This window comes from Vigna umbellata, chromosome 4 (genome assembly GCF_029865625.1).
Source record: "Vigna umbellata cultivar VRB3 chromosome 4, Vumbellata_1.0, whole genome shotgun sequence".
Classification (NCBI taxonomy): domain Eukaryota; kingdom Viridiplantae; phylum Streptophyta; class Magnoliopsida; order Fabales; family Fabaceae; genus Vigna; species Vigna umbellata.
Genome location: NC_142168.1, coordinates 14858064 through 14930152, shown reverse-complemented (window position 1 = coordinate 14930152; position 72089 = coordinate 14858064). Strand labels below are relative to the sequence as shown.

The following is a 72089-nucleotide window of genomic DNA, read 5'->3' as shown; positions in this document are numbered from 1 at the left end:
CTTCTGACACCATTCTGGGGATGTCTTCAATTGCCCCATTTGCCAAAGCAGCCAACTGAGAGAAGCTTTCCTTCCAATGCTTTACGGTCGTTTCTTGCTCTGCGATGTGCTCTTTCATTCGCTTTATCAAGGCCTGATGCCTTTCTTCAAATTCCATCGACCTCCATCGCTCCTCCTGCTCCTCGATGTAATCCTCCATCTGCTTTAACATGGCTCGATATTCCCCTTCAGCCTCTGCCAGCTTCCAGCGCTCCTGATTCAACTCCGCTTCAAATGATGTAGCCATTTCCTTCATCTGATGCCCCGATTCTTGTACTTGGACTTGCGCTTCCCTTAGTCTTTTTAGGGCTTCCCTCTTATCCCTCTTGGCTTCTTCATAGAGTTGTTTCCACTGTCTGCCCTCTTCTAAAGCCACATTCTTCTCATTCACCCTCATGGATAACTCCTTACTTGCGGCCGCAAGATCCTGTTTTACTCGGAATGTATAATCTCTCTCTGCTTTCTGGCTTTTGACGATGTTTTCATAAGCCCGTGACTTTTCTTCGTTATCATTCCTCATATCCACAAAATCATTGCGAGCTTTCTGTAATTCATTTTCCAACCTAGCATTCCTCACCCGCAATTTCTCCACCTCAACCTTCAACTGTTTCACCTCTTCACTTTCTGGGGCTTGGAATGTCCCTTCACTCGCCGATTGATCATTGATGGGCTTGAAAGGCAACTTGACTTCTCTTACCCTCTCCAACATCCAGGTATGATAACTAACTCTGCTATCAATCACTCCACTCCTCAGGTCCTTCTCTGCTCGCACCACATTTTCCCAGGCACTTCTGACTCTCCTCAACATTTCAGTACAATGTCCGTCCTCATAGTAGATGAAGAAGGCTGTGAGATAATCTGGTGAAGGCGCTCCCTTCATAGGATATCCGAACTGTCTTTGGACCAAAATAGGGTTGTAGTTAATACAATACCTAGCGCCTATGAGAGGTATGTTAGGGAAGTTGCCACAATGATGGATAGATGGTTTAGTCTCAAGCCAAGGAAGGCGCCATTTTACGTTTCCCTCTCTCAAACCGGCAAAGAAAAGAGCCCACCCATTACCTCCTTGATGCGACAGATTCTCAGGTGAACTTCTAACATCGACTATCCCCTTAAATACTCGTGCCGTCATCCACGCATATAACGCCGGCAAACAACAAAGAATCCTCTTCCCTTTTCTCTCCTGGAAAAAACTCATAGTCCCATACACATCTGCGAGGACTGCTGTTACGGGGTTTTCTGATCTCGTCTTTTTTGCCACGAAGACATCAATAGCAGTGTAATCTACAAAGTCTTCCAGCTTGGGAAACAGGACAATGCCAAACACAGTGAGGGCTAGTACATCCATGAAGGTCTCCCATTCTTCCCTATCGCCCAGGTCGTGCAGATATTGTTCAAGGTAACCTTGTGTCAGCCCCCGAATTTGATGTCTCGTTATCAACCGGTTCTCCAATTCATCGGGCTGTAATTTCATTATAACAGCAAGGGTAGAAACAGAGGCATGATGCTCCAAGTGCTGATATGGCTTGGTACCCTCTAATGGCAAGCCCAGAATATGCTCAAATTCTTCTACAGTTGGCGCCAGCTGGAAGTCCTGGAAGGTAAAACATCTCAGGGGAGAATCATAATACTGAGCTAGAGCTGTAATAGCGGGCAACTGTACTTTCACCTCCATTAAACTCAACAAATTCCCATATTTCCTCCCGAAGGCTTCTCTCTGTATGGTCTTGAGTCTTCGGCCTAAATTTATCAACCCGGTCAAATTTCCAACATGTGTCCTTAGGCTAGACTTCTTTCTTAAAATGGCGGAGTTGGTATGCAGTGTAGCATCAGATCTGGTGTCAACATCCATCTCGTGTGAAGTCAAGTGTATACCTGTGATTTCCCCTAAAACCAACATGTTACTAAATGATGCATGAATATGATGCATGATAATAAAACAACACGATGAATCAAATGCATGCATGGTATGAAAATGCAATAACATAATTTTCGAAAGAGAACGAACAGCGTGAGGATTACAAGAATACACGTTTCTCCCTTTGTGCCCTAATAAAGGTTCAATGGCTTGGATTCGAGGTCAAGTACATGCAATTTCACAAGGATGGTCTCCTGAACCTAGAGGTCAATGGTCACTAGAGCTATGGCCCCCTTCATAGCATCTCCATAACAGTCGAGTAATCAACTAGATGAGGGGACACAAGTGAAGAGAACAAACTCTAGCTGGAGTTCTCACGATAGCCAGACAGGAAGTACATCCCAGAATGACACCGCTACACAACTCCTCTAATTCTAAGTTGCGCTCAGACCCGGGTATAGGGCCCCACTCATGATATGCACAAAGTGTGTGTGTGAAGGGAGAATGCAATGCACACCCAAACCCTCACCTGCAAAACAACCAGAAAAATTCCAAGGCAGATATAAACATATTGTCTACCCTAGGGTTCAATATTCAACAGTTATTTACTCACATGCGATTATTCAAATATCAAAGATAGATAAAGAAAAAGGGAAGAAAAACATAAAGAAAAACCACATTGAATTCGCACATATAGTTAAATGGCTTGACTCTCTAAAAAAACGTCCCCAACGGAGTCGCCATCTGTCGCAACCGGAATCGCGACGGGACGACGATCCAAAAAGAAATCGGGTTTTGAAAAGAGATTTGGAGTCGCCACCATAGTTTATTTTGGAAAACTACGGAAAAACCATAAAACGATAAAGCACGGTCCACGAAAACCAAAGATTGGGTTCGGGAGTCGGTTACGCGTGGGGAAGGTGTTAGCACCCCACAACGCCTGCCCTAAGGCAGTACCTTTAACTAAATGCACGAATATGATGTGATTTTCAAAATGTTTAACTATCCCCTAAAATAAAATTCTAAAATAAACAAAACATATTTTTTTAGTTTTTTGGGCCCGACAAGGATTGACCTTGCTCCTACGTATTCTCATTCAAAATGAGAAATCAGGGTTACGTAGTTCTTTTTTGAAAAAGTTTGAGAGATTTGTTTGAGAAATTGATTGAAAGATTTGTTTGAGAAAATGATTGAAAGATTTGTTTGAGAAAATGATTACGGATAAATTTGGATTTTTGGGAAAGTGAACCTGACAAGGGCTAGCCTTGCTCCTACATATCTCCACTTTCGATGGAGAATCAAGGGTTACGTAGTTCTGGGTAGCAAGACTATTTGTTGTTTAAAATTGTTGATGTTTTCGGGTTTTTTGAAGATTTTATACCTTTTTTTTGTATTTTGTTTAAGAAAGAGAAAAGGTTGTTAGCACAAGGACGATGCGTGCGATCACACATGTGCATAAACCTTTAAAACATATTTTTTGGTTAATTTTACTTAAGGAAAAGAAAAGGTTTTTAGCACAAGGACGATGCGTGCGATCACACATGTGCCTAAACCTTTAAAACATATTTTTTGTAATTTTAATTAAGAAAGAGAAAAGGTTTTTAGCACAAGGACGATGCGTGCGATCACACATGTGCCTAAACCCTTAAAAACATATTTTTTGTAATTTTAATTAAGAAAGAGAAAAGGTTTTCAGCACAAGGACGATGCGTGCGATCACACATGTGCCTAAACCTTCACAACATATTTTTATAAATTCCTTTATTTAAATTGTAAATATTGCGTTATATATTTTAGGATAAGTAAATATGTAGAATAAGTAGATAGAACAAAATAAAATAATAAATAAAAATAAATAAAACAAATGAAGTAAGATAGACAAAATAGAATAAAATAAAATAAGAAAAAACAAACAATTAAAAAATAACGAGCGTTGGGGGAATCTGGACGGACGTTGGGAATGAAGTGAAATAACGAGCGTTCGTTGCGGGGATTTAACGAACGTTCGTTGAGAATGAGGAGGAGGCTGACGAGCGCTCGTTTTGGAAGAGCGCTCGTTGGGAAGATGAGGAGAAAGGTCGAGCGTTCTCTCGGTGGATTAACGAACGTTCGTTGTGAATGAAGAGGACGAACGGGCGTTGGGGGGAATCTGGATGACAAGCGTTCGTTGGGGAATTGAAGAACGGACGCTGGGAAATGAATGACGAGCGCTCGCTGGGATGAGCGTTGGTTGGGAAGCTGCGGCTGGATGATGAACGCTGGCTATGGACGAGCGTTCGTTGTGAAGATGAGGCTGGATGACGAACGCTCATTATGGACGAGCGTTCGTTGGGAAGATGGGCGGATGACGAACGCTAGTTACGGACGAGCGTTCGTTGGGAAGATGGGCGGACGACGAACGCTCGTTATGGACGAGCGTTCGTTGGGGCAGTGGGTGGATGACGAACGCTCGTTACGGACGAGCGTTCGTTGGGAATATGGGCGGATGACGAACGCTCGTTATGGACAAGCGTTCGTTGGGAAGATGGGCGGATGACGAACGCTCGTTATGGACGAGCGTTCGTTGGGGCAATGGGTGGATGACGAACGCTCGTTACGGACGAGCGTTCGTTGGGAAGATGGGCGGATGACGAACGCTCGTTATGGACGAGCGTTCGTTGGGGCAATGGGTGGATGACGAACGCTCGTTATGGACGAGCGTTCGTTGGGAAGATGGGCGTTCGTTAGGCAATTAGATGCCGAACGTTCGAAAAAGGCCAAAACGTGCGTTCGTTCTGGGCTTGGCCCACCCGGGTGGCTTCTAACCTAGAATCTCCTAGGGGTTTGGCACCTTCCCTTCCATTCCTCACCCACTCAGATTCAAACACTCTCCCGTAAGCTCATTCCCTCAACTCACACACTCTCCAGAGACCCAAGGTCTCTTACACTCTTCACGGGCTCGCCGCCGCCTACGCCAGCGCCGGCCACCTTCGCCTCAACCAGCACCCGCCTTGGCCTCGCCGGCGACAACTCACGCCACCAGCCCTACTGCCGACCGCGGCGCCACGGCCTCTTCTCCCTCGCTTCTCTCGCACCAGCCTAGGGTTGAAGCTTTTCCATCTTGGGCACCGCCTGCCGCCGCTCCCACTCTTCCTCTCTCGTCCTGGTTTTCTTATTGACCGTTATTCACTGGTTCAACCTTGATTTTGCACGGATTTGGTTGAGGAACAGAAACGTTGAAGACTGCGGAAAATCAGAGCTCGTGCTGCTCCAGGTCTTTGAAAAGGAGAGACCGAAAATGGATTTCTATAGCTTCATTGTGCAGGATATGCATTGGCATGTGTTGGTGTGTGTATGAGTATGAATCGTGAATGAAGAAATTGTTCTGCCTTGTATGTTGATTGGGTTATGCTTGTTGGAGGTGGCGTCGGAGACGTTGGGGAGATGGGAGTGATGGTACTGGAAGTGGTGCTGGAGATGATGTTGGCCGAACGGTAAGAGTGAAAACGGTGGGCTGGAGTTATGAGTTTCTGTATGATAGATGCTGAAGGCGTTGGGGTGAGGTGGTTACGGATGGGGTATGTGCGAGAAGGCGAATGGCTGCCCAGGCCGAGAGAGGCAGGACGAAGGCTATGGCGATGGCGCCTTGAGCAAAAAGGAAATCATGCTTCTCTGGATTTGACCATCATGATGTTTTATGGATAAGTGTTGAGAAGATGAAGAGGGATGTTGAGTGTTATGAGAGACCAGAACCCAGGAGAAAAGGAAAGTGAAGCCTCGTGGTGTAAGGCGCGTTCATGTGCTCATGGGAAGAGAATGGAGACGCGTTGGTAGCAGAAACATTAGGCAGTGAACGTAGCACGAAGAAGGAAGAAAGGAAAAGAACAACAATGCAATATTGAGTACGTGCACATTAACCTACAATATTGATTACCTTAAGGATCAAACTAGGATGGAGAACGGGGATGGACGACTTACCTAAATGCTGGAGTTTCCTTCTTCTTTTTTCTTTGTGATAATCTCCTTCTCTTCTCTCGGTGCAGGTCTGAACCTCCCAGGAAGTTGGCTTCTCTGGTCGTCGATTCTTGATACAATGAGGGGAGTTTTTTCTTTTTGAGAGAGTCCCTCTTGATTCTGCTCCCTGTCCCTTTTCTGTGTGTCTATTTCACTTTCTCTTCTCCATTGCTTTTTGCAAATTCAATCCCTCTGCTGTGCCTCCTGCCAAAACCAAATCGCGCCTCTGCTCTCCCCAAAACTTGCCTTGTCCTTGCCTGCACAAAACCAATTTTTGCCTCCCGCAGCAGAGCCGTTTTCCTCCATTGTCCCCTCCTTTTTGCCAATTTGTCCTTTTCTAACTCTTTTGATTCATTTTTATTTTTTCTTTAATTTTAAAACCTTTTAACTAATAATAATTTTTTAATTAATTAATTAATTTTTTTTTTAATTAATTTTTTTTTAATTATAAACAAAATGAAAAGATAAAAATTTAATTAAAATTAAAATGAATCAAAAATAAATAAATAAATAAGAAACAAAAAAAAAATAAGAATTAATATTGAAACAAAGAATTAAAAAATAATAATAATAATAATAATAAATAAGTAACAAAATAAGCAATAAAGGAAATGAATAATAAAAGATTAAATATGTGACAACCAAAATGCAATAAAACTATAAAAATAATCTGGACGAAATTGGGTATTGACAGATATTAGAGGCTTGCCAAGTCTGTTTGTGTTTGGTTTCTTAAGTGCATTGAGTTGACAGTGATTACCTTAGACACTTGAGAGAAACAGTGATAGCGCATCTATGAGGTTTTGTTGCTTTTGAATCAACTCTCGAGCTAATTGATTATTTTGCCATGTTTTGAATTGCATGAATGATTTCCATGAGTATATGCTTTCTCTGATTACATGTGTGATGGATGTTGTCTACTCCTTTTCTTTTTCAAAAATCATTGAGGATTGTGTAAATTTATTTTGTGTCTTGTGTGTCTTTTCGTTTTTGTGTCTGGATGTTGTGTCACACTCTTGATGTATTTAGAATGGTTCCTTGTTCTGCGTCTTGATTATGTCCAGGAGTGCAAAAGACTAAGTGTGGTCTATTTTGATGAGTCACCATTCTTCATTACACACTTAGCTTTTCGCACCATATTTTGTTACTAAATTGTGTTTAATTCTCCATTTTTATCTCATTTTCAATATTTGGGCTTAATTTCAAGACCAATTCTTATTTTAATTAATTTGAATTATTTGGGCTTAATTATTTCAATCATTTTGTGCAGGACAATCACTGTTGAAAGGTTGAGAAAGGATCTGCTGAATATGACCGAACGGTCTGTGAAGCAGTGTACAAAATGGCAAAGAATTTTCCCAACCAAACGATCTGACAAAGTGTGCTAGACCGAGCGATCTGTTGAAGCGTACACCGAACGGCCTATCAAACACTGACCAAACAGCTGTTGAGAACTGATGACAAATTTATGAACACCGAAAAACGGCGGCAAAAACTTGTTTAACCCTCAGCAAGTGTGATGGAATCCTACTTGGCTTAGTCTTCCTTTTGTATTTTTACTTTTCCTAGCTTAGCTCTTAAGGAGTATGGGTTACTATAAATACCCAACTCCTCTCTTGTATTGGGACTTTTGAGCTGAATGAGAATTATATTTCTGAAATCAGAATAATTCTCTCTTGAAAGTCATAGGCTAGAGAGTCCAAAGACTCCCTCTAGCCACCTTCCAAGCACACTCTCATTCTTCCATTTTCCATTTTCACGGTGCTTTCTCTCATCCTCCACGCCATCTCTCCTTTGCTGCCACCTCCCTTGCACGCGTCAGCGTCTCATTACGCTTCTCACGTCTTCAGACCGCGCCTTTCATTTTTCATTTTCCCTCTCGCGCATACTCATTATTCACATTTCCACTTCGCAGAAACCTCCTCTGCTAGGGTTTCTCCCTCTTAAACGCATCATCATCATAGTAAGCCTCTACTCCATTTCTCTCTTCACAGATTCCATATCCTTTTCATCATTTCTTCAGTTTCTTTGAGTTTTGGCCGATTAAACACCTCTCCAACCTTTGTTCTTTCCTTTTCACCGTTTAAAACACCATTTCCACCGATTAATCGGTCATTTTAGTGATTCCTCACCGTTCTAGGGTTTCCTTCGTGTTTATAAGGTTTTCCACCGATTAAACCTTAGATCTTAGGGTTTTCTTGAATCTGATCATAGTTTAGTAGTTTTCCTTCGAATCATTCTTCGATTTAGAGCTCCCTCTCCATTCCGCTGCGTCTTCACTCGTCGGAGAAGCTTCGAGGAGCCCGCGTCGCGCCTTTGGTCACTTCTCGGAACCACTCGTCCATCAAGTGGTATCAGAGCAAGGTTCGAGCACGCGTCAACAGATAAGTTGTTCTATCTGTTCTGAATGTTTTTTCTCATTTGCTTTGCGTTTGTTTGTTTTTTGGTTTGTTCTTGTTTGTGATTCATTTTTTTTTCTCTGATTCACGAAATGTTGATTCAAGTCTTCTGTTGAATCTGTGTCTGTGATATCTTGATTCTGAGTTTCTGTTTCGTGTTTCTGTTTCGCATCTCTGTTGCGTTTTTCTTCATTTACGTGGTGTTCATTCATCTTATTTTGTCTCGGTTTGCTTTTGATTCTGAGCAATTTGTGCTGTTCTTTTAATTTCTGATTTGTTCATCATTTTCTATTACTGTCTTGTGATCTGGTTTGTGTCTTCATTGAATCAATTCCAGGTGTTTTCTGGTTTGATGTTGAACTCATTTTCTGATTTTGTGTTTGTCTGTGCCTTGAGTCAATGTTTTTTTTATCATTTTATTCGGTGAATCCAATTTGTTTGAGTCTTTTAATTTGAAAATCCATTTCTGTTTTGTCTATGTCATGTTACTTTGTTTTAATTGTCAATTAAATCTGAGTTTAACTGATTCAATTGAATTTTTGCTTTGAGTAAGATCTGTCCATCATCATAAGTAGTGACATTCAATTGAATGAGCTTGATGACAGACTTCAACAGCAGTTTTAATGTCATTTCATTTATCTGAAGCTGTTGAGTTTTTGATGCTGACTATTACATGTAATTGTATTGCATTTCTGAAATTCTGTGAGCTGAAAGTTGAATCTGCTTGTGGATAGCAAGTGCACACCAATTAAGCTATGAAATGTTGCATTGAGCTTGGGTGCAAGATGCTTACAGCAGCATCAGTCTCTAATTTGGCCAGCTACACCGAACTGGTTTTTCTTTGAAGAGTCTGTGAGTCATTCATACTTGGTTTTAAATTCTTTGCCAAGTTCTGATTCAAATATTTTTTCCAGTATTGTCTTGTTTCATTGGCATCTATTGAGGTATATGAATCTGCAGAATTGCATTAAAACTGTTTACAACAGTGATTGAACTTAGTTTGAACTTCTGAGTTTGTGATCCATAATGTGCATTCACTGTTTTCACTTTGTTATCAATTCTGCAATTGAGAATAAATTTTTGGTCACTCAAGGTAGCCTAAACCAGTGATATTGAAATTATAATTGTGGCTGAGAGTGATTAACCTCTTGTTTTTCCTTTAGATTTTTTTTTTTGAGTTGAACCAAGTTCACTTTCCTTTGGCAAAAGTCTGATTAAGTTGCAAAACTGATTAGGTGATCTGTTGTGAATTGTGACTAAAAATAGCAAGTGCTAAAGTGTTATCCAACTCAGATTTGGCTATCAAATTGAAAAAAAAAAAAGAGCAAAGAGAATTGGGTGCAATTCACATTATTGTTCACTGTTTCAGTAAACTATTTCTGCCAAAATCAAATCAGATATAACTTTCTTTAGTCATAACTGGTTCAACTTAAGTCCCTTTTCTTGCTTTACTCATCTGTTCTAGTTCTATTCCTTAGGTTCTATTTGTTGTGCTTACTTTGATCAAAGCTTTGTTTCTTGTTTGTCTTAATTGAATTTCCTGGTTTTGTCTCAATGCATGTGAACTCTGATCTGCTGTTCTTAATTTGAAGCTTTTGTTGTTTTCATAATCTGATCTAGAGTTGATCTTGAGTCAGTTTCATTATCTGCTGTGTTGTCATTGTCTTGTGGCTGTCCTGCTCTGATTTCTGATCTTTGACCTTAGCCTAGCCATTTCTTTATTACTTGAGAAGCTTTTTCACTCTGGATTTCTGGAATTTGAAAGGAGGTTTGTGTGCTTGGTAGCATTTTAGGTGGTGGTGGTCTGGAATACTCTCCAGCTGTGTACTGCCAAGGGAGAATTTCCCTTCCAAACCTTTCCATTTTGAGTGCTTTAAGCTTTAAGAGAGACTAATTTTTGTGAGCTTTGTGTGGCTGCATTTGAAAGCCAAATATTCTTCTTGAGTGTGTTGTAGTTTCAAGTGATGAAATGAGTCCAGTTTTTGAATCCGAATTGTGCTAACCAACTAGATTGCATAGTTTTTGTCTTCATTTCCATTTACAGGTGGTGCTGGATCAAGAGTGATTTACAAACGCCTGCTGCAGTGAAGCCGTTGAGCATACCAGAACCTTCATTGAGATTTTACGGCTTCAACAGATTTTAGCTTAAATAAACAGAGGCAGAAACACTTCACATGGAAGTGTTGAACTAAAGGGAGTATTTTACCTTAAAATTGTTTCTGTTTTTTTTTTGTTTAAATAGCCCTGTTATAGTTGCCATTGTTTAACAATTCTTGAAGTGTGGAATCTGGTATGACATTTGTTGCAGACTAGGATTAGCCAATGTAAATTCTGAATGGGTTTCTAAGAATTGCTGCATTGTAATTGAAATGAGCAGGTTTTAATTAACTTGGATGGTTTATTAAATCAATATGGTTTCAGTATAGAATTATATCCATTTGAATTTGGTTTAAATGTCCATTTTTTCCTGCATATGTGTTGGCTGTTGTAGAGAGAGTTTTTGGTGTGCAGAGCTGATGTGAGTAAATCATTAGTTGAGAAAATTTTTCGTTGAGCAGGAGTTGTTTGCTTGAACTATTCTGTCATATTCAATTGTGAATCCACTTGTTTTCCTTTGCCACTGCATTGTATCATGTGGTATATCTACTGTTTTTGGTGTAACTGTGCATATCTGATTTAATTGGTGTCATATAGCTAGTGCATCAGTTACAAGAATGCAGTGTAGGATGTCTACAAGTGAAGAATGAATCTGCTGATTAGTTGAGCACGAGGAAGAACCTAAAATCAACAACTAGAAATAGCATTAATCAGGGAAGTTGCTTAGCTATATTGCTTTTGTTTGTTTAAACTATTTGTGTTATAGCTTGCAATTTGTTGGATGTTGTGATTTGCTGAATTGGGTGTGATTTTCTTGCAGTTTATTCCTAGAGAGCAAAAGACAATTTCTTTGTAACTGCATCAAGGGCACAAGATCGAGAAAAGGGAAGTGCTTACTGCCATACACATCACCTTGTGTAATCTGTTTTGGATAAGCAAATTTTGATTGAAGATCCGTGCATTTGCCTTTATAGGAAACTGATCAGGAGAGGCCAAGAGAATTGATTCTAGAAGCAACAAAGTTGAACCAAGACTAAGATGTTAAGAAGCCAGATTGGGCACGTGGTTTTCCTGCAGGATGAACAGGACCGTAGCAGAGTGCATGTTTGTATTTTTTTTGTTCCATTTGATGTGTAATAGGCTGATAGGCTATAGCTTTATTTTAGTTTCAATTTTGTTTGTAATAGGCTTGTGTTAGCCACTGTTAGCTTTAGTTTATTTTTTTGTAAAAGGGCCTTTTTATAAAGTCCAAGTGTTTAGGAAGAGTCCTTGGTGCTCTTTCAAACTCTTGGCAACTTTATTTGCTTTTATTTTTAGCATAGCTAGACAGGTGAATGTGTCTTGTTAGCCAAAGCTACAAGCTTCACCATAGGAGTAGACTTTAATATTGATTTGAATTGTGTTTCTCGTAGGGGTCATTAGAGTCTGCTGGTTTCCTTAGTGTTTTGTTTCTTTGATTTTGTGTTCTACGTTTAGGGGTGATTTAGGCTAAAAGGGATTAAACTCTAAGCCTTTTCACATTAGAGTCCGAGAGTCTATGATACATCCTAGGAGATGTGGAGAAGCAGATCCGTGAGATTGGAGATGCAGGGTGGCTTGAACAGCTTGCTGAAACCAATGGAACAGTAGCATGGGCAGCTGAAGACTTGGAGCTTTATGAGCAGATTGATGGAGAATTTTGGATGTGAAGCAGCGGATGTTTGGAGTTTAAGGTGAATGGATATGGAGGCTAGCTTGGAGAGGTGATTCACAACTCAGAAGGCTTCCTAGAGTGGAAGGAAGTTGCAATGGAAATCAAGCTAAGAAGTGACTCTTGGAGAAGGAATTTGCTATGCATTTCAGCAGAAATTCTTTACTACAATCCAAAAGTGATTTACAAGCTTTTCCTATGAGATTTTATAGATTAATCTCAAGGCTTTAAGCACTCAACTTTCACGTGGCAGATCTGAACCCATGTGCTACATGTATAGCTTCTAAAACACGTGAAAATCAAGTTTTATGTGAAGAAAAACAATTACTCATGCAGCCCCATAGAAGGATAAGTACACCCCTTTTGTATAGAAATGTCCTTTTTACCCTTCTCCATGTTTTGGCAGATTTGGCATATCTTCTTGTTCTCCAATTTTCCATCCAAAGATAGCAAATAGTACTTGACCTTGAGGAGAATATTCATCTTGGAGCTTTTTGGCCATTCCTCTTGTGATGGGTCCTATGGTGTTAGACCTTCTTGTATCATCCCCTCCCTCTTGAGAAGGATTTGCCCTCAAATCCAAAAGATCTTCATCTTCACTATCAAATCCTGCAAAAGGTTTAAGATCAGATACATTGAAGGTAGCATGAACACCATATTCAGGAGGAAGATCAAGTTGATATGCATTGTTATTAATCCTCCTGATCACTCTAAAGGGTCCATCTCCTCTAGGATTGAGTTTGGACTTTCTTAGTTGAGGAAATCTTTCCTTTCTAAGATGGATCCAAACTAAATCTCCTTCATTGAAGATTAACTCTTTCTTGCCCTTATTATGTTTCTTGGCATATTTCTCATTTTGTTGTTGAATTTGAATTTTAACCCTTTGATGTAAATCTTTAATAAATTTAGATTTAGATACCCCATCTTGATGAACAAAATCAATAGAATTTGGAAGGGGTATTAAATCCATGGGTGTCAAAGGATTAAAACCATAAACAACTTCAAAAGGAGACAATTTAGTAGTTCCATGAACTACTCTATTGTAGGCAAACTCAACATGAGGAAGATACTCATCCCAAGATTTGTGATTACCTTTTAGAACTACCCTTAGTAAAGTGGAAAGAGATCTATTTACTACCTCAGTTTGACCATCTGTTTGAGGATGGCAAGTAGTAGAAAAAGATAACTTAGTCCCTAATCTAGACCATAAGGTCCTCCAAAAGTGACTAAGAAATTTTGTATCTCTATCCGAAACTATTACCTTAGGTAGACCATGAAGTTTAACCACATCTCTAAAGAATAACTTTGCAATGTTGCTTGCATCATCTACTTTGTGGCAAGGTATAAAATGAGCCATTTTGCTAAACCTATCTACCACCACAAAGATAGAATCAAAACCCCTAGAAGTTTTGGGAAGACCTAACACAAAATCCATACTTATCTCTTCCCAAGGGGTGGAAGCAACATTCAAAGGAGTATAAAGTCCATGAGGCATTGATTTAGATTTAGCTTCTAAACAAGTTATACACTTAAAGCAATGCCTTTGAACATCCCTTCTCATGTGAGGCCAAAAGAATTTTTCTTTCAACATGCCAAGGGTCTTTTCTACCCCAAAATGTCCCATTAATCCTCCCTCATGTGTCTCTTTAACAAGGAGTTTTCTATGTGAACCTTGGGGAATGCAAATTTTTCCTTCTTTAAAAAGATACCCCTCTTTCACATAGAATCCTCCTTGAGGCTTATTGAGACATTCCTCATAGATATGAGCAAAATCAAGATCTTGTGAATATAATTCAAGAATGTTATTAAATCCAAGAATTTGAGCTCCCAATGTAGCTAATAGATTAATTTTTCTTGACAAAGCATCAGCCACTACATTGGATTTTCCTTTCTTGTATTTAATAACATAAGTGAATTGTTCAATGAATTCCAACCACTTAGCATGCCTCTTTTGTAACTTGTGTTGACTCTTCAAATACTTAAGTGATTCATGATCACTATGAATGATAAACTCCTTGGCAACAAGATAATGTTCCCAAGTTTGAAGAGCCCTCACAAGTGCATAGAGTTCTTTGTCATAGGTGGGGTAATTACAAGAGGCACCATGAAGTTTTTCACTAAAGTATGCAATTGGGTGTCCTTCTTGTAATAATACTGCACCTATGCCAAATCCTGAAGCATCACATTCTAGCTCAAAAGTTTTGGAAAAATTTGGCAAAGCTAGAATGGGTGCTTGTGTGAGCTTCTCTTTGAGTAGCTCAAAAGCCTTTTGTTGTTTATCCCCCCAATGGAATGTAACATCTTTTTTCACCAACTCATTGAGGGGTGAAGCAAGACTAGAGAAGTTAGGAACAAATCTTCTATAAAAGCTTGCCAACCCATGGAAGCTCCTTACTTCTCCTACATTCTTTGGAGGAGGCCAATCTTGGATGGCCTTTATTTTTTCTGGGTCCACATGAACCCCATTTTTGGTGACCACAAATCCAAGAAATATGACACTATCAACACAAAAGGTACACTTGCCAAAATTTGCAAACAATTTGTGTGTTCTAAGAATTGTTAAAACAACTCTCAAATGTTTTTCATGAGTTTGCAAATTTTGACTATATACCAAGATGTCATCAAAGTAAACAACTACAAACTTCCCAATGCAATCCCTAAGGACATGATTCATAAGTCTCATGAATGTGCTTGGAGCATTTGTAAGACCAAAAGGCATAATTAGCCATTCATATAATCCAAACTTGGTCTTAAAGGCAGTTTTCCATTCATCACCTTCCTTAATTCTTATTTGGTGATAGCCACTTTTTAAATCTACCTTTGAAAATATTTGTGCTCCATGCAATTCATCCAACATATCATCAAGCCTAGGAATGGGATGTCTATACTTGATTGTGATGTTGTTGATAGCTCTACAATCACAACACATGCGCCACTTCCCATCTTTTTTTGGTACAAGTAACACTGGTACAGCACAGGGACTTAGACTCTTTTGAACTAAGCCTTTATCTAGCAACTCTTGGACTTGTGTCTCAATCTCCTTAGTTTCTTGGGGATTTGTCCTATAGGCTGGCCTATTAGGAAGAACTGCCCCTGGAATGAAATCAATTTGATGTTCAATTCCTCTTATGGGTGGAAGCCCTTTTGGAATTTCTTGTGGGAATAGATCATCAAATTCTTTCAAAAGTTTTTGAATGGATGGAGAAAGAGTTGAAGTCTTTGAATCACTAGATGTGCATGTAAGTGTTCCTTGACAAAGAAGAAGATATGAAGGTTGCTCAACTTGAAGTGTATTGATTAAAGTCTTTTTGTTTAAAAGGACTTCATGTTGAGTGACCTTAGGTGGCACACTTGTTTCTATACCTCCCTTTCTTTTTGACTTTTTCTTTTGATCATGTTCTTGCTTTCTTAAAATCTTCATTTGTGCTTGATCCTTAGCCACTTGGGTAGGAGTCAAAGGATGAAGCACAAACTTCTTGTCCTTTTGATGGATAGTGATGGTATTGGTTAGACCATGATGGATAGTTTGATGATCAAATTGCCATGGTCTCCCCAATAACACATGACATGCTTCCATGGGAACTATATCACATAAAACTTCATCTTTGAAGTTCCCAATGGAAAATGCCAACTTCACTTGATTCTTGACTATTATATCCCCATCTTCATTTAGCCAATGAAGTTTATAAGGTTTTGGATGGGGTATAATATCAAGTTTCAACTTCTCAACCAACCTTGTGCTACAACAATTGCAACAAGACCCACTATCAACAATGAGAGAACAATGATTTTCTTGAATTTTATATCTTGTGTGAAAGATGTTCTCTCTTTGTGATATATGTTCCAGACTTGGTTGGTTGCTAAGTATCCTTCTCACCATGAGAAGTTGTCCATCATCAGCATATATTTCCTCTTCCCTCTCTTCTTCCTTACTCTCACTTGTACTAGTTGGGGTGTCACTTTCACTACTATAAGAGAGTTGAAGGTGAATTTAATGGTTTTATGCTAGATTCCTTTGATTTTGTAGGTTATTGGAATGATTTGAAAGAAGAGTTAAAAAACTGAATGGTTGGAATGCAAAAAACTCAACCAGAAACCAGAAAGTCAACCAGTCAATCAGTCAACCAGTCAACCAGAATGTAGAAAATCAGAGTACAGAAAAAAATTGCGCCGAGTTACGCTGAGCGGTAATTACCGCTGAGCGCCACTTTTTAGGTGCCGAAATCACCGTTGAGGGGCAAAAAAAGCAGCTGAGGGGCAAAACAGAAGTGTCGCACTTGCCGCTGAGCGGCACTTTTATGGGCTTATGCCTAATTTTTTGTATTTTTTAGAATAGTATATAAGCTTTAGGACGTCCTAGGGTTTATATCTTTGGTTGGGACGAAGCACAAACACACTTTTCACCCCTTAGGGGTAGAATTGGAGATGGTGACGGCTCTCCTCTTCTATTTCTCGGGTTTTTCTATGTCTTCCATTCTTTCATTCCATTGTTCATCTAGTTCTTCCATGATGATTGATGAGAGGGTCGCACCTCCCAACAAAAGTTATGCATAAAAGAATGCAGTATAGACTAGGAAGTGACTCCTAGGTCGTCTCTCAAGGACCAAATGTGGGTTCAGTCTTAGGTCAAACACGTAGTGGGGGGGTGATTGAAAGTGTTTTTGTGATTCAAAACGAACTAAACTAAAATTGGAAATTAAATGCAACCAAACACAATTGAAAACATAAGGAAAACACTGGAATAAAACATTAATGCTTAATTGTTTGGACCAATTAGGATGCAATGGTAAAGGTAAAAATGAAATGCTCATTGTATTAAACAACATAAACGAAAAGAAACGAAATAGCATTGGAACGCATCAACACTACTAAAAGGAAAAGAAAGGCATCAACAGTAAAAGGCATAATGTAAACTAGAAAAATTTTAAATGCAAAATTAATATATAAAAAATAAAATGCAACTTGTTCATGCGTGAAGAGCAAAATAAGGGACCCTAGCTCTCATTTCCCAGGACGTGGCAGCAGCTGGACATCATGCTCACCAAATGAAAGAAAAAAAAAATCTGCATGGTGCTGTTTGCGCTTTCTAAGGAAAAATTAATTCCCCTCCACCTCACGGCTGCTTCTTCTCCAGCAAACAGCGTGCATAAGCCGTGACACACCATTCCAATTTGTGTTCCAGCTCATTCCGTGCACACCATTCTCTCTCTCGGTTGTAGCTGGGACAACACATCACCGCTTCATTTAAATCAACTCTTCCAGCTACCACTTTTCGTGCAGCACCTTTTTGCTCCCATCAATCAGCATAAACGAGACCCGTGCCTCGTTTCTCCCAGCCGAGAATCACTTAAAGCTTTAAAAAAAATTGGAATGTGTGCATCCTCCCAAGCTGAAACACCACTGCCCCACATTTCTCAACCATTCTCTCTTTCTAAAAACAAAAAGTGAATCATCATAACATCCCTGAAGCTGGACGTGACACCTACTCTTCCCTAAATCAATAAGCCTTCCATTTTTCACACGTCCACGCGCATACCACACAGCTCCTGGGATCGGCTACTTTCTTTTTTTTCTCCAAAGCTTCACACGTCCCATCATTCAATCCGTGAAGCCCTTCCTACCTTCTCGGCGTGACACATCCTCCGTTCCAGCAAGATACAATTAAAAGCTTTAATAAAAAGTTGGAATGGGTGTATCTCCTAAGCCGTGACAGCACACTACGTTCCCCATTCCAAGCTAGCAATGTCTCCCTTCATTCTCTTTCTATCAATCCACGCCATGTGCTTAAAGTAAACGTAATCACAATGAAATAAATAACCAATGCCAAACAATATCACCGTGACAGCTTGGAATCAAGAATACAAAATAGTGCTCAATCCATTTCTAGAGAAAACCGCATGAATGCACTCCCAGTATTTTCATTCCATAGAAAAAAAACGTTCCAAGAAAACTTCCCCCCCCGTTCAAAACCGAGAGAAGAGTTGCCCAAAATGTGTGGCGGCTAGGGCACACCTCTAAGGACGTGTGTCCTCCCTTTAATAGGGATGGGGTCCACAAATAAAACCCTAGGTCCAAGTCACTAACTTCTAATTTTTGGGTCTACTCTAATTTACCAAAAATTAACCCAAAATGTAAGAGTTGATTCAAAAATTCTAAACTACTGAATTACAATTTAATTAATTCAAAAATGTCTGTCTGGAGAGTCTTGAATTTATTTGGCATTCTTCCTGATGTCCCAAATTGTATTTCCGAAATTTTCCTGCACTTCAAAAATGCACTTAATCAGCTCAGAAAACCCAAATTAGCACAATTACAAATTTCCGACCAAATTAAGCAAAATTCGGAAAACGGGGAAATAACAAACAATTAAACACAATTCCCTGGTTTATTCAAGTGCAATAAACTAAATATAATTCAAGAAATAACGACTCATCAAAATAGACCACACTTAGTTTGCACTCCTGGGCAAAACCAAGACGAAAACCAGGGAACTACTCAAACATCAGGAAGCTGACACAGACTCGACAGACAGACTACAAAGACTCAACAAAGACAGAAACAGAATTACACAGTTCTCCAGGAATCTGGACCAAGAAAAGAAGTGGACAATATCCGACACAGAATCAATAAGAGAAAGCAGATACTCATGAAATCATCCAAGCAATTCAAGACATGGCAAAATGATCAATCAGTTCAAGAAGTGAATCAAAAGTAACAAAACCTCACAGATGCACTATCAGTGTTTCTCTCAAGTGTTTAAGGTAAATCAATGTCACTCAATGCACTCAAGAAAGCAAACACAAATAGACTTGGCAAGCCTCTAATATCAACACTCAAAATACATGCATGTTCAAATCAAAAGGTCTTTTATGGGTGAAATGGGGCCAAGGACAAGGGAGGATAAATATGGATGAGAAGCTACAAACCACAAGGAAAGAGGAGCAATGGGGAACAAGTGTAAACACATTCAAACACACCCACAACCTCTAATTCCATCCTCTTCTTGACTCCATTATTCACAATTTTTCTCAATTTTTTTTTTTCATTTTTCTTTTTCATCTTTCTCACTTTTTTTTTTCATCCTGTCTCTTTTCTTTTTTTCTCTTTTCAAAACAAAACTGTAAAAGACAAGATTTACAAAAACAAAACAGAACAAGAAGAGGAACCAACTAGCCAACTCATCAGAATCCCTAAGGAGACCACACTTGTTCCCAAAACACTTCCAAAGCTCCAAAATTCCCTAAGGTTAAGGTAATCATGGTTTTTCACTTAGGGTTAGTGTATGAGCTTCAAAACAAAGAAATGGAGGAAAGTATAGGCTCAAAAGGGTTTTCAAAGGATTAGAACAAGGTAAGCTTATTTGGCTAGAGAGGCTCAAGAACAAAACTGCCTTTATCACTTCCAAACATGCATATCAATCAAGAATTATCAACAAGAGTCAAGCCAAGGCATATGTGCAAGCAGTCAAGAGACATATCACACACAAGAAAGAACATAAAGTGGCTCAAATCTCACACAGGGTAATTTATGTCACAATCAAATCAACCTCTCAAACATCATAGTCATCTTCCCAAGCAGAGAAAAACAAGGATTTCAAACAAATCAGAGTATCAATGAAATGAAAAACACATCTACAACCTAATCAAAGTCCAGAAATCAAGAGAAACATGTAGAACTGTACACAAGACACGACAAAAATAACCTAGAAAAGAAAAAAATTTAACCAAGAAAACAAAAACTAACAAAGAAAAATAAAAAATCTCCCCCAATAGACCACACTTAAACTACACAGCGTCCTCAATGTGTCATAAGCATAAGATCAGAAATCAAAACAGTCAACAGATCATGGACAAGTGCAATAAAAGTAAGGAAAGGGGGAGAAGAGAAAAAGAAAACTCCCCTGATCATGGTGGCAGTTGCCAATTTTGGACTTGCAGGGAGATGTCTTCCACCATTGGATCCAGCAAAGAAGTTTTGAGGAAGAACTGCTTCATCCTCCATATTTGATCGAGCAGGGAAATGTCTTCCACAGCTGGATCTAAGAAGCAAAGATTGTTGATGAGTGGGTTCAGCCGGTGCCTATTGATATTCAAACTATTGTGTATGTAAGCACCCTTGTCTTCCACTGTGGGTGTTTGTTGGTCAAATTCATATGTACCTCCTGCAACATGGTTAGTGCAATGTGGTTCCAAAGAAATAACATGCAGGGGTATAACACCCAATCTCAGTGTAACAGGCTGAACCTCAGATACATCCTCAGAACATGAATCAATTTCAAATGTAGAAACGATATCAATAACAGGCTCAGATTCATGTTCAGTGCATGGAGAATAAATATTCAGATGTGGTAGCAAAAAGTGGTTCTCATCATGCATAGAGGGAGAATTAAAAACATGCTCATCAACAGTATAATTATCAACATACCCCTCAACAGCATAATCATCAACAGAATAATCAAATTGAGGTATGCTTACCTCCACTTCTCTAAAGATTGGAAAAGTGGTGGAAGATGAAAATTGTCTACCTGATTCAAGATTACTGCTTATCTCTGCCTGCTCCTCAAAACACTCATCACTCTCCTCAGGTGCAAGGGTAGGGACATAGGATGATGGGAAAGTAGATGGCGCAACAATAAGCTCATGACTCTTCTCCCCATCTTCTATGTTGATGCCACTATCATCATCAGGAATCTGAAAAGTCTGAAATGGTAACTCTGAATCTTGAGACTGTTCCTGATTCAATTGAGTAGCCATCTGCCCTATCTGGTCATTCAAGCTCTGAATGGACGCTCTGGTCTCTTGCTGAAACTGTAGGTTCTGCATGGTCAACTGCTCCAACAACTCCTTCAATGTAGGCTCAGAAGTAAAAGGCTGAGGAGCTATTTCGGCAGGAGCACTATATTGCTGACTCTCGTATTGCTGGACTGGTGGAGGCATAAAAGTACTCTGGAATGGTGGTTCTTGATATTGATGCTGTGGATCATCATACCATCCCAAGGTAGGGTCATTCCATCCAAGACCGTTGCTGTAAGCATATTGCACAAGGGAAAATTTGCTCAGAAACTGATGCTCAAGATATCCCCAATCGGTAACGGATCTCAGAGGAAGAGAGTCTTTCCAATCCTTAGCTGCTCCTTGTAATGAATGCGGAAATGCGCTCAAGAAAATGTAATCAAGAGGGACATCTGGAGGCTTCATTGAAGAGCACATGATGTGGAGCTCCTCCAAATGTCTGTGTGGGCATTCTCCTGCAAAACCATGAAACTTAGGCAGCAAATGTATCAGTCCAGGGGTGAGATCGCAATGAAGATCATCCTCCTTAAGTGAAACCGGCTCACAAAGAGCACTCTCAGAAATTAGAGGATGAGTCGTATTGTTCTCAACATAGAAATCAGCAGAATATGAATTACAATCAGAGTAACATGCAGATGGAGAATCATAATCAGAGGCACTAGCAAAACAAGCAGTGTTCACGAAATCAAAATAGGTAGACATGGAAAAAGAAGAATACTAAAAATCACGAAACAAATAAAACACAACACATTTATACATGCAACACGCACACACAAAACAGAACATCACATCACATCACATCACAACACAAGACAAAACACAACACACACAAACACAACAAAAAGACCTAAGACTGAACCGTTGGTCCCCGGCAACGGCGCCATTTTGATGAGAGGGTCGCACCTCCCAACAAAAGTTATGCATAAAAGAATGCAGTATAGACTAGGAAGTGACTCCTAGGTCGTCTCTCAAGGACCAAATGTGGGTTCAGTCTTAGGTCAAACACGTAGTGGGGGGGTGATTGAAAGTGTTTTTGTGATTCAAAACGAACTAAACTAAAATTGGAAATTAAATGCAACCAAACACAATTGAAAACATAAGGAAAACACTGGAATAAAACATTAATGCTTAATTGTTTGGACCAATTAGGATGCAATGGTAAAGGTAAAAATGAAATGCTCATTGTATTAAACAACATAAACGAAAAGAAACGAAATAGCATTGGAACGCATCAACACTACTAAAAGGAAAAGAAAGGCATCAACAGTAAAAGGCATAATGTAAACTAGAAAAATTTTAAATGCAAAATTAATATATAAAAAATAAAATGCAACTTGTTCATGCGTGAAGAGCAAAATAAGGGACCCTAGCTCTCATTTCCCAGGACGTGGCAGCAGCTGGACATCATGCTCACCAAATGAAAGAAAAAAAAAATCTGCATGGTGCTGTTTGCGCTTTCTAAGGAAAAATTAATTCCCCTCCACCTCACGGCTGCTTCTTCTCCAGCAAACAGCGTGCATAAGCCGTGACACACCATTCCAATTTGTGTTCCAGCTCATTCCGTGCACACCATTCTCTCTCTCGGTTGTAGCTGGGACAACACATCACCGCTTCATTTAAATCAACTCTTCCAGCTACCACTTTTCGTGCAGCACCTTTTTGCTCCCATCAATCAGCATAAACGAGACCCGTGCCTCGTTTCTCCCAGCCGAGAATCACTTAAAGCTTTAAAAAAAATTGGAATGTGTGCATCCTCCCAAGCTGAAACACCACTGCCCCACATTTCTCAACCATTCTCTCTTTCTAAAAACAAAAAGTGAATCATCATAACATCCCTGAAGCTGGACGTGACACCTACTCTTCCCTAAATCAATAAGCCTTCCATTTTTCACACGTCCACGCGCATACCACACAGCTCCTGGGATCGGCTACTTTCTTTTTTTTCTCCAAAGCTTCACACGTCCCATCATTCAATCCGTGAAGCCCTTCCTACCTTCTCGGCGTGACACATCCTCCGTTCCAGCAAGATACAATTAAAAGCTTTAATAAAAAGTTGGAATGGGTGTATCTCCTAAGCCGTGACAGCACACTACGTTCCCCATTCCAAGCTAGCAATGTCTCCCTTCATTCTCTTTCTATCAATCCACGCCATGTGCTTAAAGTAAACGTAATCACAATGAAATAAATAACCAATGCCAAACAATATCACCGTGACAGCTTGGAATCAAGAATACAAAATAGTGCTCAATCCATTTCTAGAGAAAACCGCATGAATGCACTCCCAGTATTTTCATTCCATAGAAAAAAAACGTTCCAAGAAAACTTCCCCCCCCGTTCAAAACCGAGAGAAGAGTTGCCCAAAATGTGTGGCGGCTAGGGCACACCTCTAAGGACGTGTGTCCTCCCTTTAATAGGGATGGGGTCCACAAATAAAACCCTAGGTCCAAGTCACTAACTTCTAATTTTTGGGTCTACTCTAATTTACCAAAAATTAACCCAAAATGTAAGAGTTGATTCAAAAATTCTAAACTACTGAATTACAATTTAATTAATTCAAAAATGTCTGTCTGGAGAGTCTTGAATTTATTTGGCATTCTTCCTGATGTCCCAAATTGTATTTCCGAAATTTTCCTGCACTTCAAAAATGCACTTAATCAGCTCAGAAAACCCAAATTAGCACAATTACAAATTTCCGACCAAATTAAGCAAAATTCGGAAAACGGGGAAATAACAAACAATTAAACACAATTCCCTGGTTTATTCAAGTGCAATAAACTAAATATAATTCAAGAAATAACGACTCATCAATGATGAAGAACTAAACTTTTATTTTGTTGTTGGGAATCAATGTAAATTCTTAGAAACTCTCTTGTATGGAATTTGTTCTTCAAGATCATTTGTATGGAATTTGGTCTTACCAGGATTATTACTTGATACGATTCGGTTACACTTGCCGAGGGTTAACAAGTTTTTGACTCCGTTTTCGGGGATTGAAAATTTGTTCATCAAGTTTTTGGCGCCGTTGCCGGGGACTCGTGGTTTAACTAGTTTATTTGTGTGATTTTTGATTATTTTTGACTTGTTGTGAATTATGTATTCTGCTTTTTATTTTTCTGTTTTTATTTTCTGTTTTTCTGTTTTTATTTTCTGTTATTATTTTATTTTATTTTATTTTCTGTTTTTATTTTTCAGTTTTTATTTCCTATCTTCTTATGTTTTCAATTATATCTTTTGATTATTTCTTCTCTTTTCTATCTTTTTGTGCTAACAAAATTTTTCTAGGGTTTTGTTTCCTTGTGTATGCAGGGTAATATTCGGACTAGAAGTAAGAAGATTTCTGAACCTCTTCTTGAAGGCCTGAACGATAGTAGAAGGAGGAGGAGAGTTCGAACTTCAAGAGAACTATTCCCTTCTCTTGAGACACTCTTACAACCTTCACCACCAAGGTCTTACCATAGCACTGATAATATGGCAGAGGAGAATAATGGTAGACGAACTCTTTCAGATTACACCACTTTGGTTGGCCCTCAACATTTTAATAGTACAGCAAGGCCGAGGGTAAATGCTGCAAGCATGGAGGTGAAACCGGCATTGATACAGTTGGTGAAAAGCAATTAGTTTAATGGGCTATCACATGAAAGCCCGTATGAACATCTCACCACCTTCAATGAAATTTGTAACATCGTGAAGATAAATGGAGTGTTAGATGAAGCAATCAAGCTTAGCTTGTTTCCTTTCTCATTGGGAGGCAATGCTAAGTTGTGGTTAAATTCTTTTCCATAAGGTAGTTTTACAGAATGGGAAGTTGTGGTTGCAAAGTTTTTGAACAAATACTTCCCACAATCTAAAGTCAACAAAGGGAAGCAAGAGATCTCTTCTTTCAGACAAGGCATGGAGGAGACATTAGGTCAAGCATGGGACAGGTACAAAAGCTTATTGAGAAAGACTCCCATGCACGGTTTTGATGAAGCAGCAGTAGTTCTACTATTCCTTGGAGGTCTTGGTTCACAAACCAAGTTGATGCTAGATGCCTCAGTTGAAGGTAATATTAAATGTAAGACTCTAGAGGAAGAAACAAAATTGATAGAGAACATGGCTGCTAATGACAATGAAAGGCATAGTGAAAGAGGAGCTCCTATTCAACAGAAAGGGGTTCTACAATTGCAAGCAAATGATGCCTTGCTTGCTCAGAATAAGATTATAACTCAACAGTTAGAGAATCTAACAAAGACACTTGCTCAATTGCCGAAGGAATTAAAAACTGTTGCTCAAGTTCAACAACAGATGTGTGAACTATGTGGCGGTGACAATATTAATCGTCAATGTGCTTTTCTAGTGGAGGCCCTAGAAGATGTAAATTTCATGAACAATCAATTTCCATACCGCCAAGGTAATTGCAACCAGGGGTGGAAACCTCACCCAAGCATGGGTCAAGGTCAGGGACAATCTAGACAAGCTGGGCAATCAGGACAATTTAATAGGCCACAACAACAACCATCATTATTGCAACAGATGTCTACACTCACTGAAAAACATACAAAGTTGGAAGAAAATCTTCACCAGTTTATGCAGGTAACAATGTCCAATCATAACAGCACTCAAGCATCCCTTAGAAATATGGAGATCCAAATCGGACAATTAACTAAGCAGTTGGAAGAAAGGCCTGATAAGAGTTTTGGGGCTAATACTAAGGTTAACCCTAGAGAAGAGTGTAAAGTTTTAGTGAGTGTAGATGTTGAAAAAGAGGAGGATAAGAGGAAAGAAGAAAGAATCATATGAAAAACCCCGTCCTCATCCAAAGATATATCATAGGAAAGAGAAGGACTTTGAGCGCTTTATGGAAATCTTCAAGAAATTGGAGATTAAAGTTCCTATGATTGAGACATTGCAACAGGTTCCTGGTTTGATCAAATTTCTCAAGAAGTTTAGTAGAAAGAAGAAGAAAAAGAAGATTGAACTTGAGCTTTATTAGGTCAAGCTAATGACATTAAAAGAGCACTTGCTGGGAGGCAACCCAGTGATTTAAGAACTTTTGTTTTTGGTTTTGTGATGTAATTATGAACTTTTGTTATTTTTGTTTTAGTTATAAATTTTCTACAGGGTATAGCATCTACTGATAGATGCTAGGTGGTTAAGTATCTAGTGAAGGATACTAGGTTTGTTACACCTACTGATGGGTGTTGGTGGATTTTGGGTCAGGCTCGTGACGTTAAACAAGCGCTACCTGGGAGGCAACCCAGTTGATTTACTATATTTTTTTTGTTTGTTTTGATTCTGCTTTAGTTGCATGTTAGGGATTAAATGTATGAGTGATTGAGAACTTAAATGCATGAAGTGAGTGAGAGCATGAGTATAAGGCACCTAGGGTAAGCTAGGAAGAAGGAGAGCATGTCACGCAAGTGCCGCTCACCGGAAATTTCCGCTGAGCGGTATCACTGCAGCATGGGTTTTTAGGGTTACCCTTAGTGGGACCCAAGCCCATTAGGGTATTTTTATACCCTAGGGTGCGGTTTTGGTTATATTTTCATATTTCTTTCCTCCCACACACTCTTAAACACTTTTCTAAGAGTTCTCTACACCTTTCCCTTCATCCCCACTTATAAAACCTCTCTTCCATTCATTTTTGCATCAAGTTTCCATCCAAGTTTGGGGTTTGGTGAGAGCATTGCTATTAGGGGCTGATTTCTTCAAATTCCAAGAGCATTTTTCACTAATTTGCTTGCTGGTTTTGGTGCACATGTTGCACTGAGGGGCTTTGATTGCCCTCAACGGTGATTAGGAATGGTTTTAGGGTGTTGTTTATGGTTCGCTAATGCTTAATGATGTTTCTTGTGGTTTTATGAATGCTGTTTGATGTAGGGATGGCCTCCTCATCGGGCAAGAGATTCAAGACTACAGTATTCAAAAGGAAGGAGAAGGAACCAGATCAACCCTATTCTAGCAAGTTCCTTTCCTGTAAGCATGAGCAACACTTCCTTATTGTCTAAGATAGTATAGCGAGAGGAGCAAGTACAAGCCAGTAGAGTTGGAGCATCTGAAGCTCCAACTATGGAGGAAGAGGATGAGGATGATAATTTTGAAGATGCTGAAGAAGGAGAGGAGAAAGACTCTAATGATAGCATAAGTTGATGAGGAGCTAAGATAGCATCTACTAATGGATGCTATCAGCACTAAGCAGGATTTTTCTTATCTTTTGTTTTGTTGAATTTATTTGCTTCTGTTTTTAGAATAGGGTTTGATGTACTCAATTTGAACTTTATCTGTTATGATGGTTTGCTTATGACTTATTGCATGATTAGTATTGCTTGATGATGTTTGGATCTTGATTGATGTTGAGATTGTGCATATTATATGCTTATACAGGTGGTTCACGAGCTATGTGAACAAATGCATGATGTTGTGATTGTGATTATGATGCTAAGCAGGATGTGTATGTGGAATGTGAATTAGCTTATATGTGAGGTTTTGAGCTCCAGATTTTTGTGATTGAATACTATTACTTTGAAAGCATGAATGACTTTGCCCAGGTTTTCTATGATTGAATCACTTGCTTGTTTGCATCATATGATCAAGGCCATTTGTTGGTAACCCTTTTGTTAGCCAAATGCATGAATTTAGCCCACTAAAAGAGAGCATTATGTGTTCTATCCTTTGAACCCTTAGCCTTGAACATGATTTGAAAACCCTTTATGAAAAGCTTTACCTTGAGTTGAGTTGAAAATATCTTGTGGTATTGATAAATGTTCAAGTTTGGGGTTGTTGGGAAGTTTAGAAAGGGAAAACGAAAAGCATTGAGCTAAAAGTTAAGCATGTGAAAAGAAAAAGAAAAAGGAAAGAAAAGAAGAAAAAGAAAAGCTCAATGCAAAACAAAGTTGGGAATAAGTAAGAATGGTTGTGTTTAGATGATTCTCTTAACTCAAGGGTTTTGTGATCCAAAAAAACTAATTTTCTTGTTATCCCAGCCACATTATAAGCCATAGAAAAGTCATTGTCATGATGCTTGCTTGTAAGTGTTTCTTATTGTGGTTAAATGAAAGACAAAGTTGATTCATGTGACATTGCGATAGTAAAGTGAATGAGTGAATACCTCCTATACACTTGTGTGTTTGAGTGAAACACTTTATCTAGTGAGAATAAATTCCACGAACACATAAGAACATCTATGCTTAGTTGATTGATCATTCATGAAAAGAGCATTTGTTGGATATTATGTGATTGCGGGAACACTAAAGCATGTGCACATCTTGATTGAAGTCTTTGTGATGAGCTAAATTGAGTACTTACTTGTCTTGAAAGAATGATTATTGAATGTGGTGAACCATTGTATGGATTGGTGAAAGATTGAGTTACATCTTGTTTGCTTGAGGACAAGCAAAGTTCTAAGTTTGGGGTTGTGATAATGGTTGAAAAACCGTTATTTTTATACTTAATTTTGATAATCAATCAACCATTTTTGACCTAGAAACTTGCTTTAATTCATGTTTTTGCTTTCGTTTTGTGAATAAGAGAGTTGAAGGTGAATTTAATGGTTTTATGCTAGATTCCTTTGATTTTGTAGGTTATTGGAATGATTTGAAAGAAGAGTTAAAGAACCGAATGGTTGAAATGCAGTAAAGTCAACCAGAAACCATAAAAGTCAACTAGTCAACCAGAATGCAAAAAAGTCAACCACAGTGCAGAAAAAAATTGCGCCGAGTTGCGTTGAACGGTAATTATCACTAAGCGCCACTTTTCAGGTGCCGAAATCACCATTGAGGGGCAAACACAGCAGCTGAGGGGCAAAAGTGAAGTGTCGCACTTGCCGCTGAGCGGTAAAAACCACTGAGCGGTAAAAACCACTGAGCGACACTTTTATGGGCTTGGGCCTAATTTTTTGTATTTTTTAGAATATTATATAAGCTTTAGAACATCCTAGGGTTTGTATCTTTCGCTGGGACGAAGCACAAACACACTTTTCACCCCTTGGGGGTAGAATTGGAGATGGTGACATGTCTCCTCTTCTCTTTCTCGGGTTTTTCTATCTCTTCCATTCTTTCATTCCATTGTTCATTTAGTTCTTCCATGACAATGGAGAACTAAACTTTTATTTTATTGTTGGGGAATCAATGTAAATTCTTAGAAACTCTCTTGTATGGAATTTGTTCTTCAAGATCATTTCTATGATACATGCTTTCTTTCATTAATAGTTAGGGTTTTTCCTCTTTGCTCAAAGCATGCATTGTTTAACTCATTCGATGTCATGATTATTGATTTTGTCGATATGGATACATATGGGGAAATCTAGATCTGGGGAATCTCTCCCAACAGTATATTACAAACCTATACATAGGAGTATGATAGTTGGTTGCCTTTAAGCTTCTGTTCACTATAATGCATGATTAATTGGTAGGGAGACAAGACATTGTCAACTAGTGATTATGATTAGGCTTTCTTCGCCGAGACATCGGGTTTAAAGTAATTTAGAAAGTGGCATTAACATTAATGAAAAAAATGATGAATTCCTAAATACAAGAGAGTGGAAAGGATGAAATTGATAAACCCCGACAACATATTCATCCATATATTTCAATTCATGTGTTTTGTTTATTCTTGCCCATTGATCATCATATGCATACATATTTACTTTTCAGTCTTTTGCATTTGAAACTTACAACAATTTGTTCTCAAGTCTTAATTAATCAATAAATCATATTATTGTCTAGGCCGTGAGTCTCTTGGGAAACGATACTTGGTCTTACCAGGATTATTATTTGATACGATTCGGTTACACTTGCCAAGGGTTAACAAGTTTTTGACTCCGTTTTCGGGGATTGAAATTTTGTTCATCAAGAACTAAACCTTATTTGTTGTTGGGAAAGATGTAACCTCTTAAACTCTCATGTATTGAATTGATTCTTAATTATATATGCTTTACTTCATTAATTGTTAGGGTTTTTCCTCTTTACTCTTTGCATGCTTTGTTTAACTCATTCAATTGCATGATCTTTGATTTTGTCGATATGGACACATACGGGGAAGAAATATTACCTAGACATACGAATAGGAGGATCGGTTGTCTTTAAGCTTCTGTGCGAATGTAATGCGTGATTAATTGCTAGGGAGACAAGACATTGTGAACTAGTAATTAGGAGTAGGCTTTCTTCACCGAGACATCGGGTTTAAGGTAAATTAGAAAGTGGCATTAACATTAATGAAGAAGATGAATTCATATATGCATGAGAGTAAATTAGGTGAAATCTAAACCCAACAACAATATCATCAAGTTCATCCATTCATTCTTATGTTTAGCCTCAATTGATCAAATTGCATTCATGTTTATTTTATTGCATTTGCATCCAGAAACCCCAAAATTTGTTCTTTAGAGTCTTAATTAGTTGAGTAATCACATGACTGTTTAGTGCCATGAGTCTCTTGGGAAACGATACTTGGTCTTACCATTTATTATTAATTGATACGATTCGGTACACTTGCCGAAGTCTTAACAAGTTTTTGACTCCGTTTTCGGAGATTAAAAATTTGTTTATCACTTTCCTACGTTTTAACTCGTTTCCATTTTACTGTTTAATACCGTTCGGTAAACCTTAACACCGTTCGGCTTGTTTTAAGTGTTGATTTTCATTTCCATGAGCTAGTTTTACTATCACACCACTCAGTCTCCATGTAGAACCGATTGGTTATTTCCTGTATTGTTCAATCAGCTTTTACCGTTCGATTTGTAACTTTTGCTGCCTGCACTTCCATTTCTTTAGAGTCTGGTCTTTGTTGTAGAACCGTTTAGTCTTTACTATTTTCCACATTTATCTTCCTGCTTTCAGTTATGTTTAATTTCGTGCTTTAAGTTCAAGTTAAATTGCATTCAAAAACACTCTCAACCCCCCCCCCCCACCCCACTACGTGTTTGACCTATTGACTGGACCACATTTGATCCTTGAGAGACGACCTAGGAGTCACTTCCTAGTATATGCTGCATTCTTATTGCACATCAAATTTGCATGGGCCGCGACAACTCCATCAGTCATATTGTTCTCTAAGTGGAAATCATCATGAGAACCATAATCAGAGTAACATGTAGAAGGAGAATCATAATTATAGGCACAGGCAGAAGAAGCACTATTCGTATAACCAAAATAGGTAGACATGATGAAAGAAGGGGGGAAGGAAGAATGCAACGAAAGTATGCAACTAAAGCTATCTAAATGCAACACACAATACAAAATAGCACACTCACAACACAAGACAAAACATAACACACACTAATACAATAAAAGACCTAAGACTGAACCGTTGGTCCCCGGCAACGGTACCAAAATTTGATGGGTGTCACACTCCATACAAATTTTATATGCAAATAAGAATGCAGTATAGACTAGGAAGTGACTGCTAGGTCGTCTCTCAAGAACCAAGTGTGGTTCAAGACTCAGGTCAAACACGTAGTGGGGGGGTTTGAAACTGTTTCTGCAAGGAGAATTAAACTAAATCAAACTGGAAATTAAATACAACAAAACATAATTAAAAAAGATGAAAGAGATGTGGAAAACATGAAGATCGAACGATTCTTCACAAGGCCGAATGGTTCTATTAACAAGGTTGATCGGCTCTAACAACAACCGTGTTGGAGACCGATCGGTTCTGTCACAGACCGAACAGTCCTGGAGAGGAGACCAATCAGTATTAAAAGAGTGAAATGGAAATGAGCATACTAAAGCTGAACGGTAAAAGTAAAATTGAACAGCACAAATTAAAGCCGAAAGGTCATAAAGATGGGCCGAACGGTAAACATAAGCGAGGACGAACGGTAACAATGAAAAACCGGATGGTATTAAAGCAAGACAATGGAAATGAGATTGAAAACAATTGAATGCAGACAATGCTGAATGGTACAAGCAGAGACCGAACGGTCTATAGAGAATGCAGCAACAGTAAACACGTAGAATGTAGAAACGAAACTCAAACGCAAATTAGAAAATGAAATCAGATGGATTCAAAAGCTGAAAGCATAAATTAAAAGCGTAAACTAAATGGGTTCAAAATCTAAATGTGAAAACGGGATTGGAAACGAAGTGCAACAGGAGAAGCATCAAAAAATGCAAACCGAGAATGAACAATAATATGCGAAACCAGAAACGCAGCATAGCAGCGAAAATGATGATGAATAGTAAAAACGCAATAGCAAAGAAGAAGGAACGGAAACGAAAATGAAAAGTCGATGTAGCAAAGATTTCAATTCTTAAATTGCATTGTAAACAAGATTGAATACATGAAAATGGAAATGAAAGCAAAACCTAAACCTCCCCAAAAGGGGAGGAGGAAGAAGAAGCTCCCAAGAACTGAAATTGTAAGTGGCGGCTGGGAGACTTGAAAGTGAAAGTGATTTTGTGGTATATAGACCCCAAAAAGACCAAAATTCTTGGGTTTGACCTATAAAATGACCTAAAATTGGGCCCAAAGTCCTAAAGTTTGACCCAATGACCTTCTAAAATGAAATTACACTACACTATTGACGTGGGCACCCTCTTAAAGTCCCAAAATATGCTTCCAACATTGCTGCTGATCATTGTGTCTGACCGTTCGGTCATTCAGGCGTTAGACCGTTCGATCATTCAAGGCTTAGACCGTCCAATCCTAGAGTGTTCGTCCATTCAGTTTAGTCATGCTCAGCCAAAGTTCTTTGTCGTTCGGTTGAACAAGTACTCATGCAGGTCAAGAACTGGTGATCGGTGCAGACTTCAACAAACCGTTCGGTCATCAGACAAAAGTTGTTATAGGTGATGAATTAACCATCACAAAAAAGACATATTATGACATGTCTTCTTACACTTGTTATAATATGTTTTGAACATAATTTCAATTTTGTCACTATGTCCACCTATTATGACAGATCTCCCAAAGTACATCTTAATAACCTTTACTTTTATTACGAAAATGTCATTGGTCAGCATATTATGACATATGGATTACACTTGCCATAATAAGTCGTCATAGAATCTATTTTTTCCAAGTGCTTGCTAGATTATTCAATATTTACTCGTTATAATAATATTCTTCGAATATCATAATTATTCTATATGTGAAAATAGTGATTCTTTAAGGGCCATCAAATAGCATTGAGTGGATTGGCAACCTCTACTTCTTTCTTTAACAAGCAATCCTGGTCCTAGGTTTGGTTGGGTAAAAATGTTGGGGCATAACTTATATTGCTAGCTTATCTTCCTTGTCTCACTTATAATTGAGGACTTTTGTAGCGAAATGTCGATAAAAAAAGTCACTCCATTTTGACATGCCTATCTTTGAAAAATGAGTGAAGAGTTTTTCTCCTATATGGAAATAGACTATCCTTATTAGATTAGGAGTCTCTGTAACAGATAGATTAGATTTCCAATGGAAGTTAATAAGTATAGAAACTTGTTGGCATGAAAATCCCATCTCACTTTCGATTTGACTTCCTAGACTAAGCAAGCAATATCTTTGTTGTCTCCTAGTGGAATTAGTTGACTCCAACATGAAAGCCTTTGGTGTAATGAATCGCAAGCCCTTTAATATGTGTATTTTAACCAATTGCCTTTATATGATGTGGGTATGGCTTGCATTTTAGGCTAAGCCTATCATAGCTAAACGGACGATTACTAACATTAGACACATGATCTAATAGAAGAGCTTTGGGCGACTGATCGAGCTACAGGTAGTGGAGTGCGAACAGTATGTCAAACATGTCGTCAACACCAGGAAGCACATTTAGATGTTGATATTAACAATCAAATGGAGTACATACCTTAAGAACCTATGTTTCAAGGGTATAATGAAATGACTCTACCTTCACTGCCACATATGGATGGGTACAGTCCACGACCAACTTAATGTGTGCCATCCGTCCCATCCGGGGGAATGTCAACATCACATGGTTCAAAACGCAAAGCCCTTATGGTGGATGTCATGACTCACAATTTGAGAAGTTAACTACAAAGCTAAACGACTTCATGGATGTCATAGGATGAAGTAACTCTCACTTCAAAAAAAATATCATCCATAACTTGATGTCAAGAGGTTACCATTGAGAAACATAATGATATTATTAGTGAGTAAATGGAGATGATGCGTCGCAACATAAAATTCTAGTACATAACAAGTAACATGGAAAATGTTAGCTAGCATGAATATACAAGAGGATAGTCTTATAGAGCAATGCTATGATTTCCTATGCACAAAATTTACTAAGTCAGGACCAAGTTGACACTTTTTTAAAACTAGTGACCAAATTGACAAAATCGAGCAAAACTGGGGACAAAAGAGACTATTAAGCCATATTGTTATGATGTATTATGTTATTTATTTATGTTTGCATTTTAAATATAACAAGTTGGTGTTTCTTATTATTATTTTTCTTCTCATATCATTATTGTTATTTCATTGTTTTTTGAAGTTAATCTTCAATGGTGTCATCATCATGACTAAGAAGTCAAAAGGGAAAATATTCATCCACTTACAAAGACACTTCTGCATCAAAGAAGCCATGCGTTGAAGATGTTTTAGATCAACGACATTTCTTTAGCGATTATCATCGAATGGAACATTATGCAATTGAATTTTGTATAAGAAAAATTATGGAACTAAAAATTATGAATTTTGATTCCTTCGCTACATTCGGTGTTTATCTTTATCATCACTTAGTATTTCAAGAGCTGACTGACTTTATTTCACGGGACCGTTCATTCTATCCAAATATGATAAAAGTGTTCTATTCAAATCTAAGGATCTTTGCCAATGGATATCTACTAAGTGAAGAAGAAAATATTTTTATGATATGGGTGTTGGAAAATAACATATCAAATAATTGGCTTAATGATATCATGTAACATATGCTTAAATGCAAAGCCAACGACATGCCTCGTCCATATGGTATAATGATTACCCAAATTATGCAATACAATGGTGTAGATATTTGTGCTGATGCAAATACAACTATTGGATCGAGACAACATTTTTCTACAAATTCTTTGAAGAACTTCAATATTGTTAAGGTGAACGATGTATGAGTATTAATGATGATGAAGTACAACCAAAAGAATAAAGTCTAGGAAATGACAAGCCTATTGAAGAAACACAACCGGTGGTTATTTTCAACATCTCTCCTTTACTCAAATTTTAAAATGCTAAGTCAAACTTGAAAGGGGTGTAAGACAAGTTGTCTAGTGTTGATATCAAGAATTATTAATATGTTTTTATAAAGTACGAAATCTAAAAATGGAGAATGCTTGAAAAATGCCATACGAAAATAGTAAAACTAGAGACATATGATCAACAAAGCCGACCTTGAAATATACTTATAAAAAATTCAACTACGTTGAGGAAAATTAACTCAATAAATTTAAAACGCAAAAGGATAGATGAAATAATTATTGAATGGATGATTCAAGGGCAGTTACATGCACAAAAACCTTTTTCAAGGACTTATGATATCATTCAAAACAATTATTAACTTTTATATGTAATAAAGGTTGATGAAACTTCTATTTTCAAAATGTCAATTATCATTTTTTAAATTATAAATAGAACACAAGTCGTTTTGTAAAGTAAAAATACATTTAAAAGAATAATCATTCATATAAAAATGTTTCAACATAATGACTATCATCTTATAATATTTATCTTCAACTTTCTATCCCTCTATTCTTTTTACTTGAAAATTCTATCTTTTCTTTTAATTTTACTTAAAAAGTTTTATTTGTTATTTACTTTTATCAAGTATATCACATGAAACATTTATTATCAAAAGTTATTGCGTTTTATTAAGCAAATATGTTGAAATGGATTTTATATAATTCGTATTCATATTGTTTACGGTAATATAATATGACAATAATCATTACTTAAATTTATATATTTATATTAATTTAAAATATTTATTAATTTTTTTCCCAATATTATTAATCATGAAGTGAAAATATGTTGGCTTTCATGAGAAGTGACTATCTTAAAGAAACAAATTCTTGAAGTAGCGGTGAGGATTCTGCCACGTTGTTTGTTGTCTCCAATTTCTACGGAACACAACGTAAGCGTCGTTAGACAAGTCAGCAAAAGCAAGCTCAGCTAATGAAGAGTGGAACGTTGCACTTCCAACTGCAACTCCACCTCTCCATTCTACCACTCGCCATGGTTTTTCTCAAGGTAAATTTCTAAAATTTCCACTCATTCTTTCTCTCTCACTCAGTTTTGAATTGCTTCTTGTTTTTGGCGTTTTAAAGTTCATCCTTTTTGTGTTTCAAACAGATATGGAGACAAACGGCTTTTTCTGTTTTTGGGTACCTAAATTTCACCAAAGCTGGTTTCCTGTGAGTCCCTTTTGTTATTTATTTCTTTTTCACTTAGTATTACTATGATTATTATTATTATTATTATTATTATTATGATGATGATGTTATGCAAACTAACTCTTGAAATTAGAGAATGTGTGGCTTGGCTCAACAGCGATGTCTCTGGAGACAGATTACAGATAAAGCCATTTTTGTTTTCTGAGTAGAACAGATGGCTTTTAATTGTTTGATTTATTTATCAGTGATCAGTTTTATGTTATCCTAATTGTTTATTTTTAACTTTTATATAAGCTAATTTTAGTTTCGAAAGAAGTCAGATTCATTTTGATCCTTCTTATTGTTTTTTTTTCCGTAGAAGGGTTTGTGGTGAACTTCGTCTCAACATACACATACTTGATTTTTGTTTTATTTATTTAGGGATGGAATCCACTTAATCTAAAAAATATAAGACCAGATCCACATTTTTTTAGTTGTACAGTCAAACAAATTTTGGCTAACTCTTGAGTGACCTAGATTATATTTTATCCTTTTGTTTATTTTTTGAATCGTTTGGGGAACTTACGGATTGAATATATGTGTGTTGCTGAGTCTGAACCTGGTTCTGCGATATTTGAAAATTGGATAGCAAAACCACTTGAAAAAATTGTGCAAAAATTGAGAGTGAAGATGAATATTGGCCACTAGTTATTGTGTATGTTGTTAAATAGCAGGAGCCAATCCAAAGGAAAGCAGAATTGTTGGTTTCTATATTTTAAAAATACATTTAAGGGTGAACTCTATCTCTCTCTGTCTATATCTATCCATACACACACATAGCAAAAGTGTAACAAAAATCAATACTAACAATTTCACAGTCCTAGCTTCCTAAATTTAAACAACCTAATATCTTTCTCTTTATTTGAATAATTGAAACATACCATAAAAGCCTCCTAAAAACTAATTCAAATTACAGATGTTTAGGCATATATTTTGAACAAGAACAACATAAACCTGATAGCTTTTGTTAGGGAGTGGAGAGTGTATGAGAGAAGAAGGAAGAGTTAATATCCTAACTGTTTTAGCAGTTAGGATGGGTGGGAAGTGACTTGTATAAATAAAGTTCTAGTTTTTTGTTAGGGAGTTAGTTTTTGAATATCAGTTGGTTAGATAGGAACATTGGTCCTGTGAAGGGGGATTATGCTCCCAGTTACTAGTTGTGCATGACATTTGTTGATGTGAATACAAATATTCATTCTTTTCATACAATTGTGTGTGAGTTGTGTGTGTGAATGCTTGGGAACAGATAGGTTTCATACCCAGAAACCTATCAATTGGTTCGACCTGTCGGATCCAATTCAGGGAGAGAAAGGCGAGATTGAGGGGAGAATCGATGGCCGATTAAACATAGTAGATGGGCAACTGGAAGCAATGGAAATCGCAGTGGATGGGATGAAGGCAAAAACGGCAGCGCTACGTCAAGACTCTGCAACGATACGCCAAGACGTGCAATAAATCATGACAATCTTGGGTGGACGAAACCACACTGAACTGGATTAATAGGGCTGAGAAATTCTTCGAGTTGCAAGGGGTGGCTGAGGAGGAAAAGGTGCGCCTAGCCTACATTAGTGTGGAGGGTAGCGCTGGCTACTGGTTCAGATTCTGGAAGGAGAAAGCCAAGAATAGTTCTTGGGAAATTCTGAAGGGAGTGATGGTAGCACGATTTGGAGGAAGGAACAAGGGTACAATCTTTGAAAGATTGGCGGCCATTAAGCAGTCTGGAACCGTGGAGGAGTACATCCAAGATTTTGAAATCTTGGTGGGACAGACGAAGGGAGTACCCGAAGAGCAGTTATTGGGGTACTTTCTCGCAGACTACAAGAGAGCATCCACAATCAAGTCCTGACCCCATGACCCACAGGAGTTGATGGTGGCCATGAGGATCGCAAGAGATGTAGATGAGGCCCACGGTGGTGCGAAGGCGGGAAGCGGGAGTATGGTCAAGAACTAGTCATCTTGGGGGCGAGCGATAGGGGCGGTAACGCGATCTGAGCCCAGTCGTTATAACCCAGTTCAGGCAGGAGTCGCGGAGAGTGTGGGGTCTGTGTGGAAGGAAGGAAACATGGGAAGTGGAATGGCGAAGGCGGGAAGTGATAACAAGGGGAGAAACACAAGGAATCTGCATATTCAGAATTCCTGAAGCGAAGAGAGGAAGGTCAGTGTTTCAGGTGTGGGGGGCCATTCAGCCTAGGCCACCATTGCCCAGAAAGGAGTCTGCGGATGGTTATTTTAGCGGAGGATGAAGAGGAAGAAATGAAAGGAGCTGAGACTAAATTAGACCAAAAGCAGATGAAGCTGTAGGGTCAGATAGGAGGAAGGAAGGTGTTGTTATTGATCGACAGTGGTGCTAGCCACAATTTCATAGGCAAGGGACTGGTAGAGGAGCTGGGTTTACCCATTGAGGACACCCCACCTTATTAGGTGAGTTTGGGGGATAGGCAGAGGAAGAAAACCAGGGGTTGCTATGAGAGAGTCGTGATTAGTATGGGGATACCGAGATAGCTGAGAAGTTTCACCTTTTCAAATTAGGGGGAGTGGATGTAATACTCGGCGTAGAGTGGCTAGCCAAATTGGGAGAGGTAACCTTGAACTGGGGAGAGTTAACCATGGTGTTCAATCAAGAAGGGAAGAAGGTGATTATTAAAGGGGATCCCACATTAGAGAGAAGGTTGGTGGAACCAGAAGCTCTGCTAAAAATGAAGGAGGTGGAGGAATAGATGCTGGTGTGGAACTTGGGGAGGATAGAAAGGAGAGAGGACGAGGATGAATGCTAGGGGTTGACAGGGAAGCAACAACAAGAAATGAAACAGGTTCTAAAGCAGCATTCAGGGGTTGTCCATGAGCCCATGGGATTGCCACCAAACAGAGGAATGGTGCATCAAATAACCCTCAAGGAGGGGGTTGATCCTGTTAATGTACGTCCTTATAGGTTTCCACATGTAATGAAAGGTGAAATTGAGAAGCAGGTGGCAAAAATGCTAAAAACAGGGGTTATTGGACCGAGTACCAGTCCTTATTCGAGCCCAGTTATTTTAGTCAAGAAGAAGGATGACAGCTGGAGGTTTTGTGTGGACTATAGGGCTTTAAATCGTGCTACTATACCTGAAAAATTTCCAATTCCTGTAATAGAAGAGTTATTGGATGAGTTAAGGGGAGCTAGGTATTTTTCTAAGGTGGATTTGAAGGCAGGGTACCATCAGATTCGGATGGGAGAGGGGGATATAGATAAAACGGCCTTTAAAACTCACCAAGGCCATTATGAGTTCATGGTAATGCCATTTGGCCTCACCAACGCTCCAGTAACCTTTCAAAGTGCTATGAAAAGCTTGTTGCAGCCTTACTTGAGGAGATTCGTGTTAGTGTTCTTTGATGACATCTTGGTTTATAGCCAATCTTGGGGAGAACATTTGAAGCGTATGGGGCTGGTGTTGAGTAAACTTGGGCAGAATAAATGGGTGGCGAACAGAAAAAATGTGAGTTTGGTAGAGAGCAAATTAGATATCTGGGTCCTCTAATTTCAGAAAAAGGAGTTGAAATGGATCAAGAAAAGGTGAAAGCAGTGCTGGAATGGGAGAAACCCAAAACTTAAAAGGCTTTGAGGGGGTTTCTGGGCTTAACAGAGTACTACAGGTGTTTCATTAAAGACTATGGTAAGATTGCAAAGCCTTTGACTGAGTTGTTGAAAAAGGGGCAGTTCGAGTGGATAGAAAAGGCAATGCTGCTATGACCAAGCTGAAGGCAGCTATTACTACTGCACCGGTGTTGATATTACCCGATTTTAGTCAGCCTTTCCATATAGAGTGGTAGGAGCGGTTCTCACCCAAGGAAAGAGACTCATTGCTTTCTTCAGCAAGGCCTTATCGAAGGGATCATTGAATAAATCGATATATGAGAAGGAACTTATGGCTTTAGTCATGGCTATACAGCATTGGAGACTGTATCTTCTGGAACAAAGGTTTGTGGTTCACACTGACCAAAGAAGCCTTAGATATCTATTGGAGCAGCGAATCACTATACAAAACTAGTAGAATTGGATAGCAAAACTTCTGGGGTATGATTTTGAAATTATGTACAAGTAGGGGGTCACTAATAGAGTAGTAGATGTTCTGTCTCGAAAGAAGGAGGAAAATGCAGAAGACGAGAAGGAATTGAGGATGGTGGCAAGGCCCTATTGGCAAGACTTTGAGGGGGTTTTGAGGGAGGTTGAGGAGGATGAGGCGTTGGTAAGAGTGATGGAAGACATCAAAAAGGATCCCAACTTGCATCCAACATTCACTCTAGAGCATGACAGATTGCATTATAAAGGGAGGCTTGTGATATCCACCAAGTCAGCTTGGGTTCCCAAGCTCATAGACAAATTTCACATGACAAATACAGGGGGCATTCTGGGGTTTATCGAACCTACCGCAAGGTAGGCCAGTTGCTTTATTAGATAGGGATGAAGAAATTAGTTACTGATTTCGTTGCAAGCTGTCTGGTATGCCAATAGCATAAATACCTGGCGTCATCCCCTCAAGGGTTGCTACAACCTTTGCCCATACCTCACGGTATTTGGGAGGAAATGAGTATGGATTTTATAGTCAAGCTATCCAAGTCCCAGGGATATGATGTTGTGCTAGTGGTGGTGGACCACCTAAGTAAATATGGTCATTTCTTACCTTTGAAACACCCTTATTCAGCTCGCACCATAGCTGAGGTGTTTGTTAGGGAGGTAGTCTGTTTGCATGGGGTGCCAATCTCCATTGTTAGTGACAGGCACCCAACTGTTCTTTAGTGTTTTCTGGAAGGAGTTATTCAAGATGCAGGGAACACAATTGAAGATGACTATTGCTTATCGCCCTGAATTAGATGGGCAGACTGGAGTTTTAAACAGGATATTGGAGGGTTATTTGAGATGTTTATGCTCAGAACAACCAAAAAGCTAGAGTTTAGTGTTGTCGTGGACTGAGTATTCATATAATACTAGCTATCAAGGGGCTGTGAGGTGTACTCCCTTCGAGACTGTGTATGGTAGAGCTCCTCCCTCATTACACTGGTTCATACCAGGGGAAACTCCAGTTGAAGCAGTGGCCCAGGAGTTGCAGATGAGGGATGAAGCACTAAAACAACTCAGATTTCATTTAATCCGAGCTCAAGAATTGATGGTGAAACAGGCAAATCGAAAAGGAGGCCAGCGGATGTTGAGATTGGGGATTGGGTGTATTTAAAGATCAGATCACACAGACAGACATCTATGCCATCCAAACTGCATCCAAAGCTGTCAGCCAGATATTTTGGGCCATTTCAAGTCACACAGAAGGTTGGGGAGGTGGATTTTAAGCTCAAATTACCAGACACAGCCCGGATACATCCGGTGTTCCATGTATCCCAATTGAAGAAGGCAGTAGGCGGAAAAAGTGTAGAGAAGGAATTGCCAGCAGATTTTTTGGTAGATGGACCAACTTTTTGGCCCATCAGAATTCTGGACAGAAGACAGATACAACAGGGGGAAGAAGTGGTTCAGCAAGTACTGATTGAATGGTAGGAAGGGGGAAGAGATGGAGCAATGTGGGAAGATGTATTGGCTATTAAAGACCAATACCCAAACTTCAACCTTGGGGACAGTTGAAAATATGACTTATTTTATTATTCTCAAATCATAAAAAATACATTCTCATACCCTCTATTTGTAATAATCTAGTTCTCCTAAAAAGGGAAATAGAGAAACTAGGAAAACTAGGAAAAATAAAATAAAATAAAAGATTATGTATCTATTTCCTCTAATTAAGAAGATTCTAAAGATATTATCTCAAATTATAACACTCTCCCTCAAGTTGGTAAATGAATATCAATCATTCCCAACTTGCCTACAAGATCTTGAAATCTACCCGGAGGAAGCCCTTTTGTAAAAATATGTGCTATTTGAAGTTTTGTAGGAACATGAGTTGTAATCACAAAACCTCTATCAAGATTATCTTTGATGAAATGTCTGTCAATTTCAATGTGTTTGGTTCTGTCATGTTGTAGCCTATAGCCTTTTTCAGTTGGGACACGTGAAAAACTGGGTGGATTTGTGCTGTATCGGGCAGTTGTAGCTTGTAAGCTACCTCCCCCACCCTCTGGACGATCTGAAATGGCCCGAAATATCTCGCCGCCAACTTTGGGTGAAATCTAGTTGCCATTGAAGTCTGCCTATGGGACCTTATCCTTAGGTAGACCCAATCTCCTACCTCCATATTCGTTGGTTTCCTCTTTTTGTTGGCTTGCCACGCCATCAACTCTTGTGCCCTCTCTAGATGGAACTTCAGCTACCTCAAGGCTTCATCTCGAGTCTGAAGCTCTTGACTTACTGCCTCTACTAGCGTTTTGCCTGGAATGAATCTATGCAACGAGGGGGATTGTCTCCCATAAACTGTCTCAAACGGAGTGCCCTTTATAGCTCCTTGATAGCTGGTATTGTATCAATACTCCGCCCAAGGTAACACTGTCATCCATCCTCTCGGCTGTTCCGAACAGAAACATCTAAGATACCCTTCCAGCACCCTGTTTACAACCTTCGTTTGCCCATCCGTTTCTGGGTAGTATGCGGTGCTCATCTTCAACTTCGTCCCCTGACCTTTAAAAAATTCCTTCCAGAAAACACTTAAGAACAATGGGTCCCTGTCACTCACAATGGACTGGGGAATCCCATGCAGCCTAACAATTTCTCGGGTGAAGACTTCTGCGACGGTCCTAGCTGTGTAAGGGTGCTTAAGTGGCAGGAAATGGGTGTATTTGCTCAGGCGATCCACTACCACTAATATCGCATCATGTCCCTTCGACTTGGGTAGCCTCACGATGAAATCCAAGCTCAAATCCTCCCACACAGCATTCGGAATTGGCAGTGGCTACAGTAGCCCCTGAGGTGAAGAAGACAAATATTTGTGTTGCTGACACACACTACATCGGGCTACGAATTCTGTCACGTCTTTCTTCATCCCAATCCAATATAATGATTATGCTATCCGCCGGTATGTCCGATACACCCCTGAGTGGCCCCACGTTTGCGTTACGTGGAATTCACCTATTAACTTGGGAATCCACGCTGACTCCGCCGACATCACTAACCTGCCCTTGTGATGAAGTCTCGCGTTTTCCAGGGTGTAGGCCGAGTGGGTATTAGGATCCTTTTTTATTTCTTCCACCACCTTCTGTAAAATTGCATTAGCCTCCACTTCCCGTGTTATTTCTTCAAAATCCTGCCAATAGGGTCTGGCCACCACCCTCAGTTCTCTCTCTTATGCGTCTGCCCCCTCACTCTTCCTTGACAAAGCATCGACAGCCTTATTTGCAGCCCCAGCTTTATAAACGATCTCGAAGTCGTAGCCCATCAGCTTGGAAATCTAGTTTTGTTGGTTCTGGGTCGTGATGCGCTGCTTGAGCAAGTGTCGGAGACTCTTCTGATCGGTGTGGACGACAAATCGCTGCCCCAAGAGGTACGGCCTCCAATGCTGAATGGCCATTACTAGTGCCATCAACTTTTTTTCATAAATAGATTTGTTTAACGTTCCCTCGGCAAGGCCTTACTAAAGAAGGCTATGGGTTTTCTTTCCTGCATCAAAACCGCTCCCACCCCTCGGCCAGAAGCGTCACATTCGATGTGGAATGTTTGCTGGAAATCTGGCAGTGACAATACTGGGATCGTGGTCATCGCTCTCTTCAAAGTTTGCCACGCTTCCTCTGTTTTCTTACTCCAAGCAAACCCTCCTTTCTTCAGCAACGCCGTCAAAGGTTTAGCAATCTTGCCATAGTCTTTTACGAACCTTTTGTAGTATCCTGTCAACCCCAAGAATCCTCTTAACCCCTTTATCGTTTTCGCCCTCTCCCATTCCAGAACGCCTGTCACCTTATCAGCATCCATCTCCACCCCTCTGTGTGAAATCACATGCCCCAAGTACTTTATTAGAGTCTGCCCGAACTCACACTTTCCCTTGTTGGCCACCCAGCGATCTTGTTCCAACATTGAAAGAACCATTCTGACATGCTCGAGATGCTCCCTCCAAATCTGGCTATAAACGAAGATGTCGTCGAAGAAAACTAGGACGAACTTCCTCAAGAAAGGTTGGAAGAGACCGTTCATCGCGCTCTAAAACGTTGTCGGCGCGTTGGTGAGCCCGAAGGGCATCACCATAAACTCGTAATGTCCCTGGTGCATTCTGAACGTTGTCTTCTCGATATCCTTTTCTCCCATGCGAATCTGGTAATACCCCGCCTTCAAGTCTATTTTGGAGAAGTAGCACGCCCCTCTCAGCTCATCCAGTAATTCTTCAATCACAGGAATGTAAAATTTATCCGACACCGTGGCTCGATTGAGTGCCTGGTAGTCGACGCTGAACCTCCAACTGCCGTCCTTCTTCTTGACCAGAATGACGGGGCTCGAGTAGGGGCTGTGGCTTGGTCGAATCACCCCCGTCCGAAGCATCTTGGCGACTTGTTGTTCTATCTCGCCCTTCATCGCGTGTGGATACCGGTAGGACCTAACGTTGACGGGATCTATCCCCTCCTTGAGCGATATTTGATGTACCCTCCCCCCTTTCAGGCGGCAGCCCAGTGGGTTCAGATAAAACTTGGCTATACAGGTCCAATATCTGCTCCATTGTGGCTCGCGCCACTGTCGATAAGAACCAGAACCTCTCGTTGGCCTATCCGGCCCCGTAATTTCATTGTTTTGGGAGAAGATAGCCCCCCCGCTGACAGCGTCGACAACTCCATTTCAACGAGGTTCAGCTCAGGTTCCACTTCTCCATCTTCCTCCTCCTCTTCGGCCATGATCAACATCCGCAATCCCTGCTCTAGGCACCGATGGCCGGGGCTGAAAGGCCCGTCGCATCGGAAACACCTCGCTTCCTCCCTCCTTTTCACATACTCCGAATACGGCAGGTTGTGAGTGTTCCTCTCCCTCCCGTCGCCGATTGTACTCACTTTTTCGCCCCCTTGGGTCGCTTCTCTCCTCACGGGCCCTACACTTTTCGCGATCCCCCCTTTATTCGATGTATCTCAATGGGTTTCTACTCGCGTAACAGCCCCCACCGATCGTCCCCACGAAACTTGATTCTTGGACGGCGATCCTCCTCCCGTTCTCGAGACGGTACATAATCTCTCCACATCTCGCGCCACACGCATAGCCGTCATCAGGTTTGCTGGGTCGTGCGGCCTGACATGGTCGCCCACCTCCTCCTGGAGTCCCGCCATGAAGTAAACCAAAATCTGCTCCTCTGGAATCTTGGATGTCTGTCCCACCAGCGTCTCGAATTCCCTGACATAATCCTCTACCGTTCCGACCTGCTTGATGGTCGACAATCTCTTGTAAACGGTTCCCTTCGTCCCTCCTCCGAATCTAATTCCCAGGGCTCTCTTCAATCCTTCCCAAGAATAGTTCTTGGTTTTCTCCCTCCAAAACCTAAACCAATTTCCCGCATATCCCTCCATGCTAATGAAAACCAGTTGCAACTTCTCCTCATCATCTACCTTCTGCACCTCAAAACACTTTTTCGCCCTGCTAATCCAGTTCCAGGGTTTGCCTCCTTCGAACACGGTTAGCTCCACCCATTTTTGCCGATTCATCATGCCGTCCTGACGCCCTGCTCCCCCTCTTCCTCTTTCCCCTTCCGGTCTGCCGTCGTTATCATTTACGGAGGATTCACTACCCTCACGGTGCGGTCCGTGTGGGTCTTGTCTACGGTCTCCCAACAATTTCAGAATCACTTGGACGTCTTGTTGCATTGTCTCATAGTTCTGCCTCAAGAAGACCGTATCCGCCTTCGTCTCGGCCAGCGTAATCTCTACCGCCTCCAGTTGACCTTGTACCGCCAACACTCTGCCCTCCATCACGTGCGCACGTCACCCTTTCGATTGAGGATCCGACAGGTCGGACCAATTGATAGGTTCCGGGATAAGGAACCTAATCAAGAACTTGCTTCTTGACACAAAACAACGCAAGGTATGAATGAAACTCGGTTTTATTGACAAAAGAATGTTTGTACAACAAGAAAAATAGAGGCTTAACCCCTCTCCACAGGTCAATACCTGTTTTACAATCCAATCACCAAAAGTCCCTCCCCTACTAACTAAACCTCTATTTATAACCTGTCCCGCCTCTTCTTAACTGTTGTAAGTAGTTAAGAGATAACAGCCAGTTAGTTAGTCTTCTTTCTTCTCTCGTACACTATCCAACTCTGCCTATTCCTTTCAGGTCTATCAGTCCTTCACACATTCCTTGAGCAAGGGCTCGAAATTAAGCTTCTGCACTAGAACGGGATACTCTATCTTGCTTTTTGCTTCTCCATGTTACCAAACTATCTCCAAGAAATACACAATACCCAAAGATAGATTTTCTGTCAGTAATAGAACTTGCATAGTCCGCATCAGTATATATCTTCATCGTCAATGTGTCTTCCCTTTTGAATAATAACCCCTTTCCTGGACTTGACTTCAAGTATTGGAGAATTTTGTCAACTGCTTGCATGTGTCTCTCTCTTGGATCATGCATAAATTGGCTCACTACACTCAGAGCATAAGCAATGTCTGGTCTTGTGTGTGATAGATAAATCAATTTTCCTATCAATCTCTGATATTGGGCCTTCTCTTTAGGAGCACTTTCTTCACTTCCAATTCTGTGATTCTGTTCTATAGGAGCTGTTGAGGTTCTACATCCTAGCTTTCCTCTTTCTTTGAGGAGATCAAGTACATATTTCCTTTGGGAGATGAAAATTCCGTTCTTGGAGTAGGCAACCTCTATTCCAAGAAAATATTTGAGTTTTCCTAGGTCTTTCATTTCAAAGTGAGCTGCCAATTTATCTTTTAATGCCAACTTTTTTGTTTCATCATCTCCTGCAATAATCATATCATCCACATAGACAAGTAATAGAGTGATTTTACCTGTAGAAGATTGCTTTATGAATAGAGTATGATCTCCTTGGCTTTGTCTATATCCCAAGAAAACCATTGCTTTTGTAAATCTTCCAAACCATGCTCTAGGGGATTGTTTAAGACCATACAATGCTTTCTTCAGGAGGCATACCTTGTTTCTTTCATTTTTCACTTCAAAACCTGGGGGAATCTCCATGTACACTTCCTCATCTAGATTTCCATGAAGAAAGACATTTTTCACATCTAGCTGGTGTAAGTCCCATCTAAAATGGCAGCCAAAGAGAGAATAACTCGAACTGTATTCATCTTTGCCACTGGGGCAAATGTCTCCTCATAGTCAATCCCATATGTTGGGGTATATCCTTTTGCCACCAATCTAGCTTTATATCTTTCTATTGTTCCATCTGCCTTATGTTTCACTGTGAATATCCATCTACACCCTACTGCCTTCTTGTCCTTGACTTATCAACAATCTCCCAAGTTGAATTTCTTTCTAATGCATTCATCTCTTCTTTCATGGCTTGATTCCAATGTTCAATTTTCATGGCCTCCTAGATTGAGGTAGGAATTTCTGTCGCATCAATGGCAGCAATAAAACTTTTGTGCTTATCAGAGAGATTGTTTGTGCAAACATACTGAGAAATAGGATATTTAGCACATGATCTTCTTCCCTTTCTCAATGCAATGGGTAAATCCTCAGTAATACTTACCTCCTACTCATTGATATCTTCAGGGATCCTCGCCTCCGGATTAGACAATTTTTCTTGATTGAGAGTTGAAGTGGGTTGTTTTCTTCTTTCATATTTGTTGCTAAAAAATCTGTCTTCTTCCTCTTCTTCTTCACTGTGGACTATGGTAGCTTCATTGCTCAGGTCTTGGGCATCCTGCAAAGACAAACGTGGTAATGACAAGAAGGAGAGTTCATCCACTTCAAGTGCTTTCTCCCCCTGAAGTGGTGGACTGACATAAAAGGATTGTGTTTCATGAAAGGTGACATCAATGGTGATAAAGACACGACGACTTTGAGGATGATAACATTTGTACCCTTTTTTATTAGAAGGATACCCAATAAAGATACATTTAAGAGCTCTGGGATCTAATTTACCACGATTAGGATGATGAGAGTGAACAAAAACAACACATCCAAAGACTCGACTATGTAGACTCATTAGTAGGGAACAAAAAGGAAGAAAAGACAATAGAAACTCTATAGGACTAATGCCATTTAAGATATGAGTGGGTAACCTGTTAATGAGATATGTGGCAGTTAACACAGCTTCTCCCCAGTAATTTTTTGGAACAAACATTTGAAAAAGAAGAGCTCTAGTTACTTCAAGAAGATGACGATTCTTTCTTTCTACAACCCCATTTTGTTGAGGGGTGTTAGCACAGGTTAGTTCATGAACAATACCATTATGAGACAAAAAATTGAGAAATTCATGATTCACATATTCAGTACCATTATCAAACCTGATTCTTTTGATATTTTTACCAAATTGATTTTGGACAAGATGTAAAAAATTAACAAAAATTTGAAAAACTTCGGATTTATTTTTCATAAGGTATGTCCACGTGATACGGGTACAATCGTCAATAAAGGTAACGAACCATTTGGCTCCAGAAATAGAATCTATGAGAGGACCCCAAACATCAGAGTGAATTAAATCAAATGGAGAAATACTCTTTTTGTGACTAATAGGATAAGATGCACAATGATGTTTTGACAATTGACAAATATCACATTTAAAAGACTCAACAGACTCTTTGGTAAACAAGTGGGGAAACAAGGACTTAATAAGACTAAATGAAGGATGCCCAAGCCTTTGATGATGTAACCATATTTGAGATTTTGCCCACGTCTCAGTTGTAGCTTGTTGACTCATGATTTTTGTGTTGCTTTGGTCATTAAACACTAAAAAATACAACCCACTCTGCTCCTTAGCAGTTAATATTGTCTTTTCGTGGCAAGGTCCTGAAAAACACAATAAGTTAGAAAAAATGTTATTGAACAATTTAAATCCTTTGAGTTTTTTGCACAGAGATAAGACTATTAGCTAATTGAGGAACATGTAAAACATCCTTTAATACAATAGATAAGTCCAAAATTATATTCCCAGAGCCGCATATAGGCAACTGTAATAAGTTGTTCTTTATTTCTTTTACCATATGAGTCGCAGGACACACTAAAAGGTGTCATATGATCAGTTGTACCCGAATCAAGGATCCGAATACATTGAGACACATGATCAACAATATTGAGGCAAATCTTACCTTTTATGGATAGAGTACATGAACTAAAGGGCTTACTCATTGATTCATCCATTGCTTTCAAAGGAATAATTTTACTTCAGATATCCCGTAGAACGCAGCCAAGAGTCTCCAAGACGATGACGACATATGAGTCAACCGAGAAAAAAGGAGCAGAACTTAAAACTCAGATCTACTCAAATATAGGCCAAACGGGTTGTGACCAACTCTAAAAATAGACCCAGGAGGCTCTGACGACTCTTCTGGGGCGGCGACGGCGAGTGGGTCACACCGAGAAAAAAAGAGCAAAACTTAAAACTCAGATCTACTCAAATACAGTCAAAACGAGTCGTCATCGACCCTAGGAATAAACTCAGGGGGCTCTAGCGACCAGATTAGAAAGTGGGTTTATGATAGGGGAATAAAAGTATACGTAAGGAGAAATAAAGGCGGGAAGGAGAAAATGCCCGTTAGAAATTAGGAGGGAGTTTCGGTTAGAAGTTTGTTAGAGGGAAAGGGGAGTATAAATAATAATTAGTGGAAAAGGGCGGGGGGCATGAGATTAGTAATTGTTGTTGACTGGAACATTAGTCCAATGGAGGGAGATCGGGCTTCCTTAGGAGGGATTACTATACAATTGTATTCTTACTTCATTGAATAAGAGAAGTATATTCAGAGAAGTATAATCTGTTGGTGTGGTTTATTTGCTTTCTTGACTTCTTGAATTAAGAAGTCCAACAGTTTAAGCCTAACTCAACCCTAAAAAACCGACTTGTAGGGTGAGGTTTGCACCCACTTATAAACTATGTGGCCTTATCTCTAGTCGATGTGGGACTTCCAACACACCCCCTTCACGTCGAGGTATAGACATCTCGTGCATGATAGTAGAAATTGGATGGTCCGATAACGGCCCAATAGCGGGTGGAATAGAAGAATAGAATGCCCACATAGAACTCGCTAGGATAGGCTCTAACCATGACTCTGATACCAAGTTGAAAATAAGACTTATTTTATTATTCTGAAATCATAAAAAATACATTCTCATACCCTCTATTTGTAATAATCTAATTCTCCTAAAAAGGGAAACTAGGAAAACTAGGAAAAATTAAATAAAATAAAAGATTATGTATCTATTTCCTCTAATTAGGAAGATTCTAAAGATATTATCTCAAATTACAACAGGGACAAGGTTGAACATCAGGCGGTAGGTAATGTTAGGGCGTGGAGACTATATGAGAGGAGAAGGAAGAGTTAATATCCTAACTGTTTTAGTATTTAGGATGGGCAGGAAGTGACTTGTATAAATAGAGTTCTATTTTGTTGTTAGGGAGTTAGTTTTTGAATATCAGTTGGTTAGACAAGAACATTGGTCCTGTTGAGGGGATTATGCTCCCAGTTATTGTACATGATATTTGTTGATGTGAATAGAGATATCCATTCTTTTCTTACAATTGTGTGCGAGTTGTGTGTGTGAATGCTTGGAAACAGATAGGTTTCATACCCAAAAACCTATCAACTTTTGTTGGTGTTGTTCTTATTTAGCCTCATTTTGGTCGTAGCTGATTTATGAATCAAATGTTTCGTAGTGATCATTCTAAGAACTTCAAACCAGAGGACATGGAAATACAAATACCTGGGAAAAATTGCATTGTTACCGGTGCTAACTCTGGAATTGGCTATGCAACGGCTGAGGGTCTTGCAAAGCGGTTTAAAACTTTCTCCTAATTTTGGTTTTGGAATTTCATGATCTCTAAGTTTTTATTTATGTGATATTGTCAATGATTTTCACCAGTGGGGCAACTGTCTATCTTATATGCCGTAATAAGGAGAAAGGAGAGGCTGCTCTTTCTGAAATTCAAACTAGAACTGGCAACCAAAATGTTCATTTGGAGGTACTATTCTTTTCTTGTATTTTAATTCACTAATCCTTTTTTTTTAATTTTCAAAATAAAAAAACATTTATATTTTCTAATTTCATTCTTTGTACATGAGCTTTATAATGGCACTTTCCACAATTTAGTTTATAAACTGAAATCATTTAGAAATTACGCCATTATGATATTATATGACTAACTCATTTATCTTGCAGATTTGTGACCTTTCTTCTGTCAACGAGATCAAGTCATTCACTTCCAGGTTTTCTAAAAGAAATGTGCCAGTTCATGTGTTGGTAAATTCTTAGCTGTATTTCAACAAAATATATTACTTCCCAACATGGTTGTAGTGTAGCTTTACTGAAATGGTAATTATATTAAAGTTAGCCTATGCTCCAGTAAAATCTAATGTGTATATAATTCCTTGCATCAAGGTTAACAATGCCGGCATACTTGAGCAAAATCGAGTCACCACACCTGAAGGGTGAGTAATTTTTGTTTCATATGGAAATAGAAAAATTGTTTATTCTACCTGTATAACCTGATTTGGTCTGGTGCCTTTTCATGTAATGTGTCATAGTCCAGATTTGAGTTGAACTTTGCTGTAAATGTATTGGGAACTTACACCATGACAGAATTAATGGTTCCGTTACTGGAGAAAGCTTCACCTGATGCGCGTGTCATTACAGTTTCTTCTGGTGGAATGTATACTTCTCCTTTGACTAAAGATCTACAGGTAACTTTGTTATGTTGTTGTCAGCTTACTCAATCATTTATAAGATTGTGACGTACTTATTTGGTTGTTTATACCCAGTATTCAGAGAGCAACTTTAACGGGGTTGAACAGTATGCTCGGAACAAGCGTGTTCAGGTTAGTTTAGCTAATGACTACATTGGGTACCTTTTTTTCTTCTTGTTTTACGTTATAACATTAAATTTTGATGAAGTGTCTTACCTGGTCTAAAGAGTGTATAAGCAATTGCAGATTTTAGAGGGAGGCTAGCGGCTGAAACTATAACTGATTGTTTCATTAAACTATCAATTGTTTTTTGTTTTTCTTTGTGTACATTGTAATTGGTGGCGAATGACGATGGATTTTCTTACATCCTCCAGTTGTAAGAAATGCGTTTTCCTTTAACATCCTAACTTTTGAAATATTATCTATCTACATTTGTGTTAAGATCCATTATGATTTGAATGGAGATATCATCAAGTTTCAATAGAACTAACGGAATTTCATGCTTTTCTAGGAAATTTAGAAAAAAATCTTGTAATTGGTCTTCATATTTTATGGAACTGCCATCCTATGAAGGGATGGTCAAATGATTACATTATGTGTCTATTATGTAGCTCCACCCATTTAGTTAGTGATAGCTGTAAAACGCAGAAAACATAAGAAGGGGCTGAATTATGTTTCTAAAGATTTTTTGCACTTTTTTTGGAGAAAAGGGCAGCAATCGTCTGTAGTTTTATATATATGAAGGAGAAATCAGACTCTGAGTCTGATTTGTGTGGAGATGATAATAAGCAGAACAGACGATGTTGGTTTAAACTTATTTTGACAAACAGAGAAAACACAATCACAGGGTTAGTTTAATCAATCTGAAGTAGATGAAGAGAAGAAAATATTAGAGTGATTGTATAAGTCTAAACGGGAGACTACATCTAGTTCTTGACCAAACTAGTCAATTTCCACTAACAACTGTTAAACATGAGTATTTTTAGCTACAACATGAGTATTCTATACTTAGCTTCTCTAAGCTAGTCACATGAGTAATCCTTCACAACAATCCACTCTTGTCTTACAAACAATGTGATAGGATCTAAGGTAAGAGGATAGAAGGAAGAGGAAATAAGAGAGCAGTTAGGAAAGGCGGGATGGGAGATCTTATATAAATAGAGTTCTATTCATTGTTAGGGGAGAGTTTTTGAATATTCTTTTGTAAATCTGGACTTTGGCCAGAAGAGGGGGATTAGGCCTCCGTTAGGGCTAAGAGGGGGATTAGGCCTCCATTAGCGCTATCAGTGTACTTTGTTCTCAATATCAGTACAGAAATCCATTCTTTCTTTGTTCTTTTGATTACTGTGAGCATTGATAGTTAGCTTTCCCACCCAAGAACCTAACACAATGGTGTCCTTATAGAAAGATGAAAGTTTTGCCCAATCTTGACTAGGTTTTAGGTCTGGAAAGATGAGCGCAAGGCATACTAAGTTTAAATACTCTCTGGATAAGCAAGAGAGTAAAGAGCTATTTATATAGAAGAAAATATTTGCTTCGAGGAAGATGAAATTTTTAATAGTGATAGTGTTCTTCGTAACATCTCTGTTTTCTCCTTTTGTACTGATAAGCTTCAAGCAGTCGTTGTCTCAGTGGCATCTTTTTCTTTGTCTTCCATGTGGTGAAATCTAGAATACTTGATCCTTTGGTTTTAAGTGCATTGTAAGTTGTTTATATAACGGTGATAGGTTCCTAGATTGGAAACCTATCTACAATGCACTAACACACACGTAAATACCAGAAAAAGAAGTATAAATTGTATATTTTCTATTCAGTATAGCAACTGCATAGCCAAAACAACCTCCAAGAGAGCCAAATTCTCTCTCCACAGGGTAAACGTGATCCTGTCTATATAGTATACCAGTCAAAACGTAAAGTATCACTCAGATACATCAACTTTTATATAGGAGCTTTATTTCCCGCCTGAACTAACAATATAGTTATAACTGCCTAACGCCTCTCCCTGTCTTTATTCCCTTTTCTTTTCCTTACATAAACTCTCCATACTCTATCATTTCCCACCGCCTGATGTTCCTTGGCCAAGGGCATTATGACAACCTTGAGCGAGATGGAAGCCATGTGCCTACTGAAAAAGCTGATCAGTGGAAACAAGCAGATTTCCAGTTGTGTGCCCTGTTATGGCAATCAGTGGAACCCAAACTTCTTGTATCTTTGAGGGCTTTCAAAACTTGTCACTCCTTTTGGAAGAAAGCCCAAATCATTTATGCCAACGATATTCAACGTCTCTATGACACTACGAACAAGCTTGCATCTCTTAAAATGGCAGACCATGATATGGTGTCCTTCATGGCTGAAGCCCAATCTGCTGTCGAAGAACTTAGGATGTTTTTGGAAGTAGATCCATTAGAGGATATCTGATAGGTTCTTGTGATCAAGAACCTATGGAAAAACACTCGAGAACACACAAAGACAATTTATCTGAATTATACAGCCTCCTTTTATTGAAAAGAATCAACAAGAATGGTGATACAACGTAACCCGAGAGCTTAACCTCCCTCCAAAGAACTACAAGAGTTCCCGCCAAACAATAACACTCCAAAACTAAACCCAACCAACCACTAATCCCCCTTTTATATCACTTACTAACAGCACTAACAAAAACTATTCCTAACTGCCAGGCAGTTAGGCTCTGTGACTTTACCCCTCCTCCTATATACAATTAACTCCCTAACATTACTCCCCTCTCCTCCAACAACCTTGTCCCCAAGGTTGAACTCCGGGTATTGCTCTTGTATAGTCACCTCATCTTCCCATGTGGCACTCTCTTGTCCCCCTTCTTGCCATTCTATCAAAACTTGGGGTATTTCCTCTGCTCCCAGTTGTCGAGTTCTCCTGTCCAGCACCTTGGCTGGTCTAAACATTGGTCCATCTGCTTGTAACTCAGCTGGAAGCTCTTTTTCCACTTTCTTCTCCCCCACAGCTTTCTTCAGTTGGGAAACGTGGAATATGGGATGGATTCTGGCTGCCTCTGGTAATTGCAACCTAAACGCAACTTTCCATATCTGCTGTAATACCTCAAAGGGTCCATAATACCTTGCCGATAGCTTCGGATGTAAGCGAGTTGGCATGGATGATTGTCTATGGGGTCTAATCTTTAAATAGACCCAATCGCCTATCTTAATGTCTGATTCTTTCCTTTTTTTTATTTGCCTGATTACTCATCGCCTCTTGTGCTTGCCTTAAATGCATTTTAAGCTGTTTCAAAGCTTCATCCCTTGTCATCAAATCTTGAACAACCGACTCCACCGCTGTCTCCCCAGGAATAAACCGACTCAAAGCTGGAGGTGCTCTTCCATAAACTATTTCAAAAGGGGAACACCTGGCTGCACTTTGATAACTGGTATTATACCAGTACTCAGCCCAAGGAAGCATCAACTTCCAACTCCTCGGCTGCTCTGAGCAAAAACACCTCAAATATCCCTCCAAAATTTTGTTCACCACTTCAGTCTGGCCATCCGACTCAGGATGGTATGCGGTGCTCATACTGAGCTGAGTACCCTGCATCCTGAAGAGCTCTTTCCAAAATACACTTAAAAACAGGGGGTCTCTATCACTGACTACTGACATAGGGATCCCATGTAACCTTACTATTTCTTGAGTGAACTTCTCTGCAACCGTGCGAGCCGAATAAGGATGTTTCAAAGCAATAAAGTGGCTATACTTACTCAGCCTGTCAACTACCACCAGTATTGCGTCAAACCCGTGTGACTTGGGTAGCTTAACAATGAAATCAAGGCTTATTTCTTCCCAAATAGCTTGTGGGATTGGTAATGGCTGCAAAAGACCCTGAGGAAAGGCAGCCAGGTACTTGTGCTGTTGACAAATTACGCACCCCGCGACAAAATCTGTCACTGTTCTCTTCATTCCTGGCCAATATAGTGATTGGGCAATTTTCCGGTAAGTACGAAACACACCCGAATGGCCTCCTGTACTCGTCACATGAAACTCCGCAAGAAGCTTGGGAATCCAACTCGATTTAGCTGATAAAACCAATCGTCCTTTATGGTGAAGGCGATCATTCTCCATCGTGTATGCTTCATGGCTCGTTGGGTCCTCCTTTAGATCATCCATAATCTTTCGCAGCATGTCATCTTCTCCTACTTCTTTTAAAACCTCTTGAAAGTCATGCCAATAAGGCCTGGAAAGTGCCCGTAGTTCTCCCTCCTCTGTACCCCTTTCTTCTTTACGAGACAAGGCGTCTGCTACCTTGTTGGAACTTCCTAATTTATAAACTATTTCGAAATCATACCCCATCAACTTGGCTATCCAATTCTGCTGGCTATGCGTCGTTATTCTTTGCTCCAACAGATATTTGAGGCTGCGCTGATCCGTATAAACCACAAACCTCCTCCCCAATAGATAGGGTCTCCAATGCTGGATGGCCATAACCAACGCCATTAACTCCTTCTCATAAATTGACTTAGACCGAGACCCCTCAGACAATGCCCTGCTGAAGAAAGCAATGGGCTTCTTATGTTGCATCAATACAGCGCCCACTCCACTCCCAGAAGCATCACACTCCACATGAAATTCCTGTGTAAAGTCGGGCAGTGTTAGCACCGGTGCCGTTGTCATTGCCCTCTTTAGAGATCCCATAGCTGCCCGGGCTTCCTCAGACCACTCAAACTTTCCCTTTTTCAACAACTCCGTGAGAGGTTTAGCTAGCTCCCCATACTTCGGCACAAACCTCCTATAATACCCCGTTAAGCCCAAAAAGCCTTTCAATGCCTTCAAATTCTGGGGTTCTTCCCACTCCATCATGGCCCTTATCTTATCCCGATCCATCTCCACTCCTTGCTCCGAAATCTGGTGCCCCAAATATTGAATCCTCCTTTTCCCAAACTCACATTTCTTTTGATTTGCTACCCACTCCTTCTCTTCCAACAACTGCAGTACCACTGTTAAGTGGTGGAGATGCTCTTCCCAGGATGGGCTGTACACCAATATGTCATCAAAAAAAACCAGTCAATAAGAATGCCAAAAGGAGCCAAAATTGATTGGGCATCAATAGATCTAAAGCACCAGTTTCAGCTGCTGGTCTAAAAGGGAATGAGTTCGAAACCCATTCTGATCATACTCAAACAAACTCTGTATTTGGTAATACTGGAAAAAAAAGGCCAGAATTCTAAGGTAGAACTTGACTAGGGCAATTGAAAAGCATTAAAAACACATGTTAAAGAAGAGACTTTAATGGGACCGCTTGTGGCCATGGACTGATACCAAGTTGAAAATAAGACTGATTTATTATTCTCAATCATAAAAAGTACATTCTGATACCCTCTATTTGTAATAATCTAATTCTCCTAAAAAGGGAAATAGGAAAACTAGGAAAATAAAATAAAAGATTATATATCTATTTCCTCTAATTAGTAAGATTTTAAAGATATTATCTCAAATTACAACAGTAGGGAATAAAGGGTTGGCTTGGCCACTTAATGATCAGAGCCAAAAAAACTGAAGTGTCATTTAGAAGGTTGTATGCTAGTGTGTATAAATAATAAGCGAAAATTGTTGGTGATCTCACATCAAATAAATATATTGTCAAATTATAGTATACAAGTGAGCGCAATTTCATTTTATAAGTTGGTCTTATAAGACTGAGTTAGGTTTAAATCCATTTTCTAAACAAAAGTAGTAGTGATTGGCCATTTTAGGAATAATGTTTGTCTCAGAGTATTCAGGTCTCTGATAAGATAGGTTAAGGCTCTACTACTCTATATCTTCATTGCTCAACATGTATCCTGTTGAATATAGTGAAAAACTATATATATGAGATTAATCTCCCTTGTGTTAAATACACACATAGGGTTCTCTATTTATAATAGAAGAAATATAGGCTAAGTCCAAAATACAAATAAGAAATAATAACAAACTAACTAAAAGATAAAAGATAAAATATATAATATATCTAACATATCCCATTGGTACCACCTGAGTTGGAAAATTCTCATCAATAATAATTCAACATGAGAAATTCTCACCTGAGTATAATTCAACATGAGAAATTCTCACCTGAGTTTAATTCAACATTCTGATCCACTTTTGTCAGTATCATGGGGACCGGAGAGACATGAGAATTTTTTTACAACAGGACAGCATAGAGTAAGACCCTTTAGTTGACGAGGAATAGTAGTGTCTTCCAGCTGTTATGTACTACCTTATCTAGACATGGAATGCCCAATGAGAAAGTATAGATTGAATCTTCTTGGGAGTTGCCTAGTGAAATGAGGACTGAACAATTCCAAGAAGGCTGAAACTTCACATTTAGAGATGTACAAACATGAAATTCATTTGGTTATAGCTTGGGTCAGTCTGATGCACTCAGAGAAAATGAATTGCAGAAGGCTCAGAAAATATAATTGAGTGGCATGCAGTCAATACTTTACCTCATTTCTGGACTCCTAGTTTAAGGACATTTATTTTATGTCGCTTATCTGAAGGAATAGTAAACATGTCAAATTGATTGGACGGAACAGAAAAGGTTGATTGAAATTGTACTTATTGATGGAAATACCCCATTTCATTTTAGTGAATTTTGAATGATACAGAATTTAGATCAACTTCGTTCAATCTGCACTTAACCATGTATAATTGTTTTGGTCTGATTTTCTCCCCACAAGTGTTGGATTTCGTTGTTCTTTCAACATTCTTGCTTTATAGGATTATTTGTTGTCTGTACCTCCCAGTTTATGATCCTTGTAAATTTAAGCACCCATATATGGTATGGCATGACAAATATTAGGTGGTAGACCTCCAGAAAAATATTTGTATGGTTACTGGAAGGAAGTGCTTCTAAAGATCAATTGTCATGTGTTCACAATTTTCTTTCAACTACTTGTATTATTTTATAATTTGTCAAATTCAATGTGTCTAATAATGAAAGTACTTTCATTTGAGCCGAGCGTATTACTCACTCACATCAATCAGATAACTGACAATGCATAAGCTGTTTAACCCGTTTGAATTATTGACTAACTCAGATCTGCTTATGTAATTCAATGTAGGAGATTGAGTCTTGTGTTTTCAGTTTGGTGCTATAAGCACTGTATCTATCTAGTTCTTTTCAAGAGGGGACTCTATTCTGAAATATATAAGCTTCGAGCTTAACCAATTGGATGAATTTATTGTGATTTACGAATTTATATTAGATCACCTTCAATTTAGTACACTCTACATAACAAGTGTCACATCATTGTAGTAGCCAAGGTTGTTCTTCATTTGCTTTTAAGAGCTTTTAACAATTTTTCGTAACTTGTGATACCATATGGATTACTTGTTTGTAGTAGAAAAAGGAAGATAATCATCAATTCTTTCATGTATAAGAACCCTCTCTATATATGCATATAAACAAAAAAATGTCAGAAGAAGTACTCTGATATCAAGTGAAACAGTTGTAACATCTTGTCTGCTCATATATGTGCATTTCATATTTTTTAGATCCTTATTTCCTGTATAGAATCTTGGAGGCAATTAAAATAGATTAGTTGTGTTTTTCTTCATGTCTGCATTTTTGTAAGATTACACTAACCTTAGCATATATCTGATATGGCAGGTTGCACTAACAGAAAAATGGGCCAGAACATATGAGAACAAAGGGATAGGATTTTACTCAATGCACCCAGGCTGGGCTGAGACTCCTGGAGTTGCAAAGAGTTTGCCAAGCTTCTCAAATTCGTAAGCACTATTACTGCTTACATTGACTGTTACTGTAAAACATTGGAGATAGAAACTATTCACATAGAGAGTTGATCTTTTGATACAGTACAAAGCTTTCTAGGAGCCTGCCTGAATTAGTTTCTTTGGGGGAAATTAACAATTTTTAATTGAAAACTTCCTCTGAGAACACTGAAATGTTTTTTTCCAAAATTAAGCAAAATCAAACATGCACTAGGCATGAATTCGATTCTTGTTACCCCTTGTTGGTCTTTATTATAAAGGCTTTGTTTGGATGAGCTTATGTGTAAATGTTAGGATATACAAAGAAGAGGAATTAGTTAAGATAGTTAGAATATTCACGAGTTAGTTGCTTGAGGTGTGAGTCAGATATAAATAGAAAGAAAAAGAGGTGAACTTTTGTATTTCTGAAGGGAAAGTCAAGAGTGTTTTCCTATTTTTTGTTCTTTTTATTCTATTCAATAAAGAAACATTTCTTTTCTTTCTCTTTTCAATTCTTGGTTCCTAACAGTAAAAGACATTTAACAAAAAAAAAATATGAAATATAAAATGAATTTGGTTTTTCCATAAATTAAAATTAGTTTATATACATGTTAAAAGTAAAAATTTAGAGAAACTATATGAATAAACTTCTATAAATAGTTTATGCATAAAATATTTTTTAACTGTTGAAAAGTTACTTTTTTTAATTCCCCTATAAGTTTTAATGGAGAAGTCTATCTAAATTGAGCTACATCGCATTTGTTAAGTCCAAATAGTATGCACCTACTTGCTTTAAGTACAATTTATCCTTAAAATACCTTAAGAGTCAACAAAGAAGAGAAAGTAAACTATTGTTGGCACCATTGGAATAACTAACTATGTATTGATTCAATTATTTACAGGTTTTCAGGGAAGCTTAGAACAAGTGAAGAAGGTGCAGACACAGTCATATGGTTGACATTACAACCAAAGGAAAAACTGGTGTCAGGTGCATTTTATTTTGATAGAGCTGAAGCTCCAAAGCACCTTACATTTGCTGGTACCAGTGATTCTCATGCTATAATCGATTCTGTTGTTGATAGTCTTCATTCCATGGCTTCTCTTTTTGGCTAATCATGTATTTTTTGTCCTGACATTAGACATCTAGTGGCACAATATAACATTTCTATAGTGGGCTGATATAAATTGATTTCAGCAATAAACTAAATTCTTCTTCAACCAAACCAGACTTTTGAGATGCAAAAACTACTTAATTTGGATGAATTTCATTTGTTGTTTCACGTCATTCGTTTTATTTTATTTCAGATAATAACATAACGAATGGGATGATGAATTGTATTTTTCTTCTTGAACGCTAACATTAGTGTGATGAAAATTTAATTTTGATATAAAATGCTAGACTAAATTTTTTTTTTGTATTATTATTGTTTGAAATCACTTAAAATGATTTAAATGTAACTATCTAACTAGTCCTCCAGAACAAAGAAAGTAAGTGTAAACTTTTCTCAGTTCGTTCATCAAAAAATGAAATTTTCAAATGTATAATCAATTTATAAAATTTAAAAATTCATGTGATTACAACAATAACATTAATATATATATATATATATATATATATATATATATTTGAAAACTAAAATATCAGTAAATAGTTATGTTTAAAGACTTATTTGACACGCAAAGAATTTATTATGATTTTTTAAAAATTAGTGTGATATTAATTTATATTTCAGATAGAAAAATAATGATTTTGTTATGACTTTCATTATTCATAATAAATTTATGGATCCGTTATACGAAACAATCCAAAGCCCTTGCCTTTTAAAAAGGTAACTTTCATATTATACAATCTAAAAGTGATATCCAGATTTGGAAATCTATGGAAGCCTTCCTATAACAAGAGCGAAGTATAACAAGAGCGAAGTATAGATTGTAACACTTATGAGGGTGCAAAAAGAAATTCCAAGGAATAAAAGGCATGTTTAGGATATAGGACCACTTACATTTACTGATAGGAATGAGAAGAGATGGAGAGTATATGAGACAAGGAAGAGAATTATATAGTTAAATAACCTAACTGCTTATTAGAGTTAGGAAGGGGAATGACGGTTGTATAAAGGGTTGGGTGTTTAGTAAGAAAAGGACTTTTTGATAGTTGAAGTGTTAAGAGGCTTTGTCCTGTGAAACGGGTTAAGCCCTTGTATATATGTAAGTGTATATATAATTCTTTTGTGAATAACACACACTTTTGTTTCCATTCTTACTATCTTTCTGTTGTGTGAGACGTTTTAGAGAGTTCTTGATTATGTTTCTTAATCATAAACATATCAATTGGCTGACCTGTCGGATCCCAATTGGAGGAGTGACGAAAGCGCGTGATGGAGGGAAGAGTGGTGGCGGTAGAAGGTCCGTTGGAGGCGGTGGAAATCGTAGTGGCGGAGACGAAGGCTGACACGGTGTACCTGCGACATGAAGCAGGAGCTTTAAGACAGAACTGCGACGCAATGTGTCAGGACATCTAGGCGATCCTGAAGATATTAGGGGATCGCAATCGCACTCCAAACGACCATCGCCAAGGGGGTAGCGAATTGTCGGTGAATGACAACGGTGGAGGACCCGACGAGATAGAGGAGGAAGAGGAAAAAAGAATAAGGAAGGGCCTTCCAATTGGAGGAAACAGGTGGAACTACCGGGGTTTGAAAGGGGCGACCCATTGATTTGGATAAGTAGAGCGGAAAAGTTCTTTGAAGTGCAGAAGGTGGCCGAAGACGAGAAATTGCAATTGGCCTTCATCAACATGGAGGGGTCTACAGCGTATTGGTTTCATTTTTGGAGGAAAAACCCAAGAACAATTCTTGGGAAGGGTTGAAAAGGACGTTGGTGATCCGGTTCGGAGAAGGGGGATGAGGGTTCGTCTATGAGAGGTTGGCCGCCATTAAACAGGTGGGATCGGTGAGCGAGTATGTTCGGGATTTCGAAGTGTTGGTGGGACAGACGACAAGGATCCCTGAAGAACAGCTCCTAGGATACTTCATGGCGGGACTCCAGGAAGAGGTGAGCGATAGGGTGAGGCCCCATGATCCGAAGGACCTAATGACCGCCATGCAAGTCGCGCGTGATGTACAAAAGTTGTGTTTCCAGCCGAAGATCGGAGGCGGATAGTCGACCAAGAATCAAAACTCTTGGGGAGGTGCGACGAAGGTAGTAACGAGAAGCAAACCCAGTCGTAAGACGCATGGACGAGGGGGAATCGCGGAGAACGTTGGGTCAGTAAGGCGTGAGACGACGCAGGGAAGTGGAGTTGTAAGGCCGAATGTAGAGGGCAGAGGAAGAAACGTTTGAAACTTACCCTATTCGAAATTCATAAAACGAAGGGAGGAGGGAAGATGTTTCCGTTGCGGAGAACCTTTTAGCCCAGGCCACCGGTGTCCAGAAAAAGGGTTGAGGATGTTGATTCTGGCCGAAGAAGAAAAGGAAGAGGGGAGCGAAACAGCAGCAGAGATGGACCACACTCAAATGGAGTTATCGGCATTTTCAGTCGGGGGATTAACATCCCCGAAAACAATGAAATTAAAAAGGCGCATAGGAGGACGAGAAGTGCTGGTTCTCATAGACAGTGGCGTCAGCCACAACTTCATACGTCAGGAGCTAGTAGAGGAAATGGGATTGGCAGTGGCTAACCTCGTCGGGTAAGTCTGGGAGATGACTATCAGAAAAAAACTCGAGGCAGCTGTGAGAAGGCGAAGATCGAGCTGGGCGAGGCAGAAGTGGTAGAAAGGTTCCTCTTGTTCGAACTAGGAGGGGTGGACGTGATATTAGGATATGAGTGGTTGAAGAAATTAGGGGAAGTGACCTTGGATTGGAGCAAATTGACCATGGTGTACCAGTAGTTGGGGAGGAAGGTAAGGATCAAGGGGAACCCAACACTGGAAAGAAAGATGGTGGAACCTAGTGCTTTACTAAAAATGAACGAAGTCGAGGTGATAGGCGACGCTCCGAGGAGAAAACGAAACTTGAGAGATCTGGACTCCTCGAGGCCTCCTTGACATCGATGCGCAGCGAAAAGAAGCAGAAGAAGCAAAAGAAGCAGCGGAAACAGCAGAAGAACTAAGAACCCTAGGTTTGGATGATTAATCGGTGAAAACCTAGGGTTTGAGGCGGAAGCGGCTTTGAACGGTGGAGAACTGATTTAATCGGCGAGAAAGGTGAGGTTCTACGATGACAGTGTGGTTCGTGGTGGAAGAGCTCTCTCTCGAGAGTGAAGTAGATGAAGATTCGCGAAATGAAGATGCAGTGTTGTGCTGATGGAAACTCGCGATGACTAAGCTCGCGTGGCAGCGATGGAGTAGTCAATCCACGCGGCTGGAGCAGAGTGGAGAAACCAATGATTACGTGGAGGTAAGAGAGTTCTGGAATGTAAATGGAAAATGAAAGATGAAGTGTGAATGGAAGGTGGCTAGAGGAGATCCTTTGGAATTCTCTAGCTTTGACTTTCAAGGGAATTAATTTCTGGAGTTCTCTCTGCAGAAAGTTTAATTCATTATTCTCAAAAGTACCTTACAAGAGGTGGTGGCATGTCTATATATAGGACTAAAAGTCCCTCCTATCTAGCACATGCCTAACACCTTTTACACATGTTTTTAATAAAAGTAAAAGAAATACTATACTAAACTAATTGGCCTTGGGCCCCATGTATCATCCCCTCCCCCTTGGAAAGGATTTGTCCTCAAATCTGATGGTGCTTTTGAAGACTTATTTTTGTTAGCTTCATAAGGGTTCCTCCTGGGTCAAATATCCATCTGCAATAAGCATCAAACATATCTCTAATTAGTTTTCTTTGACCCAATAAAATATATAAAATAATATGTGTAGAAGAAGGGTTCCAAATTTTGAAATTTTTAATTTTATTATAACAAAGAAACCTTTCTTCATTTGAAATTTTATTTGTATCTTGAGTTATTGGTAACCATAAAGGTAACCATAACCCACGTTGGAACTTTGCATGTGTTGAAAGTGATAACATTTTTAAAGATGGAGTGGTCAATTCTTTGAAAGAAAAGTGAAATTTTGAAATTTCAAATATAAATGGAGAAAAGTGATAGGATAGAAAACCTCCCCTTAAGAGTCTAGCTTCTAGGATAGGAGGAGATGTGACCCTTAGTTGCTTTTTCTTTTCTTCCATTTCTATTCTTTCAACTTCTTCCTTTTCTCTTCTTTGTGCTTCTTTTCTCTCTTTCTCTCTTCTTTTCTCTTCTTCGCTTCTTTCTCTTCTTTCTCTTTCTTCTTCGTCCCTTCTTTCTTGCTCTCTTCTTTTCTCTTCTTCTCTTCTCTCTCTTCTCTCTTTTTCTTCCTCTTCTCTTCTATTTCGTTCTTCCTCTTCTCTTCTTTCTTTTTCTCTTTTTAATCTCTCAATTCTATATTTGCTTGTCTCTTCCCATAGCCTCTTAAGTTTTTCTAGAAACTCACTTTCCCTACCAGAGAACCCACTTAAATTTTGAATGAATGACTCACCTTCTCTAATAAGCTCTCTCATAAGTTCTAAGTTTCTTTCAATTTCTCGAGGCACAAACTTTCTTCTCATACAAGCTTTCAATTCATTCCAATCATAAATGGGATATTTTCTACCTATCTTAACATGATATTGCCTATCATCCCACCACTCTCTTGCATGCTTTTTAAAACTAGAAGTGTAAAGATTAAGAATATAAGATTCATCATCTTTAGAATAGAAGGATTCATATTTACTTTTTCTCACCATGAATGAATGCATGTCATTAATTTCCTTTTCCCAAGCTAGGTATGTTAATGCACCAATATCATCACCAAAGAATGGAATATTTTCACTAGCTTTTTTATACAAATCATCTTCAATCCTATCAAATTCATAAGATGAACAAGACTTCCTTCTAGCTTTATCATGTTCTCTTTTGATTCCTTTGTAACTAAGTTGCTTATCAAAATTAAAATTCCTAGAAGACCTATATGGATAACAAGACATCTTTGTTTCTAAAAGTTTTCTAGTGTAAAAGATATTCAAGATTCACTTAGACAAGTCCCAGGTAAGAGAGGTGAGTCATGAAGACTGCTTAAGTACCAAGTCTTGCCTTGCCAGAAATGTCTTAGGTTACTACTAGTTATCCTTTAAACTAAAATCTCTTTTAAAATCAAAGGATACAACTCACAAACAATCACAACAATTAAACACTAATAAACGAGACTCTTCTAAATCACCCTAAACGTAAGACACTAAAAGAAATTAAACACAAACAAGAAAAGTTTTGCCAAGAGTTGAAAGAGCACCAAGGACTCTTCCAAGACACTTGGACTTTGAATGGCCTTTTACAATGAAATTAAGAAAACTAACAATATAGCCTATTACAACACCAGATGAAGAAACAATTAAAAAAAAATAACAGCTATGCTTCAATCCTGGTCCTGATTCAAATCCGCATGAAGAAGCTAGTGTTCCACTTTTTGGTTGCTTCTGGACAACGTTGGAGTCTCCTAGCTCTTGGGTTCAACTCTACAATCACAAATGTACAAAGCTGGATCAGAGACAGTTAACGAACATATTGGAAGAGGGAATTTACAATTAAATGAGTATTCCCTTTTCTTGGGCTTGTACACTTGATGCAGAGAAAGGTTCCTATTGACTGTCCAGTACTATGTGTTGCACAGAGAAAACCTGCACAGATATTCAGACCAACATCAACAATTCACACAGTACAAGTAATTACAAACCATGACAAGAACAGTTCAAGCAAAGCATAAGCCATTTAAGGTAAAAGAAAATCCCGTCAGTTCAAAACTTCCACAGGAAGTGCTTAGGTTGCTGTTTTCTCAATAAACATCTGCTCAAACTAAACTCTCAAACATCATTCCTATTTGCTCTCAAACGGTTCCAAATATTCTGCATAGTTAATTTTCAACCAAAATCAGCAGGATATTCATTCAATATTATCACTTACATCACTTACAAGCTAAAACAGAATATCAATTCATAACAAAGGGTAAATTAGGCAACTTCCCTGTTTGAATGGTTGTTTCTAGCCTGTTCCAAGCTCCACACTGAGGTTTTTTTTCTGCTACTGTTTCTTCAGTAATATTCTGCTCAACTAATGATTCATTCACATCAGCTCTGCACACATAAATCTCAACAAAATCCAGCAAGTGCAAATGGACAGTGAATTAACTTCAGATTGGATATAATTCAATGCAGAATTTAACCATCTAATTAATTCAATCACCAAGTTAAAACTAGAAATTTAGGTGCTTTAATCACTTCCTAAAACTGGAGGATGCATTGGCAATTAAAACAGTTTGATGCACAATTGATTATGACAAGAGCAGCATTTTCAGAAAAAATTTGTGAATTACACTGGACAGCAACAATGGACCAACTAGTCAAGAACAATGTCTTAAACTAATTCAGAAATCAGTGGACCATGCTAATCAAATGAATGGACAAAGAGTAATGTGAGGCAAATCAGGAATTGGCAGTTTTAAAGCAGTATTGTTGCACTTCCAGAAATGCTCATAAAACAATCAGCACATTATTTGCAAATCCTATGCATTTACCAAGTTTCCATAGGTCTTATCAAATCAAAATCAGCATTCAACATGTCCAATTAAACCATGAAATCAACAATTCATTTGCAAAACAGTGGGTATATCAATGAATTCAGCAGGCAATGTTTGAAACTAAAATGAGTGCAATGACAGTTTAACATTCACAAGCACAAATAGCATCACCAGGCAATAAGTAATCAACTGAAAACAACAGTGATTGCAGTTGAAATAAAGCACAGCTGATCCAATGTAATTACTCCAATTTCTTTTCCTGCACAATGAACACAGTCAACAAATGGTTAATTGAAACTGAACTCTCATGCAAATGCCAACGAATTTAGGCTAAATTAGCCTTACAAAGCTCACAGCACTGAGGTTTCTCTTTAAAAATTTAAAACACTCAAATGAAAAGTTTAAAAGAGAAATTTTCAGTCTAGGCCAGAGAATCCTGTGGATCACTACCACCTAATATGCTACCATTCACACTTACCTTCTTTCAAATCCCAAAAACCAGAATGGAATCAGATTTCTCAATCAGGAAAATGGCTAAGATAAACAAGGTAATGGAATGACAAAAACAGCAGAGCAACTGACTTGAGATCAGATTAATAAAGCAAATAAAAGATCCAATTATGATTCAGCAGAACATGATTAACATGTGAGAGACAAAACTAGATAACCAACAAATGACAAGCAAGAAACAAAGCTTTTGATCAAAGTGAGCACTCAAATGGAACTTAATGAATAGAGCTAGAACAGATTTTTAAAGCAAGAAAATCAAAACCCACAGCAAGTTGAAACTGAATTCACATGCAGCGTACAGAACTGAATTTTCAAAACTGTTAAATGGAATGCCACAAAGAAACCAGTGTATATGTTTAAATCTGAAATCTGTTTTGAAATTGGTTTCAACTGGATTGTACAGGTCTGAAAAGCTTTTTACATTGAATATATCATATTCGTCTTTCTGTATATATATATATATATTTTTATCACAGATCCTTGCTATTGCTACAATCCAGTCCTCTTGAAATGATCTAATTCACAAGAAAATTCAGCACTGCAGTTCCAACTTGTACAAAAAATTTGAACTTAAAATTTGGGGTTTCAAAGGTGAAATTGCACAAAGGCTGATATAACTCGAATTAAGCTATTGCATCATGTTTGAAATATCAAAACAACTTGTTTTGCTCTGAAGTTGGATGCAGAAAGTAGTAATTCGAAAATTGAACTTGCAATAGCCAATTATGCAATCAAACAGCTCAACTACACCACCAGTTTTAAGTTTTATGGAGTCAATTGACAAATTATTGATGAAAATGACTTTAAAACAGCAATTTGAAGCTTAAACACGACACAAGGAAGTTAATGCAAGATTTCCAGCATGATCTATATGCCAGAACAGATTTTAAAACAAAAAAAACTAGACTCAAACAAGATAATGCAGATCGGTCAACTGCAACTTTGATACTATTGGAGTGTTCACAAGATGCCACCAAGCTATTTGCTTCAGCAATTAATGGCTTAAGTGGTGTGCACCTGATACTAACTCATTCAATCATTTTATCACCAAAATAATATGTATTGGCCATGACAATAAACGCAAATCAAAATACACATCAACAGTACGTTAAATCTGAGATTACGGTCACTTTTGCATGCACCCGAGCTCACAATGAAGGTATCATAGCTCATATGGTGTATAGCCACTGATCATATATTCCAGAATCTCAGAAAAAACTCAACACAGCTTTGAACACAAAATTTATGACATTTTAAGCAATTAAACATGACTGTAAACATGACAGAATATGATTCATCAATGAAAATGACTCAACAAAAATTTGGACCGATTAAGATGATGAAAGACACAACCAAAACAAGGTTAGCATACAAGAAATGACTCAAGCAGAAACCTAATGAACAGATCAAGACCAAAAACACATGAATCAACACAAGACAGAGAAGGAATCATAATGAACAACACGAATATTGAAGAGATTCAACACGAATGAATAAGATCAAGACAGAATCGAAACAACTCGTGAATTTCATAACAACGCAAGAAACTTAAACTCAGATCAGAGACGCGAATCAATGGAGAGATACTTAGCTTTCGAAGCGCGGAAAACCTGAGCTCTGATTACCACTTGATAGGCGACGCTCCGAGGAGAAAACGAAACTTGAGAGATCTGGACTCCTCGAGGCCTCCTTGACATCGATGCGCAGCGAAAAGAAGCAGAAGAAGCAAAAGAAGCAGCGGAAACAGCAGAAGAACTAAGAACCCTAGGTTTGGATGATTAATCGGTGAAAACCTAGGGTTTGAGGCGGAAGCGGCTTTGAACGGTGGAGAACTGATTTAATCGACGAGAAAGGTGAGGTTCTACGATGACAGTGTGGTTCGTGGTGGAAGAGCTCTCTCTCGAGAGTGAAGTAGATGAAGATTCGCGAAATGAAGATGCAGTGTTGTGCTGATGGAAACTCGCGATGACTAAGCTCGCGTGGCAGCGATGGAGTAGTCAATCCACGCGGCTGGAGCAGAGTGGAGAAACCAATGATTACGTGGAGGTAAGAGAGTTCTGGAATGTAAATGGAAAATGAAAGATGAAGTGTGAATGGAAGGTGGCTAGAGGAGATCCTTTGGAATTCTCTAGCTTTGACTTTCAAGGGAATTAATTTCTGGAGTTCTCTCTGCAGAAAGTTTAATTCATTATTCTCAAAAGTACCTTACAAGAGGTGGTGGCATGTCTATATATAGGACTAAAAGTCCCTCCTATCTAGCACATGCCTAACACCTTTTACACATGTTTTTAATAAAAGTAAAAGAAATACTATACTAAACTAATTGGCCTTGGGCCCCGTGTATCACGAGGTTTGGTTGTTGATCTGGGAGTTAGGATCGTTAGAGTCACTACAAAAAAAAAAGGACATTACCGAAGGCCAAAAGCCCTCGGAAACAGCCCGAAACCGTCGGTAAAAGGTAATTACAGACGGCTTATCGACGGCCAAAGAGCCCTCGGTAAATCCCTTGTCGCTAACATTTATCGAGGGCTTCCGCCCTTCGGTAATTACTGAGGGCCAAAAGCCTTCGGTAATTACCGAAGGGCGTTCTGAACCTTGTCCTATCATACACCACTGGACTTTGCATTTGGAAACATAAACCTGCACATGCCAACCTAGAATCAAAATTGGAGTAAACAAATTTTCAAACAGAACTTGATTTGAACACTACACTAGGAAAATGCTTCTAATTTGGTAGTTTTAAACCCAATATTGATTGGAAGTGATTCAACAGCTCAATTGATGCATCAAACAAATTTTTATCATCATTTTAAAGATATTTAAACACTTAAACAGTTTGAAAACAGATTGCAATGTGAATTCACTGGTTAAATGACAAAGAATATGATAACTTTAAAGCTAAAAGGTATGTAAGCATGGATGCTTAAAGCTGCATAGAAGACAAGCCACGTGATTATTTTTTAGTAAATCATAAATCTGCACCCAAAAATTAGATTTTCATAATATGGCTCATATCATATCATGCTAAAAAGTTTCTCAATAATTAAAATGATTACACCATATCTCTTTCACGAAGTAGGCAACTAAGACAGATGATATTATCATGCTATCAAAAGACTATTTTTTTCATTTCACTCAAAAAGTAAAGTAAATTCTCTTGGTAACATTTATATGCAAATTACTGATGCTTGGCTCTAAGACTAACAAATTGATCAAGCATGAGCAACTCTAGCATATTGAAACTTCAATTATTTAAAAACTCAATAAACATGAAAAAAGTATTAAAAGATAACAAAGCTCTCGTTGAAGTTATTTTAGTGTGATGTTGTCTTCATTATTTACTAGTAATGTCAGCAATTCTACAATTACTCATTACACAAATCACAGAGTAATCACCAAACAACACCAAACAAAGACAAATGCATCCAAAACCCTTCTCCCAAATTCATCCAAAACCCTTCTCCCAAATATTTCAATGTATTCTATAATGTTTTATTTATAAATAAATCCATCATTTCAGTATCCATAACCCTATTTTTATACCCTATAAACTAATCACATATATATAGGAAGAACCTAAACCAGTAAACACAGAATGAAGGTGTAATTACAACTACCACTGGAACACCAAATGATATCACTGGAAATCTCAAAACCCAAACCAATACCAATTCCAAACACAAAAATGCATCAAAATAAACAATTGTCTTACAAGTTTAGAATGTACCATTTTAAAAATCTCACCTTTAGGAATCAAAGCATTGTCTTTAACCTTCACGGGCGAAGCATTGGTGCTACCACGTGCTCGACCTCCTCAGCAGTGGGTTTCACGCACGAACTTTTTTTCGAACGACTGGCTTTGAGACCTTTTAAGGCTCTCGCCAATGCAAGACGGGTTTGGGAGTTTTCTTGAGGTTTGAGACAGTAATCACAAATTTCACTCAGTTTATTCCAGAGATGGGAAAAAAGACGGAGAAGGATGGGAACACTTACCACTGGCCGAGAACGATGGCGGAATGGACGATCATCCACAACGGTAGCAGGACTCCGATAGCTCACATGCACTGAACGAAGAAGCACTTTCACTAACCGACCCTCTGTGAAGGAAGAGATGTGCACACTAGGGTTGCGGATTTCTAAGTGCTCTGGCTTATGTCAATCGAAATCACCCTCCAAAATGTTTAATTTGATTTCCTGAACGGCTTCCTAAATCCTTCGCTAATGACCGCTGACCATATCATTGCTTTTACTGGTGGCCCAAATCGTTCGCTAATGTTACAGTCCAAGATCCGTCGGAACATCCTTCGGTAAAATAACATTACC

At 38.8% G+C, this 72089-nt stretch overlaps 1 protein-coding gene and 1 pseudogene across 1 annotated transcript; both read left to right on the top strand.

Annotated features, from left to right (window-relative positions):
- The first annotated feature begins 24441 nt into the window (after window positions 1–24441).
- On the top strand, window positions 24442–26169 carry LOC148199328 (uncharacterized; annotated as a pseudogene).
- Window positions 26170–35878: 9709 nt separating this feature from the next.
- Window positions 35879–60967, top strand: LOC124829710 (NAD(P)-binding Rossmann-fold superfamily protein). Its single transcript, XM_047303272.2, has 10 exons — window positions 35879–36030; window positions 36133–36194; window positions 50933–51052; window positions 51139–51238; window positions 51436–51516; window positions 51655–51704; window positions 51806–51956; window positions 52035–52091; window positions 59572–59693; window positions 60578–60967. The coding sequence occupies exons 1-10, from the start codon at window positions 35956–35958 to the stop codon at window positions 60786–60788; spliced, it is 1029 nt and encodes a 342-aa protein (XP_047159228.1). The 5' UTR covers window positions 35879–35955; the 3' UTR covers window positions 60789–60967.
- Window positions 60968–72089: the final 11122 nt, after the last annotated feature.

Bases quoted from the DNA above. Each gene is read 5' to 3' on its own strand.
- LOC124829710 (XM_047303272.2), top strand. From the start codon at position 35,956: ATGAAGAGTGGAACGTTGCACTTCCAACTGCAACTCCACCTCTCCATT. The intron at 51,705-51,805 runs GTGAGTAATTTT...GTCATAGTCCAG, and splicing joins CGAGTCACCACACCTGAAGG to ATTTGAGTTGAACTTTGCTG. The intron at 52,092-59,571 runs GTTAGTTTAGCT...CTGATATGGCAG, and splicing joins CTCGGAACAAGCGTGTTCAG to GTTGCACTAACAGAAAAATG.